Below are 72,089 nucleotides of genomic sequence, written 5' to 3'. Positions count from 1 at the left end.
TTTAAAAGGCATTGCATTGAGCCCAGCCAGTGTGGCTCAGTAGTTGAGCATTGACCCATGCACCAAGAGGTTGCCAGTTCAGTTCCTGGTCAGGGCACATTCCCAGGTTGTGGGCCAAATCCCCAGTGGGGGGCATGCAGGAAGCGGCCAGTCGATGCTCTTTCTCATTGATGTTTCTGTCTCTCTGTCCCTATCCCTTCCTGTCTCTCTAAAATCAACAAAGAAAAAAGTAAAAAGGAATTGCATTGAATTTGTAGGTTGGTTTGGGTTGTATGGACATTTTAATGATAATTTTTTTCTATTTAAAGACACAGTATATGCTTTTACTTATTTGTATCTTCCTCATTTTCTTCAATATCCTATAATTTTCTGAGTACAGGTCTTTTATCTCCATGGTTAAATTTCTAGGTACTTTATTTTTTTGTTGCAGTAGTAAATAGGATTGTTTTGTCAGTTTCTTTCTCTGATGGTTCATTATTGTTATATAAAAATGCCACTGATCTGAATATCCTGCTGCTTTGCTGAAATCATTTACTAAATCTAGTAGTTTTTTGGTGGAGTCTTTAGGGCTTTCTGTGTACAGTATCATGTCATCTATGAATAATGACAGTTTTACATTCTCCTTTCCAATTTGGATGCCTTTAATTTCTTCTTCTTGTCTGAGTGCTGTGGCTAGGACTTCCAATAGTATGAGAACAGAGGAAATGGACAACCCTGTTTTATTCCTGATCTTGAGGGAAACACTTTTAGTTATTGCCCATTGAGCATGATGTTGGCTGTGGGTTTATCATATATGACCTTTATTATATTGAGGTATGATCCTTCTATTCCCACTTTGCTGAGAGATTCTAACAGAAATGGGTGCTGGATTTTATCAAATACTTTTTCTGCATATATTAATATAATCATGAAATGTTTGTCCTTTATTTTTTAATGTGATGTTTGCTAACATTCTATTGAGGATTTTAGCAACTATGTTCATCAGGGATATTGGCCTGTAATTTTCTTTCTTTGTGATGTCTTTATCTGGTTTTGGAATTAGGATAATACTTTCCTTGTAAGTGAGATTCAGAATGTTCTCTCCTTTTGAATTGTTTGGAATAGTTTGAGAAGGATCGGTGTTAGTTCTTCTTTGACTGTTTGGTAAAATTCACTTGTGAAGCCATTGGTTTAAGACTTTTGTTTGCCTGGAGTTTTATTTTATTTTATTGCTGCTTCAATTTTATTAGTTCTAATCATTCTATTCAGGTTTTCTGATTCTTCCAGATTCAGTTTTGGAAGTTTGAATGTTTCTAGGAATTTATCCATTTTACTCAGGTTGTCCAATTTGTTGGCATATAGAGTTTTTGACAGTATTTTATTACAATCCTTTGTATTTCCGTGGTGTCAGTTGTTACTTCTCTTCTTTGATTTCCGATTTAATTTATTTGGATTTTCTCTCTTTTTCTTGATGAGTTTGATTAAAGGTTTATCAATCTTGTTTACATTATAAAAGAAACAGCTCTTGGTTTCTTTGCTCTTTTATGTATTTTTTTTCATCTCGATGTCATTTATTTCTCTCTTATCTTTATTATGTCCTTCCTTCTACCTACTCTGGGCTTTGTTTCTTGTTCTTCTTATAGTTCTTTTAAGTGTAGGATTAGATTGTTAATTTTTCTTGCTTTTTGAGGTAGATATGTAATGCTATGAATTTCCCTCTCAGGAGTGTTTTTGCTGTGTCACTTAGATTTTGATTTGTTGTGTGTTCATTTTCATTTGCTTCCATGAAACTTTTCATTTCTTCTTTGATTTCATTGTTAACCCATTAATTTCTTAATAACTTGTTATTAACCTTCATGTGTTTGAATATTTTTCAGTGTTTTATTGTAGTTGATTTCTCATTTTATACCATTGTGGTCAGAGAAGATGCTTTATATGATTTCAATCTTCTTTAATTTATTAAGACTCATTTTGTGTCCTAACATGTGGTCTGTCTTTGAGAATGTTCCATGTGCACTTGAGAAGAATGCATATTTGCTGCTTTGGGAGTAAATGTTCTGTAAATATCAATTAAATCTATCTGATCCAGTGTGTCACTTAAGGTCTCTGTTGCCTTGTTAATTTTTTGCTTGAAAGATCTATCCATTGATGTCAGTGGAGTGTTAAAATCCTCTATTTTGACTGTATTGCTGTCAGTCTCTCTCTTAATGTCCACTAACATGTAAAAAAATATATTTAGGTGCTCCTGTGTTCAGTACATGTATGTTTACAAGGGTTATATATCCTTGTTAAATAGATCCTTTTAGTATTATGTAGTGATGTTCATTGTCTTTTGTCATGGCCTTTGTTTTGAAGTCTATTTCGTCTGATGTAAGTATTGTTATCTCAGCTTTTTCATTTTGTTTGCCTTTTCATGAAATTTTTTTTTCCCATCCATTCACTCTTAATCTCTGTGTATATGTTGTTCTTAGGTGATTCTCTCGAGACAGCATATATATGGGTCATGTTTTCTTATACATTCAGCTACCCTATGTCTTTTGGCTGGAGCATTTAATGTGTTTATAAGGTTATTATTGACAGGTACATATTTATTGCCATTTTAATCTTTATGCCTATGTTCCTCTTTATTTCTTTTTAATTCTTCTTCTTAAAGCAGGCTCTTTAACATTTTTTGAAAGAGCAGTACTGGTTTGGTGGTAATGAACTCCTTTATTTATTTTTTTCTTTTCTTTTTTTCGGGGGAGGGGTTCTAGGACACACTTTATTTCTCTTTCAATTTTAAATGATAGCCTTGCTGGATAGAGTAGTGTTGGTTGTACATTCTTGCTTTTCATCACTTTAAATATTTCATGCCAGTTTCTTCTGTCCTGAAATGTTTCTGTTGAAAAATCAGCTCATTCCCTTATGGGAGCTCCCTTGTAGGTAGTTAATTGTCTCTCTCTTGCACTTCTATTGATTTTAGAGAGAGAGGAAGAGGGGGAGAGAGAGATAAAAACATTTGGGGATTTGGCTCACAACCTGGGCATGTGCCCTGACTGAGAATCGAACCAGCGACCTCGTGGTGCATGGGTCAATGTTCAATCACTGAGCCACACTGGCTGGGCTATTTAGGGTGATTTCAAATGGATTTCCAGGGTATAGACTTGCAGGCCTAAATCGTGCAAGTATGTATGATTAGTAGTTTATAAAACAATTTTTCATGGATACAACAATTAACATCTTTTTTTTTTCACATACTTATGAGGTTTCTTGTTCAGCCAGCAAAGTGCCTTACAATTTTCTTTTTTTAAAATTGAATTTAGCTCTGGCCGGTTTGGCTCAGCAGTTAGAGCATCGGCCTGTGGTCTGGAGAGACCCGGGTTCAGTTCCTGCTAAGGGCATGTACCTCGGTTGCAGTTTGTCCCCGGCCCTGGTTGGTTGTGTGGGTGGTGACCACTCGATGTGTCCCTTTCACATCGATGTTTCTCTCTCTCTCTTCCTCTCTCTCTCTCCCACTCTAGCTAAACAAAAAAATGAAAAAATGTCCTCGGGTGAGGATGATTAAAATTGAATTTATTGGGGTTACACTAGTTAATAAAATTTAGATATATAGTTATGCAATACATCATCTGTATATTGTATTATTTGTTTACCATCGCAAGTCAAGTATCCTTCCATCACCAACCAGCCCTACAATTGTCTTTCCTTTTTTTCTTGAAGACATTTTTTGCCAGATTGCTTAAACACTAGCTTTTTGTTAACACATATAGGGAAGTCCAGAGCACCTCCAGTGGGGGCAGAAGTCTGTGTCAGTGACCGAGCTACGGCCCCCTTGAGCCTGCAAAGGAAAACATTAGAAGGCTCAGCTGTTCTTCCTGAGGAGCTTCCCCTGCAGGTTCCTACCTGCTCACACCCACCATGGAAGGAGCCTTTACATTGGGAGAAGCTGCAGGCTTGGAAAGCTGGGGGTGCTCGTGCACATGGGGGTGGGATGAAGCCCCCTCCGAGGGTTTAGTTGTGGTTCTCCTCGGCCTGTTTCTAGGCCTAGGTTGGACTTTTGCATCCACTGGGCAGGTGCACTCAGTGTAATTTGTGCACAGTGAGAGAGTCTGTGAAAATCAGGGGTTGGTAAATTTATTCCCTATGTGGGAAATATGATTGTTGGTTTCTTGGGATTAAACATCTAAGTTGATTGAGAGAGATGATGTTGGTAAGGCAAATAAATAGTGGAACTAAATAGAATTTTTGTTCCTTTTAAGCAAGAGAACCTGGAGATAGATAAATGTATTTAACCTTGCAGATCTATTTTTCATTTTTATTTTATTTTACTATTATTAAAAAATTTTTTTTTTAGTATGTGCCCCTAGCGGGAACTGTACCCGGGACTCTCTGGTTCGCAGGCCGATGCTCCAACAACTGAGTCAAACCGGCCCGGGCTATTTTTCATTTTTATATCGGTGTTTGTATGTGGGTGTTCATGTCCCTAAAGAACACTGATATTTAAAAGGCTAAAGTAATTGCCCGCTTGGTGTGGCTCAATGGTTGAGTGTCAACCCATGCACCAAGAGGTCGCTGGTTCAATGCCCGGTCGGAGCACATGCTCAGGTTGTGGGCCAAATCCCCAGTGGGGGGCATGCAGGAGGCAGCCAATCAAATGTTCTCTCTCATTGATGTTTCTCTCTTTCTCTCCCTCTCTCTTTCCTCTCTCTCTAATATCAATAAAGAAAAAAAATTAAAAATAATAAAAGGCTAAAGTTATTGAATTCCTATTTTAATTGATGTGAGGAAAAGTAATCAAAGCTTATATAAATCTTTAAAAGCCCTACTACCTTTTGGAGCATAACTGAAATTCCTAATGCATTATAATATGTACTTAATCCTAAAATAACACCTGTATGAGATACAGAGAGAGGACCAAGTAGGATGCAACTTGTCCTTTTAGTTAGCAAGGATTTTGAAAATTTTTACTTTGTATTGTGTACACTTTTGTACTTGTTTATGTTTAAAGGAATCAGATCTTAAAATAGTTTCCTATGTACAAAAGTTAAAGAAAGGCTAGTAGATGGTAAAATATGGTGTAAATAAATGTCTGTGTTTATCTTACATCTGTGAGATAGAAAAGTCTAACTTAAGACTCACAGCTCACATATCCTGGTCCCTCCAGCAGGCCACCCTAAAATACAGTTTTGATCATTTCTTGAACTTCTTGTTAGTATTTCTTTATATAAAAACAAATAATTGAAAATGCATATTTTTCTAACCCATGTTTGTTCTTATAATGAGCAGGCAGACTGCATTGTTTCGTATTTGCCCACAGCTTAAGCTTTCCCTCCCCTCCCCTCCCCTCTTCCCTTGTGTCCACACCTGGGCAGGCTGGTGAGAAAGTCCAGGACTCTTGCCTCTGGCACTGGCTTCAGATTCCAACCACACAAGCCCCGTCTGTGTGCAGAACTCTTGCCCTGGCCTCACCCCTAATAAGGATTCTTTGCTTGACCAAACTTAGTCAGGCTCCTGAACTTTCTCACAGTCCTATCAGTGCACTTTCTTGCAAAATCTACTTTTTGCAGGAATTCTGCTAAGTCAGTTGATCCAGAAGCCCCCACCCTCCTATCCGACCACCCTCCATATCTGATCAGGTTCCTCCTCCTCCACATCAGGTGACCTGTCTGCAGCAAGAATCCTGTTTGGTCAGTTGAGCAGGAATCCTCTAACATCTGATTCTCTCTTGGTAGTTTTCCACCCACTGACCTCCTACCTGCCCTCAGGCCATAAATTTCCACTTGCTTATGCTGTTCCCAGATTTGAACCCAATCTCATTTCTCACCCTCTGTGAAATCCCACCACAGTGGTCTCTATACCAATTGAAATGGTTTTGAATGCAATGTACCTGCATCTTTGACAAGTGGCACTGAATCTTTTTTTCTTGAACACCTCTAGCCACAATAAAATCCCAGGCTAGGCTCTTTTCCTTGCTCTATGAAGCTTTTTCACGGCCTGACCTGCCCTCTCAGAGACCTCTGCTATGTGAGTCATAACTTTATCCTACCCTCTCCGTGTGTGTGTGGGGGGGGGGGGGGCGGGCACACTAGCACTAATCTCAGCATGGGAACCATTCTTCTGCAGATGACCATAACAGTTGGACCCTTGGGCAGCATGTCCCGATGTGACCACTCTATGGGTCTGTCTCTTGCTCTCACCTGCTCTGCTGCCTGATGGTGGTCACACTGTGGCTGCGGGGTGCTGGGGAGCCGGTGCTGTGAGCTGAGCTGCCGTGTGGCACTGCTGAGCCTGCCAAGCCTCAGTTCTATGTGCAGCTGACCAGAGTGGGCAGTTTTGAGAATTTCTAGATATTTGGGAGCAGGAGTGTGGGTTTCAGGCCCTCCTTAAAGTGGTTCTGGGTCGATGTCTTTTGCTGGGATTTATCCGTGTGTCAGAGTGAAGCTGTGACAGAGGCTGGGTTGGCCCTATACACCCCAGGGATGGGGGTGGAAGAGAGCGAATACACCCTGTGCCATGATGGCCCTCTCTAGTGGTCACTTGTGAAAGAGCAGTTATTCACAAAGAGAAAGAGGAGAGGGGAAAAGGCAGTCAGTAGGTGGCTGGCTGTGTCCACACCCCTGATACCAGAGGGCTCTCCAGGACCCTTCAGTACCTTTGCTGCTGCCCCGGCATCTACTGCAGCACAGATCCTGACCCCTGGGGTTAAGGGGACAACATCTAGGGCACCCTTGTGGCACAGCCAAGGCATTATTTCAAATCAACTTGAGTTTGGGGCCCTTAAATTCTATAAAACAACTAATTGTCTAACCTAATGGCAGAGTTTTGAGGCCCTGTAGAGGAAAAAATAAAATAAATAAAGACCAGGGTAGAGAGGACCCGCTTTCTGAAATATATTTAGGGATCAAAAAAACAAAACAGGCAAGGACAGGAGGGAGGGAACAACAATAACAACAACAAAATACTAATACAGAAATCCACAATTTGATTCACTTGAAAATCTAAAATATACTCAAAGAATTACACAGAAAAAAATATCAAGGGGCTCTGTTTGGTTTAGGGACCTCTACAACATAGTTTTTTTGTTTGTTTTTTGTAAATCCTCACCCAAGGACATTTTTTCATTGATTTCTTTTTGGATAGAGTGGAAGGTGGGGGAAGAGAGAGAGAAACATCAATGTGAGAGACACATTGATTGGTTGCCTCCTGCACAACCCCAAATGGGTCCAGGAATCGAACCTATGATCCTTCAGTCCTTGGGCCCACACTCTAACCACTGAGCGAGCAACTGACCAGGGTTACAACACAGGTTTTGAATCATTTTGCCACAAAAGCTCTCATGCAAATAATACTAAGTCTCAAATTAGTTATATTGGGATCACACTAAATGTAAACCATGTGCCCCTGATAATATCAGTGAGATTACTGAATGCAAAATAGGGAGCAAATTGGCATCTTACCTTAACCATCATAGAACACAACTCTTGCCTAAATTTCTCTTGGTCAGAGCACCCACTGTCATTAAGTGTCCCATAGTGAACAGGGAAGCTCCGAACCAATGGTTCATAAACTATAATTAAATTGTCTTTGCCACTTCCAAATTGGCTTGGCAGAAAAGACCCCACAGACTTTACCCCCAGTTTAATTACATAATATGGCTTAATGTATATTAAATAGGGCCTTGAAAGATTGAAATAATTATACAAAAGTTGTTAGTGAAGAAGTGATTCTTCCCAGTGATCATTCCTTATAACAGCTGAATTTGGCTGTTGTTAAACCTGGAAAGAATAAATAAATCTCACAGTGGATTAACACCACCTAGAGGCTGTTTGCACCGAGTAAGCCCCTAGACCCAGTACGCTTTTATTTCTGATTTTATTAACTTGAATCTCTTCTCTTCTTTTCTTAGTCTAGCTAAAGCTTTGCCAATTTGGTTTATAGTTTCAACCAATTTTTATTTTCTTTGAACAGTTAATTTTGTACTTTCATGTTTCTAATCAGTTTCTTTTCATTTTAGCTTGAAGATTCCAGTAAGCTTTCTTTATTCCTTTTTATTTCATTTTTTAATTTAACTGGATAATTTCTTTCTTTCTTTTTTTGGAAATAAATTATAGAGATATATCCAAGGGTCTTAGAGTTTGCAAACTGGAAACACAGTCAGGCAGAATCTCTGGTGTTTCAAAGAAGAGAGAAAAGTTAAAATTCTTACACTAAAAAGTACATTCTTAGGAATTATCAGTCCAATATTCTTTATCCTAGGATTGGCCAGAACAGTTGTCATTCACATGATAGCCAGTCAAATGATGGATGCCAGGTGGGTGGAAGATGGAGCCCAGGAGGTCTGGTCACATCCAGTGGTCTAAGTGTGAGGTGGATGTGTGTGTGTGAGCCCTTCAGGAGGTAATTGGAGGATGATCTGGAGGTTCAGATTTATGACACAGGACTGAAAAGTTTAAAAAAAATTGTAAGTTCCCAGGCTACTCAGGACAAGAATGGGGTCATTCCTCATGACTCAACCTTTATAATCTAACTGGATAATTTCAAATGACCCGTGTTAAAGTTCACAGTCTTTGATGTGATTCATCCAGTCATCTCTTGAAGCTCTATTATAGTTTTCATTTCATTTATTGCATTCTTCAGTATCAGAATTTCTGTTTGGTTCTTTATGATCTTTATATGTAAAACTCCCCCCCCCCCCTTAAAATTTTTATTTTATGTTGACCATCTGTATTCTTATGAAGGTCTCTTAGACCTTCCTTAGAACAATTATTTTTAATGCTTTGTCGGGCAATTTGTAGATCTCTATTTCTGTGGGATAGGGTACTGGAAAATCATTGTGTTTCTTTACTTGTGTAATTTTCCTTTTGTTTTTGTGTTCCTTGAAGTTTTGCATTACTTTGTTCACATTTGAAGAAGCAGTCAACTCCTGCAGTCTTTCCTGGCTTTGGAAGAGAAACACTTTTACCAGTAAGCCACAGGGATTCTGAGGCTCTCTCAGACCTTTTGTATGGATATGGTCACTTCACGCTCTGGTTCTCTCTTTTGGAGGGATTTTTAAGATTGTGTGCCTTATCTGAATCCCTCAAAGCCAGGCCAGGTGCTGAGAATCTCGTTAGTTCTCCCGAGGGTAGTCCTCTGAAATGATAAAGTTTGTGTGTTTTATCCCAATCTCACTGAATTGAGTCAGCTCAATGTGTGTGCTAATGAGACAGTGGAGAGGTGTGTACTCCTCATCTGTGGCATGCTTGGGGATCCAGCCATGGTGTGGGAGGATGGGGGTGTAAGGTGTGCAGAGCATTCGGTTGCCTATGGGCCAGTTGGGAGTGTCTGTAGGTACCCAGGAATAAATTTAACCAAGGAATTAAAAGACCTGTAACTCATAAATCTGCAGGACATTGAAAAAAGAGATAGAGAAAGATACAAACAAGTGGAAGAAATGTCATGTTCATGGATTGGAAAAATTAATATAATTAAAATGTCCATACTACCCAAAGCAATCTATAGATTCAATGCAATCTCTATTAAAATACCAATGGTATGTTTCATAGCTCTAGGACAAATACTCCAAAAATTTATATGGAACCAAAAAAGATCCTGAATAGCCACAGCAATTTTGCGAAAAAAGAACAAAACTGGAGGGATCACAATTCCAGATATTAGGTTATACCACAAAGCCACTGTAATCAAAACAGCCTGGTAGTGGCACAAGAACAGGCATATAATCAATGGAACACAACAGAGAACCCAGAATTTGACCCAAGCCATTATGATCAATTAATATTTAACAAAGGAGGCAAGAACATACAATGGAATACAGTCTCTTCACTAAATATTGTTGGAAAAATTATACAGGTACATGCAAAAAAAGATGAAACTAGACCACCAACTTATACCATACACAAGAATAAACTGAAAATGGATAAAAGACTTAAATTTAAGTCATTAAACCATAAAAATCCTAGAAGAAAACATAGGCAGCAAAATCTTAGGCATCTCACATAGCAGAATTTTGAAACAAAGGAAATACATTAAAACAAAAGAAAAAATGAACACATGGGACTACATCAAATTGAAAACCTTCTGCACAGCAAAATAAACCATCAAAATGAAAAGGGAACCCACTGTATGGGAGAATGTATTTGCCAATGACACATCTGATAGGGGGTTAATTTCTAAAATATATAAACTCATATAACTCAACAAAAGGAAGACAAAGAATCCAATTAAAAAATGGGCAGAGGACTTGAATAGACACTTCTCCAAAGAGGACATACAAATGGCCAAGAGACAGACCATTGACTTTTGAAGTCATTATTGATATGGTTGGATCCATATCTACTATACTTTTTTGTTTTCTGTTTGTAACCTTGTTCTTTCTCTTTTATCTTCCACATCTTCTGCTTTCTTTGCCTTTTAATTTTCTCTTATCAGCATATTAATTATGCATTTTTGAGTAATTGAGCTTGAGCTTGCAGTTTACATTTATAACTAACTCAAATTCTCTCTGAGGTAACACTATCCCAGTCTACTAGATGTGCGAGGTCCTCATACCAAAGTATTCCCAATTCCTCCCCTCCTGTTCCTTGTAACATTGCTGACTTTCATTGTAATCTATAAGTTTTAATTACCTAATATCTTGTTGCTATGACTACCTTAAAGAAAGTGTTATCTCTCAGATTAAATAAAGTTTATTTTACCTTCATTTATTCCATCTCTAACATTCTCCCTTTATTATTTACCTTCTTCCTAACAAATTTCTTTTAACATTTTTTGCAAAGTAGGTGTACTAGTGACAAATTTTATGATTTTTATTTGACCTAGAAGGTCCATTTTCCCTCACCTTTGAAGCATAATTTTGTTCAACACAGTATTCTAGTTGGTTGGTTATTCTTTCAACACTTTATTTTTGCAAACCTCTCTTACTGCTTATGTGGCTTCTGAAAAGAAGTTCGATTTTATCCTTATCCTTGTTTCACTGTAACTAAGATTTTTCTTTCCCTATCTTCTTTAAAGAGTCCTTGTCTGACTTTTCTCCAGTTTGAATAGTGTATTTCTATTTGGGGGCAGGTTATTATCTTGTTTTGTGACACCTGAGGTTCCTGGAACTGTGGTTTGGTGTCTAACATTAATTTGGGAAAATCAGTCATCATTGCTTCACTTATTTTTTTGTTGTTTATAGAAATAATAGTTTATAGATTAATTGAAATGAATGACAGCGTGTTGCAAGGGACAGGAGGGAATAATTGTTCCTTTAATTCTTTTATCTGTTCTCATTAAATGTATGTTACATTTTTTGTAATTATCCCAAAGTTCTTGGATATCTGTTCTGTTTTTTTATTTTTATTTTTTATTCTTTTACCCTCTTTGCATTTCAATTCTGGAAGTTTGTGTTGATATCTCCTCAGGCTCTCTGATTTTTTGCTCACACATTCCCACTATCCATGAGCTCCTCAAAGGAATTCTTCATTTATGTTCTGTTGTTTTAATGTATTTTTGTTGTTGTTGCCTTTTCTGTTTTATTATTTCTTAGGGTATCCATCTCTGCTTACATTACTTACCTTTTCTCACATTTTGTCCACTAGTTTCATTAGAGAGCTTAGCACATTAATCATGGTTGCTTTAAATTTCTGGGCTGATCCTTCCAACATGTCTGCTACATCTGAATTATGTTCTCTTGCCTGTTCTGTCTCATCACACTGTGTGTTTTAATACTTAGTATGCCTTTTAATATTTTGTTGAATGCTGGACATGAGGTACTGTGAAGGAGGAACTGAGGAAAGTAGGCCTTTAGTGTGAGGTTTTATGATTATCTGACTAGGGTTTAGGCTGTGTTTACTATTTACTGTAACTGTTAGAGGCAAATATGCCCAGGTGTCCTTGACTTTGTCTCCATGTCATGTTTAGGGTTCTACAGAGGGTTCTTAAATAACTTCTGAAACTACAGTCCTTTCAGTGTATTCCACTGTTGTTAAACAGGAGTGTTGGTGCTGTCATGCTGTATTGTGGGTGCAGGGGAAGTGTTCTGTAGTCCTGTGATTTGGTCTCAGTATTTTAAAGAGCTTGTGTCCTGGACTGTGACGTTCTGTGCTATAATGAGAAAGATGTTATATCTTTGTCCATGGTTTCTAGCAAAGACCTCCCTAAAGCCCTTGGACTATCAGTGTGATAAGGGTGATAGGAGCATCTTTTGTTCTACTGAGGTGATTGTTTGCAAGCTCCTGAGAGCTTCATGGGGGTTGGTCACCACGAAAATCAAGCTTTGATTAGAGGCTTAGAATGTTTAGCCCAGTCTCCAACCTCTGGGGAGGGGAGAGGGCTAGAGACTGAATTAAGTACAATTGGCCAGTGATTCAGTCAGTTATGACTACATATGAAACCACAGGATTCAGAGAGATATTTGTTGGTAAACATGTCATTGTGCTGGAAGGCTATCATATCTGCACAGGTCATGGAAGCTCCTACCACACCTGAGTCCCCCGTCACCTCTTGTAGTTTTTCCCTGAGCACCTTTTCCATTTGGCTGTTTCTGAGTTGTAAAAAGCTGATAATAATACATAAATACTTTTCTCAGTCATTCTAGTGAATTAGCAAACATGCCAGGAACTTCCAGTTTTTTTGTTCTTGTTTTTGATCCTCACCCGAGGACATTTTTGCATTCATCTTCAGATGAGTGGGAGGGAGAGAGGAAGAGAGAGAGAAAAACATTGATGTGAGAGACACATCGAGTGGTCGCCACCCACACAACCCCAGCTGGGGCTGGGGACAAACTGCAACTGAGGTGCCCTTAGTGGGAACTGAACCCGGGACTCTGGTCTGTGGGCCAACGCTCTAACCGCTGAGCCAAACCAGCCAGGGCGAACTCCAGTTTTGTAGTCAGTCATGGAGAAAGTTGTGTGGCTTGGGGTTCCCATTTGTGGCTAGCATTTGATGTGTGGACAGTTGGTGGAACTGAGCCTTTAACAACACAGCATGGATGTGTGAGAGAAACATTGATCAGCTGCTTCCTGCATGTGCCCTGACCTGGGATTGGACCACAACCTACAACCTTTTGGTTCATGTGATGACATTCCAACCCACTGAGCCACACTGGTCAGGGTGCTAGTATTAGTTTGAACAAAGTGTTATCTACCAGATTAATAAATAAATGTTTAAGTGATTTTACTTCTCTTCATTGATTTCTTCTTAAACATTCTCCCTTTCTTCATCATTTCCCCTCCTTTTAAAGAATTTACTTTAACATTTCTTGCAAAGCAGGTATACTTGTGACAAAGACCCTCAATATTTGTTTGTCTCAGGAAGTCTTTATTGCTCCCTCACTTTTGAAGGACAGTTTTGCTCAACAGCAAAGTTAGGACACTTTTTCTCTATCAATACCTGAAATATTTCATTACACAAATGATTCAACCACTTGGAAAACAGTCTTGTAGTTCCTCAAAAATGGAACCTAGAATTATCATATGACCCATCAACTCCTGTCCTAGGCATGTTTGGATGAATAGATAAACAGAATGTGTTTTATCCATACAATAAACTATTGGTTGGCCCTAAAGATGAATGGATATTAGTACATGCTACAACATAGATGTCCTTTGAAAAAATTATGCTGAATGAGTGAATGAAGTCAATCAGGAAGACTGTATGTTTTATAATTTCATTCATTTGAGAGTCCAAGTAAGATAATACATGGAAACAGAAAGTAAATTAGGGATTCCTAAGGCTGGAGATCACAGGAAGAAGATGAGAATATACTGAAAACCATTGAATTGTACTCTTCAAAAAACGTTTTATTAAATTTATTGGGGTGATACCCTGGCCAGTGTGGCTCAGTGGTTGGAGCATCAGCCTGTGCACTGAGGGTCACAGGTTCAATTTCTGGTCAAGGGCAAGTGCCTTGGTTGTGGGTTTGATCCCCAGCCCTGGTCAGAGTGTGCAGGAAGCAACCAATTGATCTTTCTCTCTCACATCGATGTTTTTCTCTCCCCACCTCTCCCTCTCTCCCCCTCCCTCCTCTGTTCCACTCTCCCCAACAAAATCAATGGAAAAAAATATCTTCAGGCGAGGATTAACAACAACAAAAAAAATGTTGAGGTGGCATTGGTTAATAGAATTATATAGGTTTCAAGTGTAAAATTCTTTAATACATCATCTGTATATTGCATTGTGTTTACCAGCCAAACTCAAGTGTCCTTCCAATACCATATATTTGACCCCCTTTACTCTCTTCTACATACCCCCACTCCTAATTCCTTCAGGTAACCACCATAGTGTTGTCTGTGATTATCAGTTTTTGTTTGTTTGTCCTGTTTATTTGCCCCTTTCAGTTTTATACCTTACATATGAATGAAATCATATGACTCTTGACTTTTTTCCATCTGACTTATTTTGTTTAGCATGATATTCTGAAGATCCATCCATGCCAAGTAGTATTCCATTGTATATATGTACCAAATCTTCTTTTTAAAATTTTTTTTTCATTGATTTTTTTAGAGAGAGAAGAAGGGAGAGAGAGAAAGAAGCATTGATGTGAGAAAAACATGGATCAGCTGCCCCCTACATGTCCCCTACTGGGGATCGAGCCCACAACCTGGGCATGTGCCCTGACTGGGAATGGAACCAGGACCTCTCAGTTCATGGGATGGCACTCAATCCACTGAGCCACACTGGCCTGGCTCTACCACATCTTTATCCAATCATCTATCAAAGGACACTTCAGTTGTTTCCATGCTTTGGCCACTGTGGATAATTCTGCCGTGAACATAGGGATGCATATATCATTATGAGTAAGAGTTTTCAAATTTTTTGGATAGATACCCAGAGAGAGGTTTTTGGGTTATATGGTAATTGCTCTCTTAATTTTTTGAGCAATTTCCATACTGTTTTCCGTAGTGTCTGTACTAATTTACTTTTCCCACCAACAGTGTATGAGGGTTTCCATTTCTGCACAACCTCTCAAACCGTATTTCTTATCTTGTTGATAATAGCCATTCTAACAGGTGTGAGGTAGTATCTCATTGTGGTTTCAGTTTGCATTTTCCTAATGCCATTGAAGTTGAGCATATTATCATATATCTGTTGGCCATTTTTATGTCTTCTTGAAAGAAGTGTCTGTTCCAGTCCTCTGTCCATTGTTAAATTTGGTTGTTTATTTTGTTGTTTGAGTTCTTTATATATTTTGGATATTAACCCCTTATCAGAGGTGTTATTTTAAAATTTCTTCTCTCATTTGATTATATGCTTATTAAATAAATTTTTTTCTTTATTGATTTTTAGAGAGAGAGGAAAGGAGAGGGATAGAGAGGTAGAAACATTGATGAGAGAGAACATCAATTGGCCGCCTCCTGCATGCCCCCACTGGGGATCAGGCCCACAATCTGGGCATGTGCCCTGACCAGGAATCAAACTGGCGATCTCTTAGTACATGGATTGACACTCAACCACTGAGCCCCACCAGTCGGGTGATTATTTGCTTTTTTGTTTTATTGATGGTTTCTTTTGCTGAGCAGAAGCTCTTTATTTGGATATAGCCCCATTCATTTATTTTTGCTTTTACTTCTCTTGCCTTTGTATAATTTAATGGGTGCAGTATAAAGGATGTGTATTATAATCTCAGTAAAGTTGTTCATAAATAAATAAATAAATGCATTGAGGGTTTTGCAAGCCAATATTTTTGGCATATAAGAGTTTCCAGATTAATTAATACCTCACATTTTTTGTGTGTTCCATGAGAATGCTTAGTCCACTCTCTTAGCACATTTCAAGTATACAATATAGTGTATTTATTCCAAATCATCACATTGTAATCTTTAAATATAGACAGTTTTGTCAACTATACCTTAGTAAAGTTGGGGGGAAAAAGAATTTCCAAGTGCATCCTTAGTTTATATAATTATTTTTTTTCTAATATCGGTGAAAATGGGAATCAGTTGCCTTCAGGATATTATGGTGGTGGTAAGCAAAAATGTTTAACTTCCACAACTGAAAGTCTTTTTAAAATAAAGTGTTCATTAGGTCATTGGTAGGAAGAAAATGTTAGGTCCTGGGGCATGAAATCTGAGCCACCAGCAGCATGACTAAGTGGGAAGACAGGTCCCCTGTCCTGGAGTTGTTGAGCGGTTTTTACATTAGGTAGCGAGTGGGAAGAGAGATGTAAGCCATTCTGAAAGAGTTTACATTGGCTATAGACAAGGGGTGGGAGAAGATGAAGTGGGGTCAGCTGTGGGGTAGGTGCAGCATCAGTGAGAAAAAGTGTTGGTGCCTGTGAGCAGCGGATTGGAAAGTGAATGTGTAAATAAGGAGTGGAGGCTCCTGGGTTCCATGGTGCCTGGCTATTCTCTCTCTTGGAAAGCAGTACAAAAAGCCAGGTGGAAGTTATCTGAAGTTCCAACAGTCACAGGAGTGTGAGCAGTTTTTGTCGGAGCTGGCCCCCAGCTGTTAACAGACTAACTGTTCTCTTTCTCTCTACAGGCTCTGATTTTTATTCCTTGTCATCTTTTACACTTTAAAGTTTTCTAGGGACAGAGGCAAAAACTGATCTGAATTAAATTTCCTTCTAGTGTGAAATGTACACGGGAGAATGTAATGAACACCTCTCGCACCCTGTGGTTAGACTGAAAAGAGTCTTTGCACCCAGGTTGGAGCTCCAGCGTTCCAACTTCCCACTAGAGCCAAGTGCGTGGAGATTCTTTTTCTTAAGGACAGAGTCACTGGGAGTGGGGAAGGGGTGGATGGAGAGCTCAGGGCTGGGAAGCATCAAAGATTGAAACTGAGCCAGACTCTATTACAGATGGTGAGGTCACATTGCGTGACCTGACACCCTTACACCAAGCCCTTGACCTCTAGAGGACATAAGATCCTCATGTTCCAGGGTGGCCTGTCCGCCCTCGTGTTCTGTACTTGCTTTGCTTGGAAACTGAATCAGGAATTCTCTGTGCACGCCTGTGCCCCGGTGTTCACAAAGAGCTGGGCCTATGCAGTAGAGTCAGCTCCACACCAGGGAAATGTTTTGTTTCAAATCAAACGTGCCAGGAAGACAATGGAGCCTCTCAGTGAAAGTTGGTTTGCCTCAACCCTACATCCTCCCTCCTGGTGTCAATCCGGTGTGTGTGTGTGTGTGTGTGTGCGCGCGCGCGCATGGATTTCTGTTTAATCAGAAGCTCCACTGGGGCAGGTGGGTGGGCCGACGCACCGCATAGGTGTGGACATTCCAACCACTCTTCTGCCTTGCTGGTGACCACTTGTTCATGATTCGGTGTCTGGTGGCTCTTCCTCAGTCCATGCGGTGCTGTAGTCAGCGCTGGTCATGGGAATCATAGGCAGGACTCAGAGAGACCCAGGAAACCTAGAAATCGTGTGTGTGGGGCCAGGGTCTGATGTGCCACGGGGGATGAGGGGCTGGCTGGAACCTGCTGTGGAGGGTCCGGGTCTCCTGGTAGTCAAGTCCTGAGTCTGCTACCCACCGGAGTCCACTAGGAGCACGCAGGGACCTCAGTCCCCCTCAGAATTCAGCGTGGGGGCTGTGTGCGCAGCCAAACCCCGAGTGTACTGTCCCCTCACTGCGCACAGTGGCTTCACCCTGCCAGGAGCTTCTCTGGGAAGCTCTGCGCCTGCAGCCCCGCGTCTCCCCAGATGGCACGGTGACCACAGGGAGTGTCATCAGAGGACAGTTGTGACAGTCTCTGGGGTTTATGCATGAGAGGTCTGTGGGGACGCGATTTCTGCCCCCCTCCCCATGCTCGTCTTCTCCTGAGTTTTCTTGTGTGTGTGGAACAGGGTCTCAAATCCAGGACCTTGTCCCCCCAGCCTGTCTCCACCTAGGGCTAGCTATAAGTCCCTAAATTTCCAGTGCTCTCCAGGCACTCCCAAGGCCCAATGTTGCAGTTCGAGTCACAGCATCGTTACCAACTATTTGTCTTCCGGGGTACATTTCAAAAAAGTTCTATTTTAAATATTCTCTCTCTCTCTCCTTACAGAGTAATGGAATACTCTTTTTATAAAAAATTAAAATGTTTTATTTATTGATTTAGAGAGAGAGAGGAAGAGGGGAGAGAGAAACATGGATCTTGTTGCTCCACTCATCTGTTGCACATTGCAGGAAGCAACTGATCGAATTCTCTTTTTAAAAGACATAGGTTTGGCCCTGGCCGGTTTGGCTCAGCAGTTAGACCATCGGTCTGTGGACCAGAGAGTCCTGGTTTCGTTCTGCTAAGGGCACGTACCTCGGTTGCAGTTTGTCCCAGGTCCTGGTTGGGGTCCTGTGGGTGGCAACCAGTCAATGTGTCTCTCTCACATTGATATTTCTCTCTCTCTCTTCCCCCTCTCTCCCTCCTGCTCTATCTGAAGATAAAAAAATGTCCCCAGGTAAGAATTAAAAAAAATTTATAAGACATACATTTGTGGATATTTTGCCTGAGAAAAGATACAGAACCCTGGAAAGCTGAGGCATGTGGAGGTGGGGAGGGGTAGGATTGGGAAGGGAAAGGGAGGGGATTGGGGAATACAAACTGGAGAAGGGGCGGGGGTGCAGGCAGTGATACTGCCCTTGCTGAGGTTGTGGGTACAGTTCCTTTGGCCTAGACATTTTAAGATCTTATGTTTGAATTTCGCATCCACAATGTAGCTGCACTAAGTGTAATTTGTGCACATGGAGAAAGGCTATGAAGATCAGGGTTTCTGTCTTGAAGACAAAGGGTTTATGATTTGGGAGTTCATTTGGGTCAGAACATTAAATCAAGTTAGGCTGAGAATTTCCTCACTGGGAGAATGGAAGTGTGGGGAGGGGGCACTTCCATGCTTATAGGAGAGGAGGAGGTTGGAGCTCCCAGAGTTCATTCCTGGGGCTGCTCAGGTGGCCTTCCCCAGGGACTGACCCCTTTAACCTGTTAACCAGGGAATTCCCTTTTCACTGTGTGCAACGTTTGATGTATTTATACATCCCGCTTGGTTAACAGGTTAAGGGTTCTGTCTCAACTGGGAGTGTCTAGACCCCAAGTTTTCGATTATGTTCAACTTTCTGATTGTAGGTTCTCTTCTGAACTGGAGGGAAACAGGCCGCTTCTCTGTCTTGATTCCAGTATTTGTGTTTCATTCCTTCAGATTTCTTTCAACGGTGAATATTGATTAATTCTAGTGTCCAGTAGCACTTGGGCTTTTAATATGTAATTTGAATGAGAAATACCTTGTGCATAAGGAAAGATAATTGTGGAACCAAATAGAATTTTGGTTCCCTTTAGCAAAAGAAAGTTAAGATGTGAGATGGGTATTTTTAAATTCACAAGTGTGTGTGTGTTTCTTTCTTTCTGTTTTTGGTCAGTGTATATCCATGTCTCTAGAGAATTTTAGCATTGAAAAGGCTATACCATTCCTAAGGCAAATGATAACCTATTTCAATGGAGGTGAGGAAAATAATTGAATTTTTATATTCACTCATATGAGGAAAACACCTCAACATGTATAGAAGTCTGAATTTACTAGTTCATTTCAGGGCTTACTTCCATACCCCTAAGGTATTATATAACATGCTCTCATTCCTGGAAATACCCCCTGTGTGAAATATAGTGGAGGGCCAGACTATCATAATGCATCTTGTCCTTTTTATCAGAAAGGGATTTGATGCTGAACACACAATACAGTGTACAGATGAAGTGCTGTGGAATTGTGCACCTGGAACCTGTATAATTTTGTTCACCAGTGTCACCCCAATACAATAAAAGGGAAAAAGAGAAAAAGGGATTTGAAAATATTTGATCATCTTTAGTTTTATATCCATTAATGTTTAAAGCATTAAATCTTGGAGTAGTATTCTATGTAGAAAAGTTAAAATTAAATTAATTCTAAAAAGCAAAAGTCAACTAAAAATAATGACTAAATATAGGAAAATTATATATATGTATATATATAAACTTCTTTTTTGGAAGGTTATTTAAGTTCCTGAAATAGGAAACTAACATAAGAAGATCCATGCCCACATATCTTGCTCTACTCCTGTTCTTACTCTGGCCATTCTCAAATAACCAGTTTTAATCACTTCTTGGTTACTCTCTAATGTTTCTTTCTTTTTAATTAAAAATATTTAAATTACAGTTTACATTCAATATTATTTTGTATTAGTTTCAAGTGTACAGCATAGTAGACAACCATATACTTTACAAAGTGTTTCCCCTAATATTTCAGGGCTCAACCGGCACCATACATAGTTATTACAATATTATTTACTATATTTCCTATGCTGTACTTTACATCCCATTACTATTTTGTAACTACCAATCTGTACTTCTCAATCCCTTCACTTTCACTCAGACTCCCATGACCCCTCCCCTCTGCCAACCATCAGTCTGTGCTCTGGATCTGTGAGTTTATTTCTGTTTTGTTTGTTTATATTGTTCTTTAGATTGAACATATAAGTGAAATCAAATGTTATGTGTCTTTTTTCTGACTGACTTATTTCACTTAGCATAATACCATCTAGGTCCATCCATGCTGTCACAAATGGTAAGATTTTGTTATCTTCTATGGCCATTTATTATTCATATTCTTTTTTTTTTTTTCCTTCTTCTTAAAGAAGTCCCTTTAACCTTTCTTGTAATACTGGTTTGGTGATGATGAAGTCCTTTAGCATTTTCTTGTTTGGGAAACTCTTTATCTGTCCTTTGATTCTAAATGCTAGCTTTGCTGGGTAGAGTAATCTTGGTTGTAGGTCCTTGCATTTCATCCCTTTGAATATTTTGTGCCAATCTCTTCTGGCCTGCAGTTTCTGTCAAAACATCAGCTGACAGACTTATGGGAGCTCCCTTGTAGGTAACTAACTGGTTTTCTCTTGCTGCTTTTAAGATTCTGTCTTTGTCTTTCACCTTTGGCATTTTAATTATGATGTGTCTTGGTGTGGGCCTCTTTGGGTTTATCTTGTTTGGGACTCTCTGTACTTCTTGGACTTGTATGTTTATTTCCTTCATAAGGTTAGAAAACTTTTTCATCATTATTTTTTAAAATGAGTTTTCAATTTCTTGCTATCTCTCTTCTTCTTCTGGCACACCCATGATGTGAATGTTGGAACAGTTGAAGTCCCAGAGGCTCCTTACACTATCCTAATTTTTTTTTAAATTTATTTTTGTTACAGATGTTTCTCCTTTTTCCCCCATTGACACCCTCCTCTCAATCCTGCCCCCCTCCACCAAGCATTGTTATCTATGTACATTAATTATGCATATATGCACATATGTTCTTTGGTTTATCTCTTCCCTCCCCACCGTCCCCCTCTTCTGAGGTTTGTCAGTCTGTACCCTACTACTATGTCTCTAGGTCTATTTTGTTCATGAGCTTACTTTGTTCATTATATTCCACAAATAAGTGCGATTATGTAATATTTGTCTTTCTCTGATTGCCTTATTTCGCTTAGCATAGTACTCTCCAGGTCCCTCCATGTCATCTCAAAGGATAAGAGATCTTTCTTTCTTATAGCTGTATAGTACTCCATTGTGCATATGTACCACAGCTCTTTTATCCACTCATCTATTGATGGACACTTGGGCTGTTTCCAGATCTTAGCAATTGTAAATAATGCTGCTATGAATATAGGGGTACATATATTCTTTCTGATTGGTGTTTCAGGCTTAGGATATATTCGTAGAAGTAAGATCACTGGGTCAAATGGCTGATCATTTTTTAATTTCTGAGGAAACACTATATTGTTTTCCATAGTGTCTGCAACAGACTGCATTCCCACCAGCAGTGTACTTTTCTCCACAGCCTCCCCAGCACTTGATGAGTGATGATTTGTTGATGGCAGCCATTCTTGCAGGTGTGAGGTGAAACCTGATAGTCATTTCAATTTGCATCTCTCTGATGATTAGTGACAGTCAGCATTTTTTCATATGTCTCTTGGCTATTTGTATGTCCTGTTTGGAAGAGGTGTCTATTTAAGTAATTATGCTCTCCCATATAGTGGGTTCCCTTTCCATTTTAATGCTTGTTTCTTTTGCTGTGCAGAAGATTTTTAGTTGAATGTAGTCCCATGTGCTCATTTTTTCCTTTTTTTTCTCTTGCCTTAGGTGTTGTATCAGAGAAAATTCTGCTGCGTGTGATGTCTGAAATTTTATTGCCTACATTTTCTTCTAGGATTTTTATGGATTTACAAGTCACATTTAAGTCTTTTATCCATTTTTAGTTTATTCTTGTGTATGGTGTAAGTTGGTGGTCTAGCTTCATTTTTTTGCATGTAGCTGTCCAATTTTCCCAACAGCATTTATTAAAGAGGCTGTCATTACCCCATTGTATGCTCTTGCCACTTTTGTCAAATATTAATTGAGCATAATGTCTGGGGTCAATTTCTGGATTCTCTGTTCTGTTCCATTGATCTATCTGCCTGTTCTTGTGCCAGTACCAGGCTGTTTTGATTACAGTGGCTTTGTAGTATAACCTGATATCCAGTATTGTAATCCCTCCAAATTTGTTCTTCTTTTTCAGGATTGCTGTGGCTATTCGGGATCTTTTTTGGTTCCATATAAACTTTTGGAGTATTTGTTCTAGTTCTGGACATATTTTTTTGGTATTTTAATAGAGATTGAATTGAATCTATAGATTGCTTTGGGTGGTATGGACATCTTAATGATGTTAATTTGTCCAATCCATGAATAACATATGCTTCCACTTTTTTCTATCTTCCTGTATTTTTTTCAGTTCCTGGCTATACATTCATCCTTTCTTACTCCCTTTTTGGGGGTTGATGGGTGTATGAGCCTTTTTCCATTTTCCTTACAAATAATCAGTTGGGGTAAATCTTTATGTAAAGTTTATGAAAGAATAACTTTTTCTTGTGAATTATTTTTATATTTTGCCTTTTTTGTTTTTCTCCTGACTGGCATTTGCTGAATAAATTTTTATTTCAAAAGAGAGACCTATGGTAAAAGACAAAACCTCTAGAGTTGGAGATATGCCCTCTGTGGGCAACATTAAGAACTAGATTTTCCAGACCTTATTTCCATTATGATTCCATAGTAGAGTTAAAGAGTAGCCCCACTTGCATGAGACTTGGAAGGTAGAAGCAAAATAGACAGTAGACATTGGGGAGCTACCACACAGGGAGAAAGATACACAGGTACTGTGAGAACACCATTTTGTAGCAGAGTTTTTTTCATCTTTGTCCTTCCAGGCCATCACCAATTGTTTGGTTTTTATTTTCATAGAGGTGTAGTTTTCCACTGATCGATTTTAGCCTTTCATTCTCTGACTTTCCTCTTCCCTGGATTATATCCCTATAAAGTTTAATTTGTATAGGAAACCAATTTATGCTGTTAATTAGGCTAGTATGTTTTTCTGATTCACCATAATATCTACAAGGGTATATTCAAAAAGAATGATATGGATGCTTATTTCTCTACTACATTGTATACCAGCTGCCTTATTAGGTCCTTCCATGTGACAATAAGCACCTTCCTCCTGTCGGGAAGACTGTGAGTATTTCTGTTACTTGTAAACGAATGTAATCTCTATGTTTTTACTTATGTTTGAATTTTATGTGATTCAAAGTATGTGCATTTTTGGTCAAATGAACACTTCTGTAGTTGTTTAATAGAAATATTTTAGTAATGTTTTGTAAGCTGTAAAATGCCAACAAATATTGTATTTTTCATTTCCTGTGACAGTATGTTAACATATCTCATTATAATTAGGGATTTTCAGATAAACTTAGCTTTTTTTTTTCACTTAATCATTATATAAGTTCAGTTTTTTTTTCTAAGTCAAATTTTTAAAAATTAAATTTATTGGGGGTAATAATGGTTAATAATACATTTCTGGTGTACAATTTAATGACACATCATCTGTATATTTCATTCTGCAGGCAAGTTTTATTTTTTACTTTTTGACAGGTACAATTTTTGTCACTAATTTTTTTTCATTCTTAATATGAAAAATGTAAATCATGGTTTTCCCATTACCTTTTTTCCAGTAACCAAAAAGATCACACCTATACCCAAAAAGAGAGGTGTAATTTTCACATCTGTTAGAATGGCTATTATCAACTGATAAAACAAAGAGTAACAAGTATTGGAGAGGATGTGGAGAAAAGGTAATCTCAACACACTGCTAGTAGAATTGTAAATTGGTGCAATCGCTGTGGAAAGCAGCATAAAGTTTTCTTCAAAAAATTAAGAATAGAGTACCATATGACTCAGCAATTCTTCTGGGTATCTACTCAAAAAATCTAAAAACATTTACTTGTAAAGATATATGTACCTGTGTGTTCATTACAGCATTATTCACAATAGCCAAGACATGGAAACAACCTAAGCATCTTTCAACAGGTGATGATAAAGAAGATGTAAACTTGTATAAATGGAATACCACTCAGCCATAAAAAGATTAAATATTGACATCTGTAACAACATAAATGGATCTTGAAAGTATTATGCTAAGTGAAATAAGACAGGTGACCAAGTACAGTGAGATTTCACGTTATATGTAGAATTATAAAACTAAAAGCAACAAATGAACAAACTAAAAGACAAACATAGATACAACAGGAGGGTGGTTACCAGAGGGGAAGGTAAATGGGGGGAGGATGAGGAGGGTAAAAGGTATCAAATGTATGCTCACAGAAGGAGAGTAGCCTTCTAGTGGCGAGTACATAATAAGAGTACACAGATGTGTCATAAAGTTGTACACCTGACTTTTATGTAATGTTATTAACCAATGTTACCCAATAGATTTAATAAAAAAGACAAGTGTAATGAGTTCTAACAAGAATGGCCACAGACCATAAAGAACTGTCAGATATAATAGTTATAGGGTACCCAAAAGGAGGTTTTATAGGATTTTGACTTGTGTTAGATGGTTTGATTGCTATTCAAGAAAGCAAGACCTTTTTCTATATTGAATACTGTGAAGAGGTAAACATTTTTCTGCCATTGGTAATCATAATCATTTTCTAGAAGGTAAAACCAATGTAGTCAAGGTCAAGTGAATTCATAAGAAGCTCTGGTCAGTGACATTAGTAAGAAGAGAGGACTATTGGTCATTGTTATGATTTGGAACTATATCTTTATACTTGGCCATAAAAAATAATGAAATATTACCATTTGTGACAGCATGGATGGACCTAGGGGGTATTATGCTAGGTGAAATAAGTCAGAGAATGACAAATACCATAAGATTTCACTTACAAGTGCAATCTAAAGAACAGGATAAATAAACAAAATAGAAACAGACTCAAAGATACAGAGAACTATGCAAGATTTTTAAAGTATGCTACAGAAAACAACAGGAGGCTGTCCTGGATCCCTCCCAGGAGTGCCAGCCCAAACCAGCTAACACCAACAGAAACCAATAAGGCTAGCTTGAGTCAACAAAGTTAGCAGTTGAATGACCCAATTTGACCTCCAGCTCAGCTGGAACCAAAATTAAAGCTACTACGGAACCATATGTAGAGACCTGGTCCTCAGGGACCCATTTTTGAAGGGAGAGGGACCTGAAACTATTACCTCGCCTAAAAGAACACCACCACAAAAAATGTGTAACTTTAACCAGTGAATTTCTGTCGAATTGGAAGTGAAGCAAAATTCCTTTATACTTTTTCTCACCTTTTTTTCCCATGATCATACTTTAAATAGCTAATTTCCAAAATTACCCAATCTGACCTTCCCAAATTAGAATTTATGAATATGTAAAAACTCTTCTTACCCTTACCTCTCAAAATTCATTTCAAGCCCTTGTTCAGGGTGACAGAATTTGAGCTTTGTCTCCTTGTTTGGAGTAAACCCTCCAGGGCAGCATGTGACCAGCCCACTTGCTCAGCTAGCTTACATGAGTTTAGTATTTCAACCAAGAACACCTCCTCCATAGCTCCTCCCAGCTCACATTGGTGAAGACTCCAGTCCAGACGACTGTATCCTAGAACCTGTGGCACCTTGTCAACTCAACTCCTACTATAAGGCCTTTCTTCTCTGGAAGAACAAGGCTTCAGTGTTTGGAACTTTGCCCACAGCTTTAGGTTGCTGAGGATTGATAAATTCTGGGTGAATGTGTTTGACCATGAGGTTCACCTTGTATCAGTCCCACACATAGAACTGAGGTGATACCTTTGAAGTCGGGAGCTGACAATACCTGGGTGCTTCCCTTGTTTCAGTTCCTGAGGTGGTTGTAAATAAGCCCCATTTTTTTGTATGTTTTTTGTTAATCCTCATCTGAGGATATTTTTCCATTCATTTTTAGATAGAGTGGAAGGGAGGAAGGGAGAGAGAAAGAGACAGACAGACATCGATGTGAGAGAGACACATCGATTGGTTGCCTCCTGCAAGAGCCCAGACCGGGGCTAGAGATCAAACCTGCAACCCAGGTATGTGCCCTGGATTAGGAATCAGTCTTGCCCTGGCCAGTTTGGCTCAGCGGTTAGAGCGTCTGCCTGCGGTCTGGAGGAATCAGTCTTGCGACCATTAGGTTTGTGGGCCAATGCTCTAACCACTGAGCGAAACCAGCTAGGGCTTAGCCATTGTTTGAGGGGCCAGGAGATGCACCACAGGACCTCGGGCTGCTGTCTGTTCCAGTGAGCAATGAGGTTTTATTTTATTTTTATTTTTTAAATTTTATTTGTATTATCCTTATTGTTGAATGTATTACAGATGTTCCTCATTTTTCCCCCATTGACCCCCCCCCCACTCTTGCCCCCCTCCTGTCTTTCTGCACACTGTTGTCTGTGTCCATTGGTTATGCTTATAAGTTCTTTGGTTTATTTTTTCCCACCCCCCAACCCCCTTCTCTTTGAGGTTTGTCAATCTAGCAACCAATTTGTCCTTCTTAATCCCTTCACCTTTTTCACCCATTCCCCCAGTCCCCCTCTCATCTGGCAACCAACAAAATGATCTCTTTATCTATGAGAATGTTTCTGTTTTGCCTGTTAATTTTGTTGTAGATTCCATTGTCGATAGCTATGTATTCATTGCCATTTTGTTTGTTCATATATTTTATCTTTTTCTTCAAGAAGACCCTTCAACATTTCATATAACAATGGTTTGGTGGTGATGAACTCCTTTAGCTTTTTCTTGTCTGGGAAACTCTTTAAATGGCCATCGATTCTAAATGACAGCTTTGCAGGATAGAGTAATCTTGGTTGTAGGTTCATGCTTTTCTTCATTCTGAATACTTCTTGCCACTCTCTTCTCACCTGCAAAGTTTCTTTTGAGAAACCAGCTGACATTCTTATGGGAACTCCCTTGTAGGTAATTATCTGCTTTTCTCTTGCTGCTTTTAAGATTCTCTTTTTGTCTTGAACCTTTTGCATTTTGATGATGATGTGTCTTGGTGTGGGCCTCTTGGGGTTCATCTTGTTTGGGACTCTCTGTGCTTCCTGGACTTGTATGTCTGTTTCCTTCACCAAGTTAGGAAAGTTTTCTGCCATTATTGTTTCAAACAGGTTTTCGATTTCTTGTTCTCGCTCTTCTCCTTCTGGCACCCCCAAGATGCAAATGTTGGCATGCTTGAAGTTGTCCCGGAGGCTCCTTACACTCTCCTCATTTTTTTGGATTCTTATTTCTTTTTGCTGTTCTGATTGGATGTTTTTTGCTTCCTTATATTCCAAATCGATGGTTTGCTTCTTGGCTTTACCTACTCTACTATTGAATCTGTGTAAATTATTCTTTATTTCAGTTAGTGCCTCCTTCATTTCTGACTGGTCCTTTTTTTTTTTTTTTTTTATCCTCACCCGAGGATATTTTTCCATTTTTCGTACAGATAGAGTGGGAGGGAGAGAGAGGAAGGGAGAGAGAGAGAGAGAAACATCGACATGAAGGGACACATCGAGTGGCTGCCACCCACACGACCAACCAGGGCCGGGGACAAACTGCAACCGAAGTACGTGCCTTTAGCGGGAACCGAACCCGGGTCTCTCTGTACCGCAGGCCGACGCTCCAACTGCTGAGCCAAACTGGCCAGGGCTGACTGTCCTTTTTTATGCTCTTGAGGCCCTCTCTAAGTTCGCTGAGGTTCTTCTTACTAAGTTCATTGGGCAACCTTATAAGCAGTATTTTGAACTCAGCATCTGTTAGGTTGCTTATTTCCATTTCGCTTAGTTCTTTTCCTGGAGGTTTTTTCTGTTCTTTCATTTGGGACCTGTTTCTTTGTCTCCTCATTTTGGCTGCCTCCTGTGTTTGTTTCTATGTTTTACTTAACAAGAGGTATGGGGCTAGCTGAGACAAGATGCTGCTTGTTTCAAAGAATTTAGGAAAACCTGAAGCAGGATCCAGGACAGGCCAATCCTATGGTAAAGCAACTGGCAACAGCTTGGGTGGGTCTGAAAGTTGGGTGGGTCTGAAAGTTGGGTGGGGTGGGGCGGGTCCTCAGGGAATCACCAGTGTGAGCCAGGTTGCTGGAGTCCCAGATATGGTGGCTCTCTGCCACCCCATGGAAGGGCTCACCAAAGGAACAAAGGCCTCTGACAACACATCTTTCCCAGAGAAAGCCCCCTCTCCAGCCCGCCCTCCAATGCCAAACAGCTCAGTTCTTCCCTGTATGTCTCTGGTGCCCCTTGAGCTGCCTCCCCTCCAAGCTTAGAGGGAGTGAGTCTGATAAGTCCGTGCGTGGGCCCTTTAAGAGGAGCTGCCTGGGGCTCCAGCTGCCTCAGTTCCCGCTGGTTTTTCCAGCCAGAAGTTATGGGGATTCTCTTCCTGGCACTGTAATCCTGAGCGGGGCACCTGGTGTGGGACAGGGACCCCTCAGTCCTCAGGGAGGACCTTCCCAGATGAGGTATCCTCCTGATTTTTATGCAACACACGTACATGTGGGACCAGCCTGTCCACCTCCGCCCTCCTACCAGTCTGGATGTGGCTGCTTCTTTAATTCCATTCAGCTTGATTTCAGGCGGTTTTGAATGATCGTTGTTCTGTACTTTAGTTGTAACTTTAATGTGGTTGTGGGAGGACGCGATAACACATTTACCTACGCCGCCATCTTGACCAGAAGTCAGCACTGAGGTTTTAAAACCAGGTTGTCACTCAGAGGCGTCCCATTATTTTCAAAACAGATTCAGGGTTTTGGCAAAGATATTTTGCCTGTACTTGGGGCAAAGCAAGCCACAAAACACAAAGCTCTTAATCATTTTCCAAATAATTAACTTGGTTGGCACAACATCATGAAAAGTTCAAGTCAAATGATACTTTTAAATTGGAGAAGAGGTGAAAAGCAGTCAGGAGATTTGTGTATTTAATGTGGATACAGGTCAGACTGTGGACTATTTCTCTGGAGAGAATCAGGGAATTAGACTTCTGGGAAGAGGAATTTATGACTCAGAACAATTATGAAACACTGACCAGAAAGATTTCTCCAAAGGAGCTAGAATTTTATTGGATTAATTGGAAGAGACAGTTATGTCCCCTAGGATGTTTCTGACAACAATAAAATAATCAGAGAGCAATTGAGTTTAGCCACTGGGTGTGTTTCACAAAGAAGACTATAGCCCTACCTATACCACAGTCCTATGATAATAGGAATATCCAAAGCTGCCTGATCCTAGGAGCTATATTGGTGATTTTACTATGTATGAAGGACGTAGATTAACTAAAATAATCTAGTTTATCACTAAACAAACAAGCAAATAATAAAAATCTCCAGAAGGAAGGAGCCCCATACCCAGAGTTGTGGCAAGATATTACCTAAAATATTCAGTTGCAACAAAATTATGAGACAATGATACAGGAAAGTAGGAACCATAGATTGGGAAAACTACAGTGGGGGAGGGGGGAAGAAATAAACCACAGAATTTATATGCATATTTGCATGAACAATGGACATGGACAGCAAAGCTGGGGACAAGGCGGGGAGAGAGGGAGAGGGGGGTATCAGTGGGGGGAAAAGGAGCAACATGTGTAACAAAAATAAATTAATTAAATAAAAAAAAGAAAAAAATGAGCCAACTTTTAAAAAATATATTTTTATTGAATTTAGAGAGAGAGAGAGGGGAAGGGAAAGAGAGAGAGAGAAACAACACGAGCATGTGCTTTGACCAGGAATTGAACAGGTAACTTCTCAGTGCATGGGACAATGCTCAACCAACTGAGCCACACTCCACACTGGCCAAGCCAACATATTATTAGGTTATATTATTAATAGATAACATAGGGAATTGAACTATATATGAGTAACTCTCCCATGTATCACTGGAATTAAGCTAGTATAAATCTAAAGCCGAGTCTTAAAAATTTAAGGAGAGGAATCCTTAAAAATAACTTCAAGAAAGTAGTAAAAAGTTAAAATGCTACATTAGAAAATATTCACTTATTGCAAAAGAAAGTGATAAAGGAGAAGTAGAGAATCTCAAAGAACATGAGAATTAGTGAAAACAAAAAACTGCAGTGGCAGGTGTGATTGCAGCTATGTCAATAATATAAATGTCAATGGACTACATAATCCAAACAGGAGGAGAGAATTGCCACCTAAGATTTAAAAAACAAACCATGATCAAAATATAAGCTATGTAGAACACACTGTAGATCCCCAAATAAAAATAGATTAGAAGTAAAAGGTATAACATGATAGCAAGAAGCTATGAAAATTCCAGGGCAAGTGGAATAGGGAAACTGAGGCGGGAGGGGGGAGGCCGAAAAGTTTGGGAAGCTTACAGCCAGTTCGCAGCAAGACCTTGTCTTCCCCAACCAAGGACACTTGAGAGCAAATGGTTAATACTTCTCTTTTCTAACCAGAGAATACATAGCAGTTCTAGGGTGATTTAAGCTAAAGCAGGAGCAGGGAAGGGGGAGAGAAGGGGTGTTTTATCTCACTCACCAAACAGAGAAGCCAGCAGTCTCAGAGCTTGTCAAGATAAAATCACCAGATGTTTCTCATAAATTCTGGGGCAGCCATAACAAAGTAAAAGGGGGAACCTTGAGAGCTAGTCTGCACCAAGATGTCTGGCAGAGGAATCTTGAAACCTACAGACAGAAAGTATAAAATGCTAAACTTGCACCAGGTGGACTGGGCACTGAGATTAGCTGAGTCCCCATCTGTGCTTTATGCCAGATGTATTATGATAGATTTGCTTACCTTGCTTCTTTATTAACTTTGCTTGCTTTGCTTCCTTAATAAATTCGCTTTGCTGTAACACTGCTGTCCAGAGTCACTCATTTGAAATCTTTCCTACGAGACTGACAAGAGCCAAGGAGGGGACAGCCCTTTCCCTCCTACTCAGGAGGCTGTCCAGTAACATATTTTCTGGTGTTTCGGGTACCTATAACAAAAGTATGGGAAAGATACATGTGTGAATAGCACCCACAAGATAACTGGAGAGGTAATACACATGTCCATCAAAATAGACTTGAAAGCAAAAATATTACTCAAGATACTGAGAAACATTACATCATGCCTAAGTAGTTAAAGTATATGGCCCAGCTTATGACAGTTCAACTAAATAAAACTGGACACTGGAAAGCTCTCATTAACATAATTATTATAGTGGACCTCTTTGGCATATATTAAATTAGTACTTTATATAAACTGTAAACATCTTTTCTTTAAGTGTTTATTGAAAAGTAATACATTTTAACTATTTTATAAATCAACAGAAGAAAAACAAAAATTTCCATAGTAGAAGTAATACAGACAATTATTTGAGCACAATGGAAAAGTAAATTTTAATTAAAAATAAAACACTACTGCTCTGGCTGGGTTTGCTGAGTGGTTAGAACATCAGCCCACAGACCAAAATTTATAGGTTCAATTCCCTGGTTAAGGCATGTACCTTGGTTGCAACCAATTGATGTGTCTCTCTCACACTGATGTCTCTCTCTCTCCTTCACTTCTTCCTACTCTATCTAAAAAATCAATGGAAAAATATCCTTGGGATTAAATAAATAAATAAAATAAAACACCATTGTGTGGGAACTGTTTTAAAATATCTTAAATATTAAAAGAGTTAACACAACAAAATTGAACATTACATAGAAAATCAAAACATTGAAATATAAGAACCATTAGAAAGCAACAAAAGTTCTGATTGAATAAAAAGTTATTTTCGCCCTGGCCGGTTTGGCTCAGCGGTTAGAGCGTTGGCCTGCGGTCCGGAGAGACCCGGGTTCGGTTCCTGCTAAGGGCATTTACCTCGGTTGCAGTTTGTCCCCGGCCCTGGTTGGTCGTGCGGGTGGCAGCCACTCGATGTGTCCCTTTCACATCGATGTTTCTCTCTCTCTCTCTCCCTCCTGCTCTATCTGAACAAAGAATGAAAAAGTGTCCTCGGGTGAGGATAAAAAAAAAAAAAAGTTATTTTCATGTAAATCATGAAGTAATAAAAATAAATTTTTAAATGTTGAAATTTAGGTTGAAAATTTAAAAGTTAGATTTATACCAAAATAATTCCAAGGAAAGGATAATAAAGAAATTAATTAAGAAAATATTAATTCTTTAAGAAAAATAAAAATGAGAGCTATTCTTAAAATCTAAGAATTCACATTTTAGATAATCTAATCAAGATAAAAAAAGTAGTGCTTAAATGAAGGATTAAAAATGACAGAATTAACTGCAAAGAATATTAAACTTGAGGTGTATTTTAAAAAATCTGAAATGGTGTGGGAGTGGGGAGGAGGGGCCATTGGAGGAAAAAAGGGGGTGGCATCTGTAATGCTTTCAACAATAAAGATAAAAATAAAATGAACTGACTGATAAAAACCTAAACAACTGAATGAAATGTTTATTTTTAAAGAATATAACAAAATTGCTTTTATAAAACTTGACCTATTGGGGTAGAACATAATAGAAATTCTTGAATAAAATGTGATTCCTGAGGATAATTCTCCCAGATAATTGAAGAACTGTTAAGTGGGCACTATTTACACTCCTCTGGAGCATGGGGAAGACAAGAAGTGCTTCCATCTTGGCTTCCGGCTCTAGTTTTCAATCCCATTTTGGGACACACACAAACCTATCACTAAAGGTTTATGGAGCTCAGTGTGTGCACTCTTTAGCAGGTCCTTACAGATCATCTTCCTGTCTGTTCCACAGATTGATGTGCCTCCCATTTGTCCATCAGAACTTAAAAAACAAATCTGTCCAGTTGACAGCTATATTATCCAGCTAAGTACCACCTCACCCCACTCACAACACCTACAAACCTGTATCAGTGATTTGGACACAGGTTGCTTCATTATAATCAAAGAGCAATGTCAGGGTGCTCTAGAACCCTGGGGACATGATTCACACCAGATACATATTCCAGGGCAAGAGAATCTTTGAATGGAAAGCACAATCTAAAACCTTTATTTTCCCCTAGCTTGGCATTAGAGTTGCCCCTGAATTATTTGACTTGACAATTCTAATGCTATTGCTTCTGTTTGGGTAGATTTGGAAGAACTACCAGTATGAACAGACCTTTCTCTTTGCCACTGAGGAGATCAACAAGGACTCCCATCTGCTCCCCAACCTGTTCTTGGGTTTTGATCTCTATAAAGCCTTTCCAAGTTGCCAAAGGACCTTGAAGAGTGTCTTATTTGGTCTCTAAGGGGGTAATAAGACTCTAACTACAACTGTCAGAGACAAAAGAAGCTGTAGTCATCATTGCAGGAATCATGTCCGTTTTTCAGCTGAGGTTGGAACAATTCTGAAGTTCTACAAAAGCCCACAGGTAGGTGAGTTGGTCGTGAATTCTGAAGAGATATGGGTGTTTTTTTTCCCATTGTTTTCTTCTTCCTTTTTATAAATTGAATTTATTAGTTAATAAAATTATATAAGTGTTAAGTGTACAGTTCTATAATACATCATCTGTATATTATATTGTGTATTCACCACCCCAAGTCAAGTTTTCTTCCATCACCATTTATACCCCCTTTACCTTCTCCTTCCACCCCCCCACCTCCATTTCCTTCTGGTAATCACCATACTGTTGTCTATGAGGTTTTCTTTTTTCCATAATTTCTTTAATCTTTTTCACCCAGCCCCCCCCCCCCCCCCACACACACACCTACTGAAGAGATATGTTTGAGTGCTACCGATGTCATGTTCTCATCTGTTCAAAGGGAAATGTAGAAACTGGGTGTATATATCTCTTGAGAATTTAAAACACGTCCCCCCACAGTCCTCGAGTTTAGTGATTGTTACTGTGACAAGGAAGAGGAAGAATGGGAAGGAGCAGTACAGTGGACGCTGTGAGCCTCCACCCAGATTCACATCTAGGGCCATTGTTTCCATTCCCCAGCTGATGGGAATCTTGACTGCTGAGACTCACAGCTGTGTGCCTCACACAAAGCATCCACAGCCCAGGGAACTGCCCCATTTCAAGAGGCATTTAGAGGCTGATGACTGGCAGATATAAGGATAAAAAAGCCTGGACATCTGGTCTCAATTTGGGACAACATTGAAGGAGCATCCAAGTTCCAAAGATCCCTAAAGATTGTCTGAGATTCAATTACAGCTGTATCTTAATTTATCCTCTCCTTCTGCCTGCTCCTGCCTTACCCACATCACACACACGAATCACATGAGAGTACTTCCGGTGAACTTACAACTGTCAAACTCAGATTCCTTCCAGGTGACCAAATCTGAGACGTGCAGCACTCCGGAGACATTACTGCCAAACAAGATGTTAGCTTAGGAAAATTCTCTTCTGAAAGAAGGATGTTTTAGAAAATCAGAGTAGGTGATTGTATTCTTCAAGACAGCATAGGTGATACAGTGGAAATAAGGTAAGACCGATGTGTCAATACACTAATATAGTAAATATTTTTCTACCTAGTGTTTTCATTTGACATTAGTAGCAATTGGAGGAGACATTCTGCTCCACAAATCACAAGAGGTAAGGCTGATAACAAAACCCCTGTCTTGTTGATGTATCATCTGAAGTTCATACCTTCCTCAGTTCCCATTACAGGAGATGAAGAGCACGTGGGTCCTTATATATTGTATTTCTTGCCTTGGTCTTAGAGTAAACCATAGGTTAGAAGTAGTCTCATGTCCCTTACTAAAAGCTAGCATGTTGTGTGCCCACAATGAGAGAACTGGATATTCTCTACAGCCCTCTTTTTTTGTGTTCAGTCCGCAAATACATTTTCATTTTGAAAAAAATAAAATTTAAAAATGTAATGAGAGGAGGCCCCGGTGTGCCTTGCAGCCTGGAAAGACCTTTATGATGTGGGTCTCTTCCCTCTCAACCTCTGGTTGAGTGACCGACCCCTGCTGTCATGACGCGCTTCGCCCGTTTGGTGGCGCTGCGGGGCTGGCCCAGGCTCTGCCAGCTCCGAGGGTCTACAGTCCTCCTTCTAGTCACCCTATATTCTGGTTATTTTCCCTCTTGGGTATAGAGTTCTCTCACACACCACTCCCAAAGGAGATGACCACCCCATGTCACACGAAACAAAACCATACAATTTTTTTTCTCGTTCAGGTCACATATGGTTCTTTCTATCCCATCTTGAATAACAAAGACCAGTTCAGACCAGTTCCCATCACTCTATCAGATGGCCCATGAGGACAGATCCCTGCCCTGAATCTGGTTATTGTAGCCTTTTGGCTGGACCTGAGTGGCATTTTGTTTGTTAGTTTGTTTTTTGTTCAGATAGAGTGGGAGGGAGAGAGAGGAACATCGACGTGAAAGGGACACATTGAGTGGTTGCCACCCGTATGACCCAACCAGGGCCGGGGACAAACCGCAACCGAGGTACATGCCCTTAGCGGGAACTGAACCCGGGTCTCTCTGGACCGCAGGCCAATGCTCTAACCGCTGAGCCAAACTGGCCAGGGCGAGTGGCATTCTTTTTAAGTGATGATATGAAAGAGGAAGAGTTTGTCTGGGATCTGAAAGCAGAGGAGAGTCCCAGATTGAGTCCTCTGGAAAGAATCTGAGTTTGACGGTTGTATGTGGAAAGTTTACTGGGAGTCCTCTTATGTGAAGCATGTGTGTGATATCTATGCATCCTTTATAGAAAAACTCCCTACTTCTAAGAGAATGTATGGAGCAAGTGATGTTACTCTCATGAATCAAATTTTTATTGGCAAATGTGTATATAATATATGGTGATATAGGCTTTATGACTGTAGACATGGCAGGAAAATGCTATTTTAACCTCAGGAAAGGTGTAGATCATGGCAGCAAAGTGTGATATTGGTACATATGAGATGGACAACAGGCTACACGCTTTTCCCGGAAGCCTCATATTTTCACATCAGAAGAGAGAAATCCCTGGCTTTAACCACGTTCTCAAAGCAATTTAACCCATCCAAGTGTCCAGAAGACTTTTACTTCAGTAAATTCTGGCTTGAAATGTTTCATTGCTCCCTTGCTGAGTCCCTATGTGGAAAAATTGAAGACTGCCCACCAAATTCTTCCGTAGAGTTTATACCAGGAAATATTGGCATAATGCTGTGTATGCAGTGGCCCAAGCCCTCCATGAAACACTTTGGGTGAAAACAAAAATAGTATCTCCAGGGCATGCAGACAAACCTGTGCTTCCTCCCTGGCAGGTAAAAGTCTTCTAGAATCAGTCCATGCATTGACCACTTTATGGCATCCGGAAGTATTTTTTTGAGCTACAATATCATGACCTTTTCTCAAGGTTAGCAGCATCAGGCAAAATAAAGAGGGTTTTATGAAATTTGGTTATGTGGGTATCTGTAATTGTTATAGCTATTTGGAGAATTATGCAATCAAAGCTTTACTTTCAAATTAATTAGAAAGTATATCAGATAAAACTTTAAATCTATTTTATCTATATGGCTATATATGCTGTGGCCAAGTTCTCCATGAACTGTTTTAGTGTACACAAAAATGAATTCTATGATATACTAGATAACTGGGAAATTGTGTTTAGACATAACTATTCTTTAAAATCCTGCAGCAATCATAGAAGCGGAACTATGGTCTCATTTTTAAATCTGAGGCCACTGATGATATTGCATATAAACTCAGGATATCTGCCTCAGGTTATAAGTGGATTTGTCTGAATTTTAACCAATGGCTATTCTGAATCTATAATCCATGTATAGAATATATTTATGAACGCCTGTCCTTATGTGGGAGAAGGACAAATTCATCAAATCAAATACATTTAATACATAGTACATTTTTAACAAAGACAAATATTCATGTGTAAAAATTAATGTCAAAAAGTTTAATTTTCCATCTAGTTTCTATTTTTGTTAATGATAATAATATTTAATATGTAACTTGGAGCTGATTTAGAGTTGAATCTTAGAAAAGTAGGTGAATCTGCCTAATGACTTCAATCATGTGATTGTGGATTAATTAGAATGTTTTTCCAAGTAACTGCTGACTCCAACAGAAGTTGCTTAAACAATTAAATTATTTATTTTTAATAAAATCATTCATTGTCCTCATGAGGAACAGAAGAGTTTGTCTCATTGAGCCCATGAGATAATGAATACACCAACAGAGCTGAGTCCATCAAAAGAAAAGCCTGAGGGGAGGGAAGTGGGAAGGAATTGCTTAGTAGGCCTGGGCCTTCCATTTCTGACTTGAATGTACTCCCCACTTCCTAACTCTGCCTGTCTTCTAGCTTCACCCATTTCTGAGGAAAATTCAATTTGCAAACAGCAATGGAGATCACATATCTTTAGATGCAAAAAAACCCCATATGCATGGTATGATATCCAGAATACTGTAAAATTTCCTGCCAGTATTAGGCTGTTGGTTCAAGAAAGAGAATTTATCTCTAATAGTCCACATGATCAAGGCTTTGTCACCAATGAAGAGATGATAGAATGGTGGGTTGGATTCAAAGAGGTATGGAGTAATTTCAACATTGGAGATAGACATTATAGAGGTATCTGAATAGAGTCTGGGTATAAAATTAAGTGTGCACAACTTTCACTCAGTGGCATCACATTTGAAATGCAATGTATTGTCTTTGTACTGTGTAATCTAACTTACACATATTCTAGCTAGTGTCTATAAAAATTAGAGGTTTGGCCCTGGCTGTTTTGGCTCAGCGGTTAGAGTGTCGGCCTGCGGTCCAGGGAGACCGGGGTTCGGTTCCCACTAAGGGCACGTTATCTCAGTTGCAGTTTGTCCCCGGTCCTGGATGGGTCATGCGGGTGGCAGCCACTCGATGTGTCCCTTTCACGTCGATGTTTCTCTCTCTCTCTCCCTCCCACTCTATCTGAACAAAAAAATGGAAAAGAATGTCCTCGGGTGAGGATAAAAAAAAAAATTAGAGGTTTGAATGAGCCACTGTTTTAAATTTGGATGTATCTATTTATATATTAGACAAAGAATAAAATGAATGACTTAATGGAAATCTGTATATGCATGTGTATGTATATGTACACACACACACATGTATATAGTTTCATATATTCTGAAAGCCTTAGCCATATATGATCAGAATCCTCATGTTTAGATGCACTGTAAACACAAGTAGATTATAGATTTCAACTACCACTTTGTAGAGATACTATGTACATTTTCCTTTGTCATTTGCCTAACATTCAGCCATCAACCTTTGTTCTACTTAGCATTTCAAAGCTTTGACCATGATTTCATTTCATCTTTCACAGATGTACAGTCCCATGCAATATGCAGGTGATTTATGTAGCAATAATGCTTCATGCCTCTAATGTACTATTAGTTTTTTGAAAAACAGTCCCAGATCTGTAGCCCAGAACTAGATTAACCACAATCCATGGTTTATTTCCCACTCCCCTTGTTTCTCTGTTGGCCTCTATTCATTTATTTAAGTAGGTGCTTTCCACAGTGTGCCTAATTATTATGTTATTAAATTTTTTCATCTAGAACCCAAAATCTTCTACCCAACCAAGTATGAAGACATGGTAAAAATATTTTCAAGCCCTGGCTGGTTTGGCTTGCTGGTTAGAGTGCCGACCTATGAACTGAGGGTGGCAAGTTTGATTCTAGTCAAGGGCACATAGCTGGATTGCAGGTTCGATCCCCAGCCCTGGTCAGGGTTGTGCAGGAGGCAATGAATCAATGTGTCTCTGTCACATCGATGTTTCTCTCTCTCTCTCTGATCACCCTTTTTCTCCCTCCCTCCCTTCCACTCTCTCTAAACATCAATAGAAAAATATCCTCAGGTGAGGATTGAAAAAAAATTCTCAGGCATACAAGTCCTTAGAAACATTATCATGTAGAAATCTGTATTGAAAATATTTTGGATGAAGTGGTTAAATGAAAGGAAGAAAAAACTCAGGAGATGTTATTGATTTACAAAAGAAAAGCGATCAGATACCTTTGTAATATTTGGTAAACATTTTAAAAGAGGAAAGATAACCAAATTATCTCATAATTAGATGTCTCGGCAATATCAACACAGTGGGACTTAGGGCAGGAGACATAGTAATGACCTTCTACTACAGTTCAAACTTTTCTCTTATGAGATAAGAAGTATATACATCCTTTTGAAGCTGCCAATACAGAGGACAGTTATGACCAATGATTATCTTTTCCCCTCAGACACCTCAATCTGTGTGTAGCCTGAGCTGTAGTCAAGGATTTAGAAAAATTCCAGAGGAAAGAAAGCCCATTTGCTGCTTTGTTTTTGTTTGTAATTTTTTGAGGAAACACCATATTGTTTTCCATAGTGGCTGCACCCGTCTGCATTCCCACCAGCAGTGTACTAGAGTCCCCTTTTCTCCATATCCTCACCAGTAATTGCTGTTTGATGATTTGTTGATGGCAGGCATTCTGGCAGGTGTAAAGTGATACCTCATAGTCATTTAAATTTGCATCACTGATGATTAGTGACGATGAGCATTTTTTTCATGCCTCTTGGCCATTTGTATGTGCACTTTGGAGAAGTGTCTATTCAGGTTCTCTGCCCAATTTTTTTTTTTTAAATCTTTATTGGATGTAAAATGTATTACAGATGTTCCACATTTTTCCCCCATTGACCCTCTCCTCCCCACTCCCACCACCCCCCCACCTTTTCCCACACTGTTGTCTGTGTCCATTGGTTATGCATGTAAGTTCTTTGGTTTATTTCATCCCACCCCCCAACCCCTTTCCCTTTGAGGTTTGTCAGTCTAGCAATGAATTTGTACTTCTTAATCCCTTCACCTTTTTCACCCATTCTCCCAACCCCCTCCCATCTGGCAACCAACAAAATGTTCTCTGTATCTATGAGAATGTTTCTGTTCTACCTGTTCATTTTGTTTGTAGATTCCATTGTTGATAGATATGTATTCATTGCCATTTTGTTTGTTCATGTATTTTATCTTTTTCTTCAAAAGGACCCTTCATCATTTCATATAATAACAGTTTGGTGGTGATGAACTCCTTTAACTTTTTCTTGTCTGGGAAAGTTTTTATATGGCCATCGATTCTAAATGACACCTTTGCAGGATAGAGTATTTTGGTTGTAGGTTCTTGCTGTTCATCACTGAGTATTTCTTGCCACTCCCTTCTGGCCTGCAAAGTTTCTTTTGAGAAATCAGTTGACAGCCTAATGGGAACTCCCTTGTAGGTAACTAGCTGCCTTTCTCTTGCTGCTTTTAAGATTCTCTCTTTGTCTTGAACCTTTTGCATTTTGTTGCTGATGTGTCTTGGTGAGGGCCTCTTGGGGTTCATCTTGTTTGGGACTCTCTGTGCTTCCTGGACTTGTATGTCTGTTTCCTTCACCAAGTTAAGAAAGTTTTCTGCCATTATTGTTTCAAACAGGTTTTCGATTTCTTGTTCTCTCTCTTCTCCTTCCGGCACCCCCAAGATGCGAATGTTGGCACGCTTGAAGTTGTCCCAGAGGCTCCTTACACTATTCTCATTTTTTTTTTAATTCTTTTTTCTTTTTGCTGTTCTGATAGGGGATTTTTTGCTTCCTTATATTCCAAATCGATGGTTTGCTCCTTGGATTTACGTACTCTATTATTGAAGCTGTCTAAATTATTCTTTATTTCAGTTAATGCCTCCTTCAATTCTAACTGTGTATCCATGATTTCTGACTGGTCCTTTTTTATGCTCTTGAGGCCCTCCCTAAGTTCACTGAGGTTCTCACTAAGTTCATTGAGCATCCTTATAAGCAGTATTTTCAACTCAGTATCTGTTAGGTTGCTTATCTCCATTTCGCTTAGTTCTTTTCTTGGGGTTTTGTTCTGTTCTTTCATTTGGGACCTGTTTCTTTGTCTCCTCATTTTGGCTGCCTCCCTGTGTTTGTTTCAGTATATTACTTAATGAGAGGTATGGAGCTTGCTGAGACCCGATGCTGCTCGTTTGAAAGAATTTAGGAAAAACCTGAAGCAGGATCCAAGACAGGCCAATCCTATGGTCAAGCAAGTGGCAACAGCTTCGGTGGGCTTGAAAGTTGGGTGGGGCGGGGCGTCAGGGAGTCAGCAGGGCGGGGCTACCAGTGTGAGCCAGGTTGCTGGAGTCCCAGATATGGCTTCTGTCTGCCGCCCCAGGGAAGGACTCACCAAAGGAACAAAGGCCTCTTACAGAACGATTGTCCCGGAGAAAACCCCCTCTCCAGCGCCAAACAGCTCAGTTCTTCCCTTTATGACTCTGGTGCCCCTCTAGCTGCCTCCCCTCCAAGCTTAGAGGGAGAGAGTCCGATAAGTCCGTGCGCGGGCCCTTTAGGGAGCTGTGTGGGGCTCCAGCCAGGTCAGCTTCCCTGAGCCTCAGTTCCCGCTGGTTTTTCCAGCCAGAAGTTATGAGGATTCTCTTCCTGGCACTGGAACCCTGAGCGGGGCACCTGGTGTGGGATGGGGACCCCTCAGTCCTCAGGAAGGACCTTCCTAGCCGAGGTATCCTCCTGATTTTTATCTGCCACACGTGGGTGTGGGACCAGCCCGTCAAGCCTCAGCCTCCGCTGCCCCTTGCGCCTCCGTCCCTCCTACCAGTCTGGATGTGGCTGCTGCTTTAATTCCGTAGTTGTAGGACTTCCATTCAGCTTGATTTCAGGTGGTTTTGAAGGATGGTTGTTCTGTAGTTTAGTTGTAACTTTGATGTGGTTGTGGGAGGACGCGATACGGCGTTTACCTACGCCGCCATCTTGACCGGAAGTCTCTGCCCAATTTTTAAATTGGATTGTTTGTCTTCCTTTTGTTAAGTTGTATGAGTACTTTATATATTTTGGAAATTAACCCCTTATTTGATGTATCATCGGCAAATATGTTCTCCCCTACAGTGGGTTCCCTTTTAATTTTGATGATAGTTTCTTTTGCTGTGCAGATGCTTTTTAGTTTGATGTAGTCTCATTTATTAACCTTTTTTGTTTCTCTTGCCTTAGGTGATGTATCGGTGAAAATTCTGCTACATGTGATGTCTGAGATTTTGCTGCCTACATTTTCTTCTAGGATTTTTATGGTTTCATGACTTACATTTAAGTCTTTTAGATTTGTCATATATGGTCTTTATATGTTGAAGAAATAGTGACAGAAAATTTTCCTAATTTAGTGAAGGAAGAAGGCATTCAAGTTCAAGAAGCACAGAGAGCCCCAATTAAGAACCCAAACAAGCCCACACCAAGACATATAGTAAGTAAAATGCCAAAGATTAAAGATAAAGAGAGAATACTATAGGCAGCAAGAGATAAGCAACAGGTTACCTACAAATGGACCCCCATAAGGCTCTCAGCTGACTTCTCAACAGAAAAACTACAGGCCAGAAGGGAATGGCACGAAGTAATCAATGGACATTGATATCCAGAAGGAAGCTAGAATCTTCTTTGGGATTCCTTAGTTATGTGGTGACCCTGTTAACTAAGCAGTACTGTTATAAGAGATTAGTTCCCCTTTGGGACATGGGACATCTAAACCAGGGTGGATCTAGAATCTGTTCATCATGGTTTCCTTTCTTTGCACATGGACAGTCACCTGGGATGCCAAAAGATAGCCATTGGGCTGACAAGAGGGTGCTTGCAAAATATTAATGCCCAGTGCTGCCCTGCTGGTATGCTGTTTTCTGTCCACATCCTTCTGAGTGAAAGCAAAGTTGTGTATGGCCAACTCAGAGCTTCAGGGCTGGCTGACTGGATTTGGTATCATCTGTATCATCTGTAGTGGGCAGGATACAGCACTAGCACTAGGCCTGGGAACATGATAAGGTAAGGAAGGTGCCCAGATAGATCATTAAGGGGCATGCTCATTCTCAGGGTTGCATAAGCATAGTGTTACCACCTCAGGGTGAGCACCTCCTAATATTTTGTGCCCTAGGCATGTCACTTCCCTCACCCTAGTCCAGGCCCTGGCCAGCCTCACCAGCCCACACCTTACTACACCTCTGAAGCCAAGACAAAGAGGAGGTCTCACCTTCGTGTGGTCAGTCTGCTGCCAGTGTAGAGTAATCAATGCTGCTGTTGGTGAAAAGGGCTTGAGCTGAGACAGAAAGAGTGGGCGGATAAAAAAATAAATGTGAAAGCAATTAAAATTTTAAAATATTGTGTTTTAAATGATATTTTCTAAATTTAAGTATAGTTGGTATATAATCATTATTGGTTATATTAACATAATAATCAACATAATGTACAATATAGTGATTCAATATTTTTATATTTTACAATGTGATCACCCTACTAATTCTAGTAATCATATGTTACCATGTAAACGTCACAATATTACGGACTATATTCCCTTTCCCTTTTTCACCCATACCCTCACCCACTCCCTTCTAGCAACCATCCCTTTGGTCTCTGTTTCTATGAGTCTGTTTTTGTTTTGTTTTCTGTTTGTTTTTTTCTTTTGTCTCATTTAGGTTCTATATATAAGTGAAAAAATGTGGTATTTGTCTTTCTCTGACTGACTTATTTCACTTAGCATAGTACCCTCTAGATCCATCCATGTTATCACAGAAGGCAAGGTTTTATTATTATATATGCATCACATTTTTTTAGCTATTCATTGGCAATGATGTATCTCCCAGGCACAGCTGGAGGTCTGTTCCTGGTTCCAAGACCATGCAATTATCTGAATCCTGGGAATCCCCAACCCTTCAACCCTGTGAGTAAAGCTCTGGATGCTTGGCCTCCAGGCAATGCTCAAACAGGCAGAGGGGGGAGAGAGGGCTGGTCACATCACCCTTCTCAACCAAAACTATGGGTGATCACCCCCACCTTGCAGTCATGCTCATACCCATCTGGAAGGACATCTCCTGGATGTCCCTTTGGCTGTGGAGCTCAGGCAGCAAAGTCTCTCCCATTGCTCTCCAAGAACTGGGGGGTGGGGGGAACTCAGGGCCAGTGATGGCTTTGAGCATGAAGTTTCTTGCACTGTGGCTGGTTCTGCATCTGTGGAGAGAGCAGAGTGTGGGAGCTGAGTGTTCTTTTCATGAAGGATTTTCTTGAGTGTTAAGTGTGTGACCAGGGGAAAACTCCAATGAGTAAAATTTCAAATATCTGTGTGTGTGTAATGATATATGCAATTCTGAATTAACATGCAACTTAAGAATAGAAAAAATAAAAATAAAGATCTAAAGGTCTATATCTTATTTGAGAACATACATATAACAGCTCTTTAATAAAATATTATGTTGGAATTTATTGGAATATTATATCCCCCAAAACCTGGATACTTCCATGACTTGGATAATTCCCTATTGGCTTTACAATACATATAAATAATGTACATAGCAAAAGAAAAAGAACATGAAAAAGTAGGATATCCATTCCTTCCTCATTTAAAACCCAATCTCTTACCTCAAAAAAACCATTTGCAACCAAGAACAAACCTCCAGCTACCCCTGGGAGGTGAGGTCCTGTCCTGGCCCCACAGGGAACACTGCAGCTCACACTCACCAACATGGTTGTGCTATGCACATCCTGAGGTCTTCCACTAGGCTTCCGACCCCTCATGGGACCCTCATCAAATCATATTCTGGGGATAAGACCCTGAGCAGCCTCCTCAAACCTGTCTCCAGGGCCACTGCCCCCCAGGGCTATTCCCAACTGCCCAAAGCCAGACTAGGGAAGCACCCTCTGTCAGCTGAATTCTGCTGTGGCCTCTGAAGTCTGGGGCCCTGGCTCTGCTCTGCACTCAGGCATCTGCCCCTCTCCCTGACTCTGCAGGCCACCCAGCAAGACCCAGAGATATCTCCTCTAATGAGATTATTCCCAAGTGCCCCCCCCAATCAAGAATTGGCACATGCCATCCAGGAGCAGGGGACCCCTGCTTCTTCTAGAGTATCTAGATAGAACCTGTCTTACTCATTATTCTAGTGTGGGTTAAACTTCAGCGGTAATGTTGGATTTCTTGAGCTCATTACATTGTTATAGAAGTGCACTGGTTCAGCCTGGCCAGTGTGGCTCAGTTGCTTGGGCATTGTCCCATGCACTGAGAGGTTATTGGTTTGGTTCCTATCAGGGCACATGCCCGGGCTGTGGGCTTTGTCCCCAGTAGGTGATGTGCAGGAGGCAGCTGATTCAATGCAATTTCAATTAACATACCAATGGCATATTTCACAGATCTGGACTAAATATTCCAAAAATTTATATGGAACCAAAAAATATCCCAAATAGCCTTAGCAATCTTGAGAAATGGAAACAAAGTTGGAGGGATCACAGTACCTGATATCAAAGTATACTACAAGGCCATGGTAAACAAAACAGCCTGGTACTGGGACAAGAACAAGCATATAGATCAATAGAACAGAACAGATAGCTCAGAAATAAACCCATAACTTTATTATCAATTAATATTTGACAAAGGAGGCTAGAGTATACAATGGAGCAAAGATAGTACCTTCAATAAATGGTGTTGGGAAAATTGAACAGGTACGTGCAAAAAATGAAAACTAGACCACCAACTTACACCATACACAAGAATAAGCTCAAAATGGATAAAGACTTAAATGTAAGTGGTGAATCCATAAAAATCATTGAGAAAACATAAGCAGTAAAATTTTAGACATCCTGCTAACAATATTTTTGCCGATGTGTGACCCGGGCCGCAGGTCGATCAACGAGGACTCTAGAGGGGGAGTGAGGATGAGGTGGGACAAGAGACACGAGAAATGGAGACAAGACAGGATTCTGATCAAGTCTCGTTTATTCAGGGGGAGTTCACGCAATATATAGGGGGAAAACACGTGAAACAGCCAATGAGCATCCCACCTGAAGCCAACCCCAGCAAACACCCCAGGTGGAACAAATGATAAGCAAAGAACGGAGCAAACAATTATCTAGAGGAATGCAGGCACGGCACGCGGAGAGGCACGGCACGCGGAGAGGCACGGCACGCGGAGAGGCACGGCACGCGGAGAGGCACGGCACGCGGAGAGGCACGGCACGCGGAGAGGCACGGCACGCGGAGAGGCACGGCACGCGGAGAGGCACGGCACGCGGAGAGGCACGGCACGCGGAGAGGCACGGCACGCGGAGAGGCACGGCACGCGGAGAGGCACGGCACGCGGAGAGGCACGGCACGCGGAGAGGCACGGCACGCGGAGAGGCACGGCACGCGGAGAGGCACGGCACGCGGAGAGGCACGGCACGCGGAGAGGCCCCGCCCTGGGGCCGGAGACAGCAGAGCAGACTTTAACAAGATGGATGCCATGCAAACGGTCTCCCACAGGTCCCCCTTTTTTATTAAATTTTAAGGCCGAAATAATACCTTGAGGGGACTGTGCCTGTCTTAGGTCAGGAAACTTGCACACGGTGCCAACCTGTCCGAACCTGTCATTGGAATAGCAAGGCAGCATAAGGCCTTGTTCCTGTCTTAGGTGGTGGTTGGTGACACATGTGAGTTCCAGTTGCCCGTCTCTGGCTATCCAGTCCAGCTCACCAAGGTGACGAGGTTTTTGAGACTATTTGCCATCTCGGGCATAGTCATAGCTTGACTCACAGCTAGAGTGAGCTTCTCTGTCGGCCATTTCAAGTTTATGATAGTGGACCTGTATAGATTGCATCTTAATGGCATCCATCTGCTGCTTGAAAGCCATCACCTCATTGAAGAGGAAAGGTCCTAGTGACACAATCAGTAAAAGGCCAAGTAAGAGGCCCAACAGAGGGAGAAGATAAGGCAGCACCCCATTTAGCCCGCTCCAAAGGGGGTTATCGAAAAGTTCTTTTAAGCAGCAGCGTTCCTGCAAGGCAGTCGCATGGGGGGGCCAAATAGGGCCCTCAGGAGCTCGTCAGGGTTTGGAGGAGGCCCAAAACCTCCTTCCACAAGGAGGCAAAGATGCAGTAGTATTCCTAGCAGTAAGATTTCAGCCTTCTGGTCCATTCCTGAAATAAAAAAAAAACAGGAAAAGCCTCTCAGGGCGAATTTTCGTCCCTGGAGTTATCTATATGGTTATCTGCTATTCCTTTAACTTGATCAATCTGTTTAACCAAACGCTCTGGTAGCCATCTGGCAGATTTCATTTTCTTAGAGTAAATGCATACAGAACCTCGGCCCCAGATGAGGACTGGGTCTGGGTCATGCCAAGAGTTGGTTAGCAGATCTTTCCAAGAATTGTCTAACTGTATACCCTTGCAAGGCAGCAGCCATGGCAAGGCCCTGTTGATAGGCAGCCCCAATATCAGAGCATAGGCGAATATAGCCAATTAAATCAGTCTTTTTCTTATAAGGTCTAATAGCGGCTTGAAAGGCAGCATTAGCGTTTTCAAAAGCCAATTGTTTAACAAAATCCGTGCCGGCGTCTGCATTACCGAAAATTCTGCCTGCTGCAGTAATTAAGCGGTGAACAAAATCTGCAAAAGGCTCATCAGGTCCTTGTTTAATGTTAGTAAGGGAGGAGCTCATGTTGCCCTTGGTGGGCAGCTTCCTCCATGCTCTAGTGCCTGCTGTCTGAACTTGCGCAAAAAGACCTGCATCATATTGCATTTGGGCATCGCTATTAGCATAATTTCCTTCTCCTATTAGCATATCCAAATTCCATCCATTACCAGCCTGTGCGTTGCGTTTAGCAATGTCCCTACAGTTCTCTACATATTCTGATTTCCATAGGAGATAGTCTCCTCCAGCAAGTGTCGCTCGGGCTAACGTCTGCCAATCCCCAGGCGTAAGCCAATTCTCGGCTACTGATTCTAAAATTGCCATAGTGTACGGGGCTGTGGCTCCGTATTGTGCTACAGCGGTCTTTAACTCCTTTATTAATTTAAAATCAAACCCGCTATGGTGGCGCCAAGGCTGTCCTTGTGCGTCCACTGTTTCTGTTACTGGAAAAGCCTCTATATCATCTAGCTCCTGTGCAATTTGCAAGCGGGGAGGGATCTTTGGGACGGCTCCCCTCATGGGTGGTTTTTGATTCCCAAGGGTTTCTGGTTTTACTTCACTCTCCCTTTTAGATTTTCCTATTTTTAGTCCTTCTAATTGGGCTATGAGATCTTGGTGCTCTTTTTCCAGTTTTATTTGTTCTTTGAGGTGTTCAATTTTATCTCTGAGTTCCTTTCTAGGGTCAAGGACTGGACATGCCAGCGGGGGAGCACTGGGATTATTATTATAAGGCGGAGGGCGTTGAGAAACAAGCGGCCAATCAGAGTTACGATATCTGGCAACTTTATCCGTCAATTCATCCCAATTAACCTCCCCTCTGTCAGGAACAGTCTCCAAATATACTGATTGGTCGGGATAAATCTTTGTCTTGGATTTGATTATTTCCTCTGAGGCAACACTAGTTTTTGTTCTTTTGATTTCTCCACCCTCTCTTTCTGTTAGTTTTTCTTGTCTCCCCGTATGAGAGCCCTTAGGCATAATTTTATTCCAAGTGGGCTCGGTTTCTTCTTCCTCATTATCACTATCGAATGACATGAAGTCCTCACATTCTTTACTTTCATTTTCATTCCCCTTTTTTTTCTTTCTGTAATATACCCTCGCCATTTTCTACTACATTGGCAACGAGAGGATCAGAATGTCTCTGAGATAAAACCTCATCTATTAAATACCAATAAGAAAAAGTTACCGGGACCTTCTCGGGTCCGTAAGTCTTATAATAATCTCTAAGAGCGTCACCAACTATTTTCCACTGTTTTTGATCTATAGATCCCTCTGTAGGAAACCAAGGACAAACTTCCTTAACATAATCAAAATACTGACATAAATGCTTGTTTTTCACCTTTACTCCTCGTGCCTTTATAGCCTTTCCTAGTCCTTCAACGAATGTCTTATCTTGGCTCAATGCTTGACCCATAATCGCCGTTCACTTACCCGAGGGGTGCAGACGCAGCAGGTTCCCACGTCGTTCCCTCTTTTCTTTTCCTTTCTGCCGGCCACTCGAACGGCGTCCTTCACTGGATCCCCCGTGCTCGAGCCCCACGTTGGGCGCCACTTGACCCGGCCCGCAGGTCGATCAACGAGGACTCTAGAGGGGGAGTGAGGATGAGGTTGGACAAGAGACACGAGAAATGGAGACAAGACAGGATTCTGATCAAGTCTCGTTTATTCAGGGGGAGTTCACGCAATATATAGGGGGAAAACACGTGAAACAGCCAATGAGCATCCCACCTGAAGCCAACCCCAGCAAACACCCCAGGTGGAACAAATGATAAGCAAAGAACGGAGCAAACAATTATCTAGAGGAATGCAGGCACTGCACGCGGAGAGGCACGGCACGCGGAGAGGCACGGCACGCGGAGAGACCCCGCCCTGGGGCCGGAGACAGCAGAGCAGACTTTAACAAGATGGATGCCATGCAAACGGTCTCCCACAGATGTGTCTCCCAGGGTAAAGGAATAAAACAAATAGGACTACATCAAACTAAACTGCTTTTGCACAGCAAAAGAAACCATCAACAAAATAAACAGGAAACCCACTGAATAGGAAAATATGTTTGTCAATGATATATCTGATAAGGGGTTAATTTCTAAAATATTATATAAAGAACTATATAACTCAACACCAGGAAGACAAACAATCCAAATGGGCAGAGGAACTGAATAGACACTTCTTAAAGAGGACATACAGATGGCCAATAGAGATTAAAAAATAAAAAAGTTCAATATCACTAATCATGAGGGACATGCAAATTAAAACAAAAATGAGATATTACCTCATACCTGCCAGAATGGCTACCACCAGTAAATCAACAAACAACAAGTGCTGGTGAGGATGCAGAGAAGAGGGAACCCTCATGCACTGTTGGTAGGAATGCAGATCGGTGTAGCCACGGTGGAAAACAGTATGGAGTTTCCTCAAATAATTAAGAATGGAACTGCATAATCACCCAGTGATCCCACTTCTGGGAATAAATCCAAAGAAACCTGAAACCCTAATTTGAAAGAATATATGCACCCCTGTGTTGATTGCAGCATTATTTACAATAGCCAAGACCTGAAAACAGTCCAAGTGCCCATCAGTAGATGAGTGGATAAAAAACTATTGGAACTAATTGAGTTAAGCAAGGTTGTAGGATTTAAGATCAAAATATAAAAATCAATACATTTGTAATGAACAATCTGATAATGAATTTAAGAAAATAATGCATTTACAATAGAGTCAAGAGGAATAAAATACTTTTAAAATTTTAACAAAATACTCTGAAAACAACTAAATGTCAAAAAATTAATGTGTATAAATAAATGGAAAAACATCCCAATTTCATGAATTAGAAGACTTAACATTGATAAAATGACATGACTTCACAAAATGATTCAGCTGTAATCTTTTCTTTTTAAAATTCCTATTAATTTTTAGAGAGAGAAGAAGGGAGAGGGAGAGAGAAATAGAAACATTGATGAGAAACATCGATTGGTTGCTCCTGCATGCCCCCTGCTGGGAATGGAGCCTATAACCTGGGCATGTAATCCCACCTGGAGCCAAACCTGTGACCTCTTGGTCCATGGGTCAACACTCAACCACTGAGCCACATCAGCTGAGCCCAGCTGTAATCTTTATAGAAATCTGCAAGTTGTTTCATAAATTGATGTAGACTTGCAAATAAACCAGAATCACCAAACCATTCTTGAAAAAAAAGTAGTAGGACTAACATTTCTTGATTTCAAACCTTTTCACAAACCAAAGAGGATCAAGATAGTTTGGTACTAACATGAAGATAGACATACAGATCTGTGGAATAGATTGAGATTTGAGAAATAAACTCCTACATTTATAGTCAACTAATATTTGAAAAAGGTACCAAGAATGGGGAAATAATTTCTTTCATCCCCCCCCCCTTTTCTTCTCTTTTCTTTTTAAAAGATTTTTTATTTTTTATTTTTAGAGATAGAGGAAGGGAGACGAAGGAAGAAAGAGAAACATCGACCATCTGTCTCCTGCACAGTCCCTACAGGGGATTGAGCCCACAACCTGGGACTGTGTCCTTACAGGTGCATGGGACGATTCTCAACCAAATAAGCCACACCAGCCAGGGCTCATTCTTTTTTTCATAAATTGGTGCTGGGCCAACTGGATAACTATGTGCAAAAGAAACAGGTTACACTGTATACATCACACCATATATTATAATTTATCCAAAAAGATCAAAGACTTAAACATCAGACGTAGCTAAAACAAATTTAGATAAAACATAGGAAAAATTTCTGACCTTGTATTTGGCAAAGTATTGTTAGATATGACACAAAGGACAATAATGAAAAATAAATTAGTGACTTAGACTTCATGATATTAATGACTTTTGTGTTTCAAAGGACATAATTCAGAGAGTAAAAACACCCATTGAAACCCTTGTGCAAAATTGCTGGGGATATAAAATTGTGTTGCAAGTTTGAAAATATGAAGGATTATCAAAAATTAAGTACAGAGTTACCATTTGATCTAGCAATTCTACTTTTGCATAAATACCTGGAAAAATAGAAAGCCTGGACTCAAGCAGATATATGTTTACTGGTGTTTATATTAGCATTATTCACAATAGCCAAAAGGTAGAAATAATCCAAGCACTTATCATCAGATAAATGTTTCAAAAACATTTGGCACATTCATACAACAAAATATTGTTCAGCTTTCAAAAGACAGAAAATTCTGACACGTTACGACATGGAAGAACTTTGAGGACATTATGCGAGGTTAAATCAGCCTGTCAATAAAGATTAAACACTGTATGATTTGTATAAGGTAGATAGAGTAGTCAAATTTATAGAGACAAAAAGCAGAATGGTTGTTGCCAGGAGCTGGGGTGAGGGGAATAAGTTGTGTCCAATGGGAGAGAGTTTCACTTTTGCAAGATGAAAGTAGTCCTGGAGATTCGTCTTAAAATGTCAATGTTCTCCCTACTGAATGACACACAAAATGTCAAAAATATAAATTTTATAGTATGTGCACAGTACCACAACCACAAGTAATACATTTAAAATGTTTCTATTGATTTTTGAGAGAGAGAGTGAGGGAGAGGGAGAGTGAGAGAGAGAAACATCAATGAGAGAGAACATCTATTGGTGCCTCCTGCATACCCCCAGCTGGGGATCAGGGCCCACAACCTGATCCCACAACCTGATCAGGGCATGTGCCCTGACTGGGAATCCAACCAGCGACCTCTTGGTGAATGGGTCCATGCTGAACCACTGAGCCACACTGGCCGGGCTAGTTGTGTGCATTTTAAAATTCTCTAGGGACACAGACAAAATGTGATCTAAATTAAATTTTCTTCCAGTGTGAAATGTACAATTGAGAATGTCATGAGCACATCTCACGCCCTGTGGTTATACTGAGAAGTCCTTGCTTGCAGGCTGATGCTTGGGAGTTTTAATTTTCTACCAGAGCCAAGTGCTCTGGGATTCTTTCTTTTAAGGACAGAATGAATTGGGATGGGGAAGAGATGGGTGGAAGGTTCCAGGCTAGCAAAGATCAAAGACTAAAATGAAGCCAGACTCAATTACAGATGGTGAAGTCATATTCAGTGTCTGCATTTATAAACAAGGGTCACAGTTCTATGAGTGGACTCACAGATTTACCGCCAAGCGCTTGACCCCTAGAGGACATAAGACCCTCTTGTTTCAGTGTGGCCTGGCCTGGGCCACCTTCTTGTCTGTACTTACTTGCTCCATCTGGAAACGGAATCAGAATTCCCTGTGCACAGCTGTGCCCTCGCCTTCACAAAGAGCCGGGGGAAAGCTACATGGGCAGCCCCAGGATTAGAAAAAATTATGACTATGCAAAAGTACCAAAATGGGTCAGCTTCTTATTCTCCGAAGGAGGCTATTTCAGCAGAGCGAGTTCTCCCGCTTGCTGTCACTCAGCCTTGGGACCTGTCCAATCAAGAGCACGCTGAGGAAAGTGGGTGGGGCAACGCCCCGCATTGGCAGGTACCTCCATGCTCTGGATGCAGAAGGGTTTAGGATCCAGCGTTGCCCACCCCTCACGGTCCCGAGTGGGTCTCCTGCAGCGTCTGTCGCGCTGTAACCTGCCCTGGCCTTGGAGTCCAGGAAGGGCTCAGGGAGACGCAGGGAATCTAGGAATGGTGAGTGTGCGGCCGGGTGCAGAGACGGGAGGAGGGGCTGGTTTGAACCGGTTGAAACCGGCCGTGGCGGGACTGGCCTCACCCTGTCACCCCAGAGTCTGAGGACCCGAGTCCATTGGGGCGGTGTTCGGACCTGGCCCCCCCTGCACACAGCGTGGGTGCTGGACCGGCAGTGGGGACTCCGGGCATCCTGTCCCGTCTCTGCGCCGCGACTTCAGCCCGGAGCCCCTCTGGGCATCTCTGCCCCGCAGCCCCGCGTCTCCCCAGGTGGTGGTGACCACGGGAAGGGTCCTTAGGAGACATCTGTGACTTGATCCCCGGGGTTCACTTGTGGGAGGAGCTGTGGAGTCCCCAGTGTGGAGGAAAATGGGGCGCTGTGATAAATGTAACCGAAAGTAACCTAATAGCGTGATCAGGTCATAAATTCCTAACTGGGCACGTCTGTTGGCCGTCACGCCCCAGGCACACCGGCCCTGTAGTAAAACGTTTATCTTTGCCTTGAGCAAGCCCTGTCCATTGTTCTTGTGCATCTAGGTTAACACACCTTTGAAACGCCTCTTTTCAGACATCTTGGAAACACAACCGCCCTCAGGGGAGCACACAATCTTTTCAATGTCCTGTAATCCAGTCCCCACCTTGCTTTCTTCCCACAGTCTTGTAATCTTCCTTAGGTTCCCTCCTTAATTCCAAATGCATAAAAGAAACTGCAAACTGGAAGAAAAATGTAAAGGTCTTTTACTGAGAAACATTTTTCTCAGTCTGTTGAGATCTTGCTTTTAGGTCTATCTTCTGTTTGGATCGAATAAAGTCTCATAAAACATTTTCTACCGGGGCGTTTCTTACTTCGACACCAGTCCTTTCGGTGTCCCCAGGAGGACTGTTTTTCCTCCCCAGTTTTCCAGATGTTTGGGGAGCAGGGTCTCAAATCCACAACCCTGTGCCTCCAATTTAGCTCTTTCTGGGATAAATCCCTAAATTTTTAAAGATTTAATTTTTGTCTATGGATATTTTACACGAGAGGAAAGCAGAAAACAACCACATGGAAAATTTGAAATCAGATTGCTTGAAAGCTCAGTTCCCCTCTCCCCAGGACCTTCCCTGGGCACAGACATCCTATGAGAAATTCTTTGGATGGAAGTTCCTTTTTGGAAACTTAACTGGGTAATCTGTACTGTCACACTGTCCCTCTCAGGGTTTGTCATCTTGAGAAGATGTATTGATTAAGTCTCCACTTTTCAATAGGGATAAACTGTATTTAATCAATAGAGCTTGAAACACAATATAAAATATTTTCAAACAGGCAAGAGGTGAATTTCAGAAAAAATAAGATATTCCCTATTACCACTATTACATTCCATTTGTATAGAATTCTTGTTTCACTCTTTATTCCCCTAAGCATGTATGGTCTGTTTTTTGTTTTTTTTTTGTTTTTTTAAACTTTGGGGTGTTTTCAAATCAAATTGCAGGGTTTAGACTTGCAGAGTAGAAGCATTCAAGTATGATTATTATTTAAAAACTAACTGTTTCCGCCCTGGCCGGTTTGGCTCAGCAGTTAGAGCTTTGGCCTGCGGTCCTGAGAGACCCGGGTTTGGTTCCCGCTAAGGGCACGTACCTCGGTTGCAGTTTGTCCCCGGCTCTGGTCGGTTGTGCGGGTGGCAGCCACTCGATGTGTTCCTTTCACATCGATGTTTCTGTCTCTCTCTCTGTTCCTCTCTCTCCCTCCCACTCTACCTGAACAAAAAGTGGAAAAATGTCCTCTGGTGAGGATAAAAAAAAAAATTAAAAAAAATAAATAAATAAAATAAAAACTAACTGTTTCCCTTGGAAATACAATTGACAGACATTTTTCTGAAAATAATAGGTATTGGAAGTTTTCCTTTCTTATAATCTTTTGATATTTTAAAAAATTTGTTGATTTTAGAAAGAAAGAAAGGGAGAGAGTACCATCAATTTATTGTTCTACTCATTTATGCATTCATTGGTTGATTGTTGTATGTGCCTTGACTGGGAGATTGAACCTCAAACCTTGGCGAATCAGGATGACGCTCTGACCAACTGAGCTACCCAGCCAGGTTTTCTAATTGAACTAGTAAAAGACCCTTACAATTTTCTTCCCTCTTTCCACGTAAGGCTGGGTTAATATGATGTTGGTGGATTGTTTGAACACTGGACTTTTGCTGTTTAAAATAGCAATAGTGGTCCAAAACAACTCCAGTGGGGAACGGACTCCTGTAGTCAGTGACTCAAGCTAAGGCCCCCTTGAGCCGGCAAAAGGATGTACTCGAAGGCCCAGTGGATCTTCTTGGGGAGGCTCCCCCTGCAGGTGTCCTACCTGCTCACACCTACCATAGAAGGAGCCCTTACACTGAGAAGCTACAACCCTGGAAAGCTGGGGGTGCATGTGCACATGAGGTTAGGAGTGGGAGAAGAGAGTGATGATGCCTTTGAGTTATAGTTTCTTAGGCTTAGACATTTTTAAAAATTTATTTATTATTATTATTATTATTATTATTATTGTTAATCCTCACCCAAGGATATTTTTCCACAGATTTTTTTTTTTTTTTTTTACGAGAGAGTGTAAGGGAAGGAGGGAGGGAAAGAGATAGAAACATCAGTGTGAGAGACACACATTGATTGGTTGCCTCCTGAACCACCCAGTCCAGGAATCAAACCTGCAACCCAGGTACATGCCCTTGACCAGGAATCAAACCCAGGACGCTGTGGTCTGAGGGCTGACACTCAAACTGCTGAGCCAGACTGGCTAGAACAGGCCTAGACATTTTTAGACCTTAGGTTTGACCAGTGTAGGTGCATTGAGAATGTAATTTTTGCACATTGAGAAAGTTTGTGAAGATCAGGGGTTCTGACTCCTGGACAAAGGTTTGATGAATTGGGAGTTCATTTGGTTCAGGACCTTGAACTGAATCAGCCTGAGAGTTTCCTCACTTGCAAGAATGGAAGCCTGGAGGAGGGGGGGCTTCCATGTTTCCAGCGCTTCCATGAGGGGTGGGTGTGTAAGGAAGCAGGCTGTTTCTCTGTTTTGATTCCAGTATTGCTGTTTCTTTCCATTGGATTCCTTTTCCCCTTGAATATTTCAGCCCATTGGTTCTCATTTCCATTAGCACCTGGGCTTTTAAAATAGAGCTTGATTGAGGGAAATGATGTGAATAAGGCAAGATTGGTTGTGCAAAACAAAATAAAATTTTGTTTCCATTCAGGCAAGAGAACATGTATATATGAGATGGGTGTTTTATAGTCTCAGATGCATTTTCCATTTTTAGGTCAATGTTGTGTGTGTCTGTCCTTAGAGAACTTTCACATGTAAAAGGCTATCCTATTCCTAAAGTAAATAAACTTATATTTTAATTGATTGGAGGAAAACAATTGAATTTTTATTTTCATTGATTTGAGCAAACATATCAAAGCTTATGTAAATTTTGGGAATTTCTAGCATAGGCTAAATTACAAACCCCTAATGCATTTAGGATGCTATTCATTCTTGAAAATATCCGGAGTGTGAAATATAGTTGATGGAAAAATATTATCATTCCCCTTGTTTTCTGTTTTTGTTTTTTTAAATTAGAAAGGGATTTGTAATTTTTTTATACTCTGCAGTTTTATATCATTTACTTTTTAATGACTTAAATTTTGGAGTTTACTATGTAGAAAAGTTAAAAACAACTTATTTTTAAAAGCAAAGTTAATTAATAATGATGATTAATCATAGGAAATATGGTGTATATAAATTTCCTTTCTTGATTTAAATAAATAACAAAGGGGAGAGTTTTAAAAAATGCCTGAGAGGAAGTTGATTTAAGGTCACCGCCTGCATAGCCTGCTTCACTCCTTGCTGATTCCCTCCACCCTCAAATACCAGTTTTGATCATGTCTTGCTTATCCTATTAATGTCTTTATATAAAAACATGCCAGTATAAATGCATCTTTCTCTTACCCATGTTTGTGCTTGTAATGAGGTCAGACTCCATGTATTTGATGTTTGACTGAAAACTTAAGTCCCCCTCCCCTCTTCCCCTGTCCTTACCTGTCAGGCTGATGAGGACCTGGAGGCTCCTGCTCTGAACTGCTGTTTGCTGGGAGCCCCTCCTTTGAGCGGTGCTGCCCTGTGTTCAGAAGACCCTGAGTTGACAGTTTAGCTAATTCTTTATCCTTTTAGAGCAGGAGTATGGGACTGGGACCTTCCTTAAAGTGGTCCTGGGGCCAGTGTCTTGGCTGGAACCTATTTGTGTCTTTAGCATGAAGGTGTGAATGAGGCTGGTGTCACATATACAGTAGAGTGAGTCCAAGGTGGGGGTCGGGGAGTATAAGAATGAATATACCACATGAATGATGTGAGCCCATCATATGGTTGCTCCTGAAAGGGTAGATATTTCAGAGAGAAAGAGAAGAGACAGGAAAAGGCAGCCCATAAGTGGGAGGGTGAGTCCACTTCCCTAATGCCAGAGGGCTCCCCAGGACCCTTAGGTACATCTGCTGCTGCCCCTGCCTCCCCTGATCTCCACACTGGGGACAACACCTGTAGTCTCACTGTGGCACAGCCAAGGGATTAGTTCAAACCAGATTTAAGCCCAGGGTCCTTAAATCCTCTATAGCAGCCATTTGGTGGTGGTGGTGGTGGTGGGGGGTTCTAACCCTAAAGGCACTTATTTGAGGTCCCCTAGGAGAAAAATTTACAAATACCAGAGTAGAGAGGACACCCACTTACCTGAAGTTTACCCAGTGACCTAAAATACAAAATAGGGAAGGACACAAGAGAGGGAACAGGAGAAAATAGATATTAAAAAAAGGTCCACTATTTGACCCAATTAGAAATTCAAAATATGCTGAAAGAATAAAGGGGGAGTCCTTGGCTTTTGAGCCTCTCAAACATAGGTTTTGAAATAATGTTGCCAGCCCCTCTGATGCAATAATTGACAAACCCTTACACAGTGACTCATGCTAGTTATACAGTTATACCTGGGTTCTTAGTAAATTGAAATGAGGAACTTCATGATTTTAGGGGAATTCCTGATTATAATCTGGAGGACAAAGTGGTGTACTCGCCTTACCCACCAGAAAGCTTTGCCTTTTCTCAAAGTCATAGCACCCATTGCCCTAAAAGATTCCATAGTGAACAAGAGAGCTCTGAACCAGTAATTCACGAATTTAAGTTAAATGAACTCTTCACCTAAATGGCTTCACAAAACAGGATTCCATGGTCCCTACACCTTACTTAAATTAGTTAATAATGGCTCAATGTAAATTAAACAAAACCTTCAAGGATTTGAAAACTAATGAGAAACCTTTTAAGAACAAGTGATTATCCCCAGTGCTCCTTTGACCCGTCCCGCAGGTCGAGCAACGAGGACTCTAGAGGGGGAGTGAGGATGAGGAGGGACAAGAGACACGAGAAATGGAGACAAGACAGGATTCTGATCAAGTCTCGTTTATTCAGGGGGAGTTCACATAATATATAGGGGAAAAACAGGTGAAACTGTTAATGAGTATCCCACCTGAAGCAAATTCCAGTAAATACCTCAGGTGGAACAAATGATAAGCAAAGAATGGATTAAACAATTATCTAGAGGAATGCAGACACTATGCAGAGAGACCCCCTGCCCTGGGGCCGGAGACAGCAGAGCAGACTTTAACAAGATGGATGTCATGCAAATGGTCTCCCACAGGTCCCCCTTTTTTATTAAATTTTAAGGCCGAAATAATACCTTGAGGGGACTGTGCCTGTCTTAGGTCAGGAAACTTGCACACGGTGCCAACCTGTCCGAACCCGTCATTGGAATAGCAAGGCAGCATAAGGCCTTGTTCCTGTCTTAGGTGGTGGTTGGTGATACGTGTGAGTTCCAGTTGCCCGTCTCTGGCTATCCAGTCCAGCACACCAAGGTGACGAGGTTTTTGAGACTTTGCCATCTCGGGCATAGTCATAGCTTATTGACTCACAGCTAGAGTGAGCTTCTCTGTCGGCCATTTCAAGTTTATGATAGTGGACCTGTATAGATTGCATCTTAATGGCATCCATCTGCTGCTTGAAAGCCATCACCTCATTGAAGAGGAAAGGTCCTAGTGACACAATCAGTAAAAGGCCAAGTAAGGGGCCCAACAGAGGGAGAAGATAAGGCAGCACCCCATTTAGTCCGCTCCAAAAGGGGTTATCGAAAAGTTCTTTTAAGCAGCGTTCCTGCAAGGCAGTCGCAAGGGGGGCCAAACAGGGCCCTCAGGAGCTCGTCAGGGTTTGGAGGAGGCCCCAAACCTCCTTTCACAAGCGGGCAAAGATGCAGTAGTATCCCTGCAGTAAGATTTCAGCCTTCCGGTCCATTCCTGAAATAAAGAAAAAACAGGAAAAGGCTCTCAGGGCGAATTTTCGTCCCTGGAGTTTTCTATGTGGTTATCTGTTATTCCTTTAACTTGATCAGTCTGTTTAACCATATGCTCTGGTAGCCATCTGGCAGATTTCATTTTCTTAGAGTAAATGCATACAGAACCTCGGCCCCAGATGAGGACTGGGTCTGGGCCATGCCAAGAATTGGTTAGCGGATCTTTCCTTTACAATTTCTTGCAAAGTGGCCAGTTTCCCCACAGTTGAAACATTTACTCTTGTCTTTTTGGGATAAGAATTGTCTAACTGTATACCCTTGCAAGGCGGCAGCCATGGCAAGGCCCTGTTGATAGGCAGCCCCAATATCAGAGCATAGGCGACTATAGCCAGTTAAATCAGTCTTTTTCTTATAAGGTCTAATAGCGGCTTGACAGGCGGCATTAGCGTTTTTAAAAGCCAATTGTTTAACAAAATCTGTACCGGCATCTGCATTACCGAAAATTCTGCCTGCTGCAGTAATTCGGCGGTGAACAAAATCTGCAAAAGGCTCATCAGGTCCTTGTTTAATGTTAGTAAGGGAGGAGCTCATGTCGCCCTTGGTGGGCAGTTTCCTGCAGCCTGAACTTGTGCAAAAAGACCTGCATCATATTGCATTTGGGCATCACTATTAGCATAATTTCCTTCTCCTATTAGCATATCAAAATTCCACCCATTACCAGCCTGCGTATTGCGTTTAGCAATGTCCTTGCAGTTCTCTACATACTCTGATTTCCATAGGAGATAGTCTCCTCCAGCAAGTGTCGCTCAGGCTAACGTCTGCCAATCCCCAGGCGTAAGCCAATTCTCGGCTACTGATTCTAAAATTGCCGTAGTATACGGGGCTGTGGCTCCGTATTGTGCTACAGCAGTCTTTAATTTCTTTATTAATTTAAAATCAAACCCACTATGGTGACGCCAAGCCTGTCCTTGTGCGTCCACTATTTCTGTTACTGGAAAAGCCTCTATGTCATCTAGCTCTGGTGTAAGTTGCAAGCGGGGAGGGATCTTTGGGACAGCTCCCCTCATGGGTGGCTTTTGATTACCGAGGACTTCTGATCTTCACTCTCCTTTTTAGATATTCCTACTTTTAGTCCTTCTAATTGAGTTATGAGATCTTGGTGCTCTTTTTCCAGTTTTATTTGTTCTTTGAGGTGTTCAATTTTATCTCTAAGTTCTTTTCTAGGGTCAAGGACAGGACATGCCAGCGGGGGGGCACTGGGGTTATTATTATAAGGCAGGGGGCATTGAGAAACAAGCGGCCAATCAGAGTTATGATATCTGGCAGCTTCATCCGCCAATTCATCCCAATCAACCTCTCCTCTGTCAGGAACAATCTCCAAATATACTGATAGGTCGGGATAAATCTTTGTCTTGGATTTGATTATTTCCTCTGGGGCAACACTAGTTTTTGTTCTTTTGATTTCTCCACCCTCTCTCTCTGTTAGTTTTTCTCGTCTCCCCATATGAGGGCTTTTAGGCATAGTTTTATTCCGAGTGTCTCGGTTTTTTCTTCCTCATTGTCTCTATCGAATGACATGAAGTCCTCACATTCTTTACTTTCATTTTCATTCCCCTTTTTTTCTTTCTGTAATATACCCTCGCCATATTCTACTACATTGGCAACGAGAGGATCAGAATGTCTGAGATAGAATTTCATCTATTAAATTCCAATAAGAAAAAGCAGTTACCGAGACCTTCTCAGGTCCATAAGTCTTATAGTAATCTCTAAGAGCATCACCGACTATTTTCCATTGTTTTTGATCTATAGTTCCCTCTGTAGGAAACCAAGGGCACGCTTCCTTAGTATAATCAAAATACTCACACAAATGCTTCATTTTCACCTTTACTCCTCGTGCCTTGATAGCCTTTCCTAGTCCTTCAACCAACATCTTATCTTGGCTCAATGCTTGACCCATAATCGCCGTTCACTTATCTGAGGGGTGCAGACGCAGCAGGTTCCCACGTCGTTCCCTCTTTTCTTTTACTTTCTTTTTCTTTGATTTCCTTTCTGCTGGCCACTCGAACGGCGTCCTTCACTGGATCCCCCGTGCTGGAACCCCACGTTGGGCGCCACTTGACCCGTCCCGCAGGTCGAGCAACGAGGACTCTAGAGGGGGAGTGAGGATGAGGAGGGACAAGAGACACAAGAAATGGAGACAAGACAGGATTCTGATCAAGTCTCGTTTATTCAGGGGGAGTTCACATAATATATAGGGGAAAAACAGGTGAAACAGTTAATGAGTATCCCACCTGAAGCAAATTCCAGTAAATACCTCAGGTGGAACAAATGATAAGCAAAGAATGGAGTAAACAATTATCTAGAGGAATGCGGACTCTGTATGCAGAGAGACCCCGCCCTGGGGCCGGAGACAGCAGAGCAGACTAACAAGACGGATGCCATGCAAATGGTCTCCCACACGCCTTTGAACAGTTGAATTCAGTCTGATATTAAACCTGGAAAGAATGAATGACACCTCACAGTGGATTACTGCAAATTTTAAATTGTGTTCGAGCAGCAAATACACTTCTATTCCCAGTCCCTCATGTTATACAAATCATGCCATCCACTCAGCAACTGTTACACATTCTACCATAGATTTGGTTAAGTCTATTTTGTTCAGTGCCTATTTTAATAGCCTATCAGCTGCAGTTAGCCTTCACCTTTAAAGGGACATGATACACATTTACCTCATGATTCTAGGGAATGTCAGTACCGTTAACACTGCACACAGCTTCTGCAGGCAGGATCACAACTGTGTTTATCTTGCTCCAGGAGAACAGATATGACATGGCATTTATGGCTTTCTTTGTGAACATTTATTTGACATTCAGGACATACATATATTGGAAAAATGGGCTCAGAAAAAGTGTATGCTCTGTTGCCCCACACATATTGTGAGGCCCTGATGACTTTGTTACATTAAAAAAAATTTTTTTTTGCCTTTTTAAAATTGATTTTAGAGAGAGTGGAAGGGAGAAGGAGAGAGAGATAGAAACATCGATGAGAGAAAACATCGACTGGCCGCCTCCTGTATGTCCCCCACTGGGGTTTGGGCCCACAAGCTGGGCATGTGCCCTGACCAGGAATGGAACCAGTGACCTCTTGGTGCATGGGTCAGTGCTCAACCACTGAGCCACACCAGCTGGACGTCTTTGTTACATGTAAAAAAATTATTTAATAAACAGAAGGCCACTCAGTTTGTGACACCATGAAGAAATAGCTATAGTCTCTCTCAGAACCCACACCACTGTCTAGATTCTTTAGTGTTTGAGAGGCAACATATTCCTTGTTCACTAATTTTATTTGAACCCATTTATGCTGTTACTTACAATCTGCCCCAACTTGAGTGGGTACTCCTACCACAGAAGGCTCTAGACTGTTTAAGTTGCCATACAACAGGCACACTTGGCAGTGTCCTCATAGACCCCTTCACTATAGAGGCTTCATTGACCACCTCTTAGCTCCTTAGACTTATCCATGATGGCCTTAAGTTGTCATTTTTGTCTTCCTTTGCTTAGTTATGTTAACTAGGTGCTTATGAATTTTATTAATCTTCTCAAAAAACAGCTTTTTGCTTGTTTGTTTTTTTCTCCATGGATTTCTTTTCCCATTACATTGATCTGTTTCTAATTATTTATTTTTACTTTTATTCTGCTTACTCAGGGTTTAATTTGCTCAACTTTTTATTGTTTCCTAAGGTAGATGCTTACGTTATTTGATTATAGATCTTTCTTGTTCTAGTATACTTGTTTGATGGCATACATTTTCCTCTAGGCACTGCTTTTCCTGCATCCCAAAATCTTTGAAAAGTTGAAGTTTCATTTCATTCAGTCCAAATATTTTTTTATTTATCTTAAGATAACTTCTTTGCTCCCATGTATTATTTAGGTTTATGTTGTTGAATCTCCACATATTTCAGTGTTTTCCAACTCTCTTACTATTATTGATTTCTAGATTAATGTATGTGGTATAAGAGCATATTTTGTATGATTTCTGTTCTTTCAAATTTGTTAAGATATGTTTTATGTTCCAGAATGTGTTCTGTCATGATGAATGTGTTCTGTCATGTGTTCTGTCCATGTGAACTTGAGAAGAATGTGTACCGTGTTCTTGTTACATGAAGTATATCAATAATTTAAAATTTTAAGGCATAGATTTTAAAAAAATAGATTTTAATCACAAATTATAATTTTAAATTAATTTTGTTGTTGCATGGCAGTGTTCAGTTCAACTCTGTCTTTTGTGATTTCTTTCTGCTGGAATTTGTAATTTGTGATAGAGAATGTTGAAATCTGCAGCGATAGTACTGGATGCATCTGTTTCTCCTTGCGTTCTATCAGCTCTTGCCTCGTGTATTTTGTCCTTGTTTTGTTTTGCACAAGCATATAAAGGACTGCTGTGCCTTCCTGGAGAATGGACCCCTTTATCATTAAATAATGTCTATCTTTATCTTTGAGATTTTTTTTTCTTGGTCTGAAACCTTTATTGTCAGAAATTCATATACCCCTGCCAGCTTTCCTTTGACTACTGTTGACATGGTACATTTTCTCCATGATTTTTCTTTTATCTCTCTGTGACTTCATATTTAAAGTGGGTTTCTTGTGAACAACATATCATTGTGATTTTTAAAATATGATATTACAGCTCTGGACAGGTGGCTTTGTTGGTTGGAGCATTGTCTTGTACACCAAAAGGTTGTGGGTTCAATTCCTGGTCAGGGTACATACCTAGGTTGCAGGTTTGATCCCCAGTCAGGGCCCATATGGGAGGCAACTGATCAATTTTTCTCACATCAGTGTTTTTCTCTCTAAAAAAAAACAATCAAAACATATCCTCAGATGAGGAGTTTATAAAAATCTGATATTACAGTACTGTATTTGTTTTTCAGTTGTAGTAAGACCAATGATGATTAAAATGGTGATTGATACAGGTGGATTAATATCTACCAGAACTTGTCCTATTCAAATAGAACAACTTGTTCTATTTGTTGCCCTTGATCTTTGTTTCTTTTTTGTTTCAACATTTTTTCTTCATTCTCTGGCTTTAATTGAGCATTTGGCCTGATTTTTCTTCTCCTCTCTTATATCAAATATGCATATTGTCTTAAAGATTTTAGTGGTTGTCCTTGAGTTTTCAGTAACATTTACAACTAATGGCTGCCTCTGAGGTCGCACTGAACCGCCTCACTGGTTGTGGAAGTACCGCCCACCACACTGGTCCCAATCCCCTCTGTCCCTTGTAAGCTGCAGTCATTTATTTCAGTTGTCCATAACCTGAAATCATCAAATACATAATTTCTAAAATAAACAAAATGTCATATATTATATGATGACAAATACAAAAGATATTTTACCTTCATTATGTTTTTCTAATCCTTCACATCTATCATTTACCATCTTTCTGATGGATTTTTGAACATTTCATTCAACATAGGTGTAGTAGTAACAAATTTCCTCAATTTTTGTCTAAGAAAGTCCTATTTCTTCTTTATATTTGAAAGATAAGTTTATCTTGACACACTATTTCAGGATTTTTTTCTCACAACTTTCAATATTTAATCCACTCTCTTCTTGCTTGCATGGTTTTTGAAAAGAAGTGTGGTTTAATTCTAATTTTTTTTCTCTGTAACTAAGGTGTTTCCCCCCCTGGCTTCTTTCACTATATTCTCTGTCTTTGATTTTTGTCTAGTTGAATATGAGACCCTTGGGTTTGCACTCTTGTTATTTATCATGTCTAATGTTCTCCGACCATCTTGGACCCGCAGTGTGTCATTTATCATGAATTTTAGGAAATCTCAGTGATTGTTACTTTACTGGTTTCTTCGAGTTTGTTATATTTCTTTCCGTCTTTTATGTTCTTCAGGTGTTTCCATCAGGTGTGTTTAACCTTCTGTTTGAAGAATCTATGGATTATGAATGTTGTGTTCTGTTTTTTGTTCTTTTTTGGCTTTGCATTAGAAATTGCTGAAATAGATTTTCAAAAATACATCTTTATTGATTTTTTAGAGAGAGAGACAAAGGGAGCGAGAGATAGAAACATCGATGTGAGAGAGAAACATCAATAAGCTGACTCCTGCACACCCCCTACTGGGGATCAGGCCCGCAACCTGGGCATGTGCCCTGACAGGGAATTGAACCAGTTTTTCTTAGTCCATGGGACAGTGCTCAATGCTCTGAGCGACACCGTCCAGGCTGAAATAGATTTAAAAAAATTTAAAATACAGGCCATGTTAAGAACAGAATATTTGGGACATTTTTCTAAATGCCAAGTTTACTTTCTCTTTTCCAATTTTGACCACACCCACTTGCCTTGTGACCTAAAGGCTCTAATAGACCTAAGAAGATAATTTCGAGGTTTTTACCTTTTCTCTTGTGAGTTTGGTAATGACAACCTCTGAGTCACTTAGATGCCACACCAGAGACCACCAGTTTCCTGCTGCCAATCTTGGTGATTGATTGCTGACAGCTTTAGAGCTCCCTGCCTCTCCTTCCCTCTGACCCACCTCTGTGCAAGGTGATAAGCAAGCCTTAGGGTGCCCTCCTGTGGTAGCAAGTGATTGAGTCCTTGTAAGCTCCTGCCCTTGTGTGTGAACTCTCACACTAGCTCATCCTGTAACCTCCCAAAACAACAGGGCCATGCACCATTTTCTCTCTCACAGGCTATCTAATGTCTTCCTGAGAGGTCGCCCAACTCTATGCAGATACGTCAACTGTGACAGTAATAAACCCTTTCATAGCCTACAGGTGGTTTATGCTGTCATCAGCTGAGGAATTCCTTGCTGAAGCGTTGAGCTATCAAGTTCCTTTACTCCCCTGGGGGGGCTTGGAAATGACAGAAGAAAGGAGGGCAGCCTCTAGATTGGCTGGTCAGGAATCACTTCCTCCTGATTGGAGAGTAGATGTTATACGTTCTTTTGGAGGAAATCATTGCTGCAACCTTTACATATTTTAGAATAATGAGCAAGTTCATTATCACACCATTGTGGACCTCAATGAATTCTCTTGCAGCTAACGCTCTTAACCTGATCCTCAGTGTCAGCAGGACCCAGGATAGACTGTTACGGTTGTGTTGGAAAGAGCTCTTCTGGTATATTATCATCTCAGTGTGTGTGCCTGTGTGCCAAAAATTGGCTGGAAGCAGCCCTGTGGCACAGTAGTAATGTGATTTTTTGTGGAAGCTGCCTTCTACTTTGTGTCTGAGCTCTAAGTGTGAAATACCTTATTAGACCATGAAATCAAACAGAAAGAGAAAGAAAGAAGTGAATCTGTGAAGAATATTACACAAGTAAGAGCAATGCTTCTCTACAAGAATATTTCCATTCTGCCAGCTGCATACAGTTACTCTAATGGCCCAGAGGCATGTAGGACAACATGGCCAGCTGAGCTTTGTTAAAAGTTGAATATCCATAGGCCTCTGGACTTTCAGGTTTGGTAATAGGAATAAAACAAAAAGCTTTTAGTTCCTCACTATGTTTTTATTCATTGAAACCTCATTGCAAATGTTAACATTTGCCTCATGGAGTGCTATAAATGGTGGGCAGTGAGGAAGGAGGTGATAGAATGCTTCTCACAAAGAATTGATTATCTTAAAATAATAATATTTCTTTCATTTGAACAGCCATTCTGTCATTTCCAAACATTCTCTAACCCTACGATTAGGGGAAAAAAGAAAAGTGTAATGTGATCATAGTAACATTGTATAAACAATTGATGCTGGTACATCTAAGAGGAAGCAAGTGTGGAAAGAGAATGAGTTTCTTATCATCAAATCATAGAATAAGTGTTACAGACAACAGATCATATGTAACCTCACTGTAAATGGGTCTGGGTGTCCAGTGCTGTCAGTCTCACACACCCTACTCTACACATATTGGAGTGTTTTAGGACTTGGTGGCCTTTGAGGATGTGGCTGTGATCTTCAGTCTGGAGGAGTGGGCTTTATTGGATTCTCCACAAAAGAAACTCTACAGAGATGTGATGCAGGAAACCTTCAGGAACCTGGCCTCTATTGGTAAGGATGACAAGTTACCTTTACATTGTTTATTAGGGGACAAGTGTTCTTGGCCATCAACATTCAACATTCTCAATGTGGAATGTGGGAAGGGAGGGGCTTGGTAAATAAACTAGGCCTGGTCTCAGCTCATTACAGAATTAGAATCTAATAATTTTCCTATAGTTTCTAATAGTTTGAAATAAAGTTTCTGGGTTTACATTTTAGGAAAGCAATGGGAAGATTATGACATTGAGGATCAGTACCAAAACCAAAGGAGAAAACAAAGGTGAGTCACACGCAGAATAGAACTGTCTTTATGAGAAACCTCTTATGCAATCAAATTTAAAAAGAAGCAACCAAATTAACTTCTGCTTCAAATTTATTACTTCTCAGAAATTTTCCACCAAATTACTTTTTCATATATGACAAAGATGGTCAATGTTTGAAAAGTAATTTAAATGGAGAGAGTATTGATAAACCCTTTACATGAATAGCACAGTTCTAATAGTACCAAAGGCAAATTCCTCTTGCAAAGCATTGCTTATAATCATTTATTCAGACAAGGGGAAAACCTAAAATTTTGCTATAAATTATGAAAATATAGTCAAAATATTCTACTAATAATTTAAAAATCATTAACAAAAAATAATTAGTAATGTGCTTCTCAATTTTTTCCAGAAATCCAATGTTTGTGGTATTCTGTGAAGGGGAAGAGAGTAGTCATTGTGGGGAAAACTTCAGCCTTATTCCAAATCTTAGTCTGAAGAAGAAAACTCTTTCTGGAGTAAAGCCATGGGAATATTGTGTGTGTGGGAAAGTATTCATGCAACAATCATCCCATAATATGCACATCAGATGTCACACTGGAAACAAGCCATATGAGTATCAACATTATGGAAACAAGCTATATAACTATGATGTATGTGGGAGCACCCTCAGTTATCTTCAGTGTTTGGACAACCATGAAATAAATCACAGTGGAGAAAAAGCCTATCTATGTAAGGAATGTGGGAAAACCTTTAATTCTTCAACTTCATTTCAGATACATGAAAGATCCCACACTGGAGAAAAACCTTATAAATGTAAACAGTGTGGTAAAGCCTTCAGTTGTCTCAGTTATCTTCGACGTCATGAAAAAGTTCACACTGGAGAGAAACCCTATGAATGTAAGGAGTGTGGGAAAACCTTCAGATATTATCAAAATTATCGAAGACATGAAAATAAATTTACTGGAGAGAAGCCCTATGAATGTAAAGAATGTGGAAAAGCCTTCATATGTTATCAGAGTTTTCGAAGACATGAACGAAATCACAGAGACGTGAAACCATATGTATGCAAGCAGTGTGGTAAAACATTTAGTTGTCTTCGTTATCTTCGAAAACATGAAAGAAATCACACTGGAAAGAAACCCTATGAATGTAAAAAATGTAGTAAAGCATTTAGATATCCCAGTGATCTTCAAAAGCATGAAAGAAACCACACTGGAGAGAAACCCTTTGAATGTGTGGAATGTGGTAAAGCCTACAGGGATCCCAGTTCCTTACAAAAACATCAAAGAACTCATGTTGGAGAGAAACCCTATGAATGTAAAGAATGTGGCAAAGCTTTCAGTTCTCATCAGTGTGTCCTAATACACGAAAGAAATCACACTGGAGAGAAACCCTATGAATGTAAAATATGTAGCAAAACATTTGGTTATCCCAGCTCTCTTCGATATCACAAAAGAACACATACTGGAGAGAAATCCTATCAATGTAAGGAATGTGGAAAAGCCTATAGATATCTCAGTTCCTTACGAATACATGAAAGAATTCATACTGGAGAGAAACCTTATGAATGTAAGGAATGTGGGAAGTCCTACAGATGTTATCAAAGTTTCCAAACACATGAAAGGAATCACACTGGAGAGAAACCATATATATGTAAAAACTGTGGTAAAGCATTTAGTTGTCTCCATTATCTTCGAAAACATGAAATAAATCACACTGGAAAGAAACCCTATAAATGTAAAAAATGTAGTAAAGCATTTAGGTATCCCAGTGATCTGCAGAAACATGAGAGAAACCACAGTGGAGAGAAACCCTTTGAATGTAAGGAATGTGGTAAAGCCTACGGAGATCACAGTTCCTTACAAACACATGAAAAAACTCATACTGGAGACAAACCTTATGAATGTAAGGAGTGTGGGAAAGCCTTCAAATGTTATCAAAGTTTTCAAACACATGAAAGAACTCACACTGGAGAGAAACCATATGTTTGTAAAAAGTGTAGTAAAGCATTTACTTGTCTCCGTTATCTTCGAAAACATGAAAGAACTCACACTGCAAAGAGCCCTATATATATACGCAATTTGGAAAAGTCTTCATTTATCACACAACCTTTCAAAATGTGAAAATACACACTGAAGATAAATGATACTAATGTGCAAAAATTTGGAAAGACTTCAGTTGTCTCAGTTTCGTTCAAAAGCATAAAAAGGACTCACTGGATAAAAACTCTTGAATGTAAAATTTTGGAAAGATTTGGATTGGTGCACATTTTTACAAGTGAAAATTCCCTTCAAAAAGGAAATGAAAATGTAAGTAACATGAGTAAATTAATAGAAATTAATCAATGTATAATGTGCCAGAAAGTGTATAGTGTGAAAGAGTCCTCGTTCATGTGTGAATATATTGTGTCTATTGAACTCCTTTCTGTACTTCACCACTGGGCTGTGGATTTCTACTAATTACTTTCAGAAATGAATATTCACATGAGATAATAATGAGAGTCTTTCAACAATAAAATGGATAGGTAGTGCTTTTTTTCTTGAAACATTTAATACTATTTTCTATCTTTTTTTTTTTTCTTATCCTCACCCGAGGACATTTTTAAATTTTTTGTTGTTGTTGTTCAGATAGAGTGGGAGGGAGAGAGAGGAAGAGAGAGAGAGAGAGAGAGAGAGAGAGAGAGAGAGAAACATTGACGTGAAAGGGACACATCGAGTGGCTGCCACCCATAGGACCCAACCAGGGCCGGAGACAAACTGTAACCAAGGCACGTGCTCTTAGCGGGGACCGAACCCAGGTCTCTTTGGACCGCAAGCTGACGCTCTAACCGCTGAACCAAACCGGCCAGGGCTATTTTCTCTCTATCTTGAAGCCTGTTAGATACATAGGTGAGTTGAGGTCTATTTCTTATATGCAGTTAGGTTGAATATGTTTTTATAACATTTTATTTGTTCTGTGTTAAGGACCCATTGAAAGGGACAGTTTGGTATTTGGGATTTCCTAGTGGCCTGTGGCAGTTTTTATCTCCTTAGTCCATTTTATGTATTCTACCTTTCCCTCTGGCATAGCTCTTTCTGTGGGGTGATAAGTATAGGAGACTTTTTCTGTTTTCCATGTGAATAAATAGTTGGGATAAGTATTATGTGTGGCGAGTTTAGGAAAGAATATCATTCTTTTCATATTTGGGCCTTTGCTTTTTGTTCTTCCTTTGGACTGATGTTTGGTGAGTAGAGTTTGCATTAGGAAGAGGGACCTGTGATAGGGCAACAGAATCAAGGGCTGAAGATTTTCCCTCCCACTGGGTAATGATAGGACCTTGAGTTCCCAGAATCCATCTCCTTTATGGTCCATGTTAGAATTCTTTAGTAGCCTCATTTGCATAAGATTTGGAAGGTAAAAACAAAGAAGGCATTAGTTAGACTTTAGAGCCAACGTTCACACAGGCAAATAGACATAGGCACTTAAAGGTGAAAAGCTTCCAGCCTGTTATCTTGAATCTTTGACCTTCCAATCAAGACTCTCCTCAAAACCATCACAGACTGTCTAATATCCATTTTCTGAGCTGTGTGGGTTTCCACTGATGTCTTCATAAGATCCATATCAAAGATCCATCAGAATTTGGTTTTGCTGTAGGCCCTCTTGTGTCCATCAGGAAATTTATCAGACTTTCATGCTTATGTCTGATTCTCCTACTTAGATTACATCCATTTAAGAGCTAATTTTATAGGAGACATCTTCTGCACTTAACAGTGCCATGTTTTTCTTATTCACCATAACATCTACAATGGTGCTGTCAAAAAGAATGACACTTGTCAGGAAGACTGGATGTTGCCTGGTACTTGTATCTGCATAATTCCTTCAGTATATTTTCCATCATATTTGATTGTATGTGATTAAGAGGACATGTATTTTCTGGTCAAACAAACCCTTCTGTAGTTGTTTCATAAAAGTATTTTATTAACTGTTTTCTAAGCTCTTGTATACTAACAAATACTATGTTTTTATTTCCTGAGAAGATATGTTAAAATAATAATTTTGTATTTTCAAATAAACTTTGTCATTGTGTTCCTTAATAATTATACCATATGGGTTAATTTTATTATGTGCATTCATGTTCAGGCAATTTTTTCTAAGGCATATTTTGTTATATTTTTTAACAGTTACAGTTTTCGTCATGACACCAATTGTCATTCACTCTTAATACCAAGACTGTAAATCATGGAGTTTTCATTGCCCTTTTGCCAGTGGCCTGTATGATTGTGGCTGTATTCAGAGAGGAGTGTAATGAATTCTAAT

General features: G+C 40.3%; 1 protein-coding gene across 1 annotated transcript; it reads left to right on the top strand.

The window, feature by feature from the left end:
* The first annotated feature begins 53,146 nt into the window (after positions 1-53,146).
* On the top strand, positions 53,147-70,288 carry LOC118615516 (zinc finger protein 791-like). Its single transcript, XM_036240525.1, has 4 exons — positions 53,147-53,164; positions 67,416-67,542; positions 67,750-67,810; positions 68,203-70,288. Exons 1-4 carry the CDS (start codon positions 53,162-53,164, stop codon positions 69,914-69,916), a joined length of 1,905 nt encoding a protein of 634 aa, XP_036096418.1. The 5' UTR covers positions 53,147-53,161; the 3' UTR covers positions 69,917-70,288.
* The last annotated feature ends 1,801 nt before the right edge of the window (positions 70,289-72,089 follow it).

Source organism: Molossus molossus, unplaced genomic scaffold (assembly GCF_014108415.1).
Source record: "Molossus molossus isolate mMolMol1 unplaced genomic scaffold, mMolMol1.p scaffold_m16_p_4, whole genome shotgun sequence".
NCBI lineage: Eukaryota > Metazoa > Chordata > Mammalia > Chiroptera > Molossidae > Molossus > Molossus molossus.
This window is presented reverse-complemented; position numbering and strand designations above follow the sequence as displayed.

Excerpts from the sequence above, each read along its gene's own strand:
- LOC118615516 (XM_036240525.1), top strand. Across the intron at positions 67,543-67,749 it reads CAGGAACCTGGCCTCTATTG|GAAAGCAATGGGAAGATTAT; the intron begins GTAAGGATGACA and ends TTTACATTTTAG. Across the intron at positions 67,811-68,202 it reads AACCAAAGGAGAAAACAAAG|AAATCCAATGTTTGTGGTAT; the intron begins GTGAGTCACACG and ends AATTTTTTCCAG.